This window comes from Nannobrachium achirus, assembly GCF_963921795.1.
Source record: "Nannobrachium achirus genome assembly, chromosome: 10".
Taxonomy (NCBI): domain Eukaryota; kingdom Metazoa; phylum Chordata; class Actinopteri; order Myctophiformes; family Myctophidae; genus Nannobrachium; species Nannobrachium achirus.
In genome coordinates this window covers 41,273,558-41,342,601 of record NC_137819.1, presented here as the reverse complement: position 1 = coordinate 41,342,601, position 69,044 = coordinate 41,273,558, and the positions used below count along the sequence as shown (strand labels likewise).

The window sequence follows — 69,044 nt, the reverse complement described above, 5'->3', positions numbered from 1 at the left end:
AGAGACATGAGCATCTCTCCGCCGGTCATCAGGTTATTGGCTCAGGAATGCGACAAAAACAAAGACATCTCCGTGAATTCAAAGCTTCGTGGGGTGTTGATACAGAATAAGTAAGTATTTTTTGGGTGAACCTACTCTTTTAAAGTCAATGTTACTAGATTGCACACACCTAGCAACACTTTGTTTTTCTTATGTTTTTCTTTTTTTTGTGTGTGTGTGTTTTTTTTTTAAACGCCAGAGGGTACAACTACATTTTTCCCCTCTGTATTTTTGTTTTGTCTCTTTTATCTTGCAGTGGTGCTTGAGAGGAATATGCTTTGCTCTGGTTCCATATCTGTCCATGTTATGTTTCCAGTGCAGGCTTCTGTGCTAAAAATGTTGTTGCGGGCAGAAAACCTCTTATCTCCATATTTTACCTCTTTGTGTTTTCTCATAAATGAACGCCCTACTTGATCATATACTACAACTTCACACAAAAAGCATCAAAAGTAGCAGATTCACAAGCCTGAGCTTGTAGATCTACTACTTTTGCTGTTTTTGAATGTGAACAGTTTTGGACATATGAGGTTTCCACTCCACGATATATGACTAATGTATGATAGTGACTAAAAACATTGCTTTTATTTTCACCTCCCCAATTTCTGTTGCAGTGAGTGACGATACGACTCTTGCCGTGGTTTCCACAAAACCCAGTGGAAATACTGAAACCACTGGTTCTCGATTTGTATCAGTGATGTTGCCAAAGCAACACAAAAATAACTACATGGGGAAGAATTATTTTACCACAAATCTTAAAAAAAAAAGTCCAAGTAGACCAGACAAGCTTTTATTGTATTATATTTCTCATTTTCACAGCTCTATCAGGGTGGCATTGCTAAGATCCTGTACTGTGTGTTGTTAACAGTAATACTAGAGTTCTCAACAGGCCTGAAAATTTCTGTTCCTAACTGGGCCGGCCCAGCCCGGCCCGAGGCCCAGCCCGGTCCGACTAATTAACATACCTTTTAGGCCCTACCCGGCACGAAAACGTCGGTCGGGTTTGGGGAGAATTTGAGAACTCTTATCACAGAGTAAAAGTAATAAAATAATAAAAAAAATATTTTTTTTTTTTATTGAACCCGAGGCCGGCCCGACTCCTTTAGCATACATTTTAGGCCCTACCCTACCCTAAATGTCGGTCAGGTTCGGTTATGGTCGGGTTCGGGCAGAATTTTAGAACTTTAACTGTAACACATAATAATGTGTGTGTATGTATGTGGCCAATCATACATTATGCAGTAGTTCAAGACTGTTGCTGTGTAGAGTAGACCAAATGCAGTACACAATGCACACAAGTGTACATGACAGCATATACAGTAGACATGGTCATATTGGTGGCTTCTCCTTCACGCCAGTGCTTTCTCTCTGGACTACAGCTGCCTTTCTGTCTTCAGACTGTCCACTGTGTCACTGGTCATGTCCTACTATCCCAAAACCATGACCTTTGAACTTCAATCCTCACCTGACCTGAAGGACTTGGATCAAGTCCTGCTCAATGGTAGATTCAACTTTAACTTAACCTAATTCCCATAACAAAGTGAACGTGTTCATTTGTATTTTTGTTTTTGTTTTTATATAAATACATTTTCTTAGCTTTTCTTCGCTGCCAGTCCTCTACTCGGCTGTAGAATTCTGGGTGTTTGCTGTAGAGAGAGAGATGCATCCTGAGCTTATGGATCAGCCATTTTTGGCATGCAACAAAGTATAAATCACGCCGTGTCAAAATGTGTAATAAAACTACAGCAGTGTACAATATAATACCATCATCTCTAGGTTTTGTTTCCCTTTTTATACAAACATCTGAGGTGAAGTGCTGTAGTTTTGCATTCATAGAGGTGAATGAGTGTTGTAAGTGGAGAGCTTAAAATGGTAGGCAGTATCGGCATTCAAAATCATGCACTTAACACACCTACTGTATTGAAGTGTAGACAATATGAGCTTCCCTAGCATTGTACTTTAATAAATGCCTAGTAGCCTAGTAGACCGTATGTCTTTACACACATAGTTTTTTTTTATTAGAGAAAAAAATGTGCTGCCTTGGTGCTTGTAGCCAATGCGACGCAAATTGGATCCTCGCAGATCTTTACAATTCCATAATTCCACTGTGTGCAACTGCATGTTGTAAGGGGTTGGGATGAGAGCATTGGGGTGCATTCAACTTTCTTTTTTTGATCCTTTGTGTCCTCTGGTCCGTCAGTACTAATCAGACAACAGCGCAGCGCACAACAGCGCAGCGCACGACACTGAAATTCCCCACCACAATGCATACTTTCTTGGTGTTTAAAAAGCAATAAAGAATTGTTTTATTTGCAAGTCCTCTGTATTTGCAACATTGCCCAGAAAATATATTTATTGCGGTTCACAATACATCATACTGTACTGTACAATCACATAAAAACAAACAATAGAATAGGATTGATGTACAATTGTGTTGTATTTAAATGGTTCAAGTGATGATTGTTTTATTAGTTTTTTTTTAATTTGTACTTTTAATTTGACCCAATCTGTTTTTTCTTGTGTACTTCTCTTTCTGAGTGGAACCTCCAGTGCTTTTATTGACTCACTGTTGCTGTAACGGCGCCTCCTACAGGATTTAAAACAAACTGAATGCCCAATAGAGCATCGCAGCAGAAGTGGATTGCCTGGGGTCACTTTCACTTTCACCATTCATTTTCGCCATAGACTTTTACAAAAACATTTATAACAATTATGTTAAGCCTCGAACCAAGCCATCCAGGATGGAGGTGAATCATGACCACATAACCTTTTTTTCTATGAAAAGAACATTTTGAAAATCGCTAAATAAAGGGTAGTTATTAAATGTAGTATATCAAATAATGTAATATTAAAATATGTTTTCACATAGGATCAAAGGTTGTATGATCATGATTCACCTCCATCCTGGATGGCTTGGTTCGAGGCTTAACATAATTGTTATAAATATTTTTGTAAAAGTCTATGGCGAAAATGAATGGTGAAAGTGAAAGTGACCCCAGACTTCCGCTGCGATGCTCTATAGAAGATTACAGCCTATTCCTAATAATGACTTTATGGCGATGATGAGTATTATATTGTCTCTCGTTCCTTGTTGTTTTTTCGGGGCGTATTGTTTTAGCAGTTTATGGACACTTTAGCAGAATGTTTTTCTGTCTTTTTTTATTTTTTTTCCTCTCTTTCTAGATTTTTTAAACTATTGATGGTTTGAGTGCCAACGATTTGAGTGAGAAGTTGCCAGCTTTGGTTTTGACGTGAAACAAAACAAGAAACGCGACCCTGACGATCGGCTTGTAAAAGACAAACTAACAACCCATCATGCTGATGGTAGTAGTAACAGTAATGGCCAAAAGCAATAATGACAAACAATAATGGATGTTAATAACATTGACTGCTCTGTATTGAACACCACCTGGTTTGAATGTTGAATGGAACCCATGGGTGATTTGAAATAATAAAGTACTTGAATGTTATTTTCTCCTGGCATTATTATTGGTAGTTGTGTAGTAGTAGTATTTATTATTAATGTATTATTATTAACCCTATAACCCTTTTGAAAGCATTACAATCTGATTTTCATACAGGGACTCTGTGGACAATGGTTTGATACAGGGCTTGCAAACAGTTTGTGATGTTACGCATCAAACGCCAATCAAAGACGAGAGTAAAACACTTGGTCTGAAGGCCTATGCATGTCTTTACTTGGCCTCTGATTGGACTGCATTTGTCTGTTGTCCAGTCAGAGACTGCACTCACTGCAGCCTGAACCCAGTTTCCATTGAGTGCTGAATGAATTCTACCTGTTTTATGAAAACCAGAATTTGGGTTGTAAGTAACTGCACCTTGTCAGGAAAGAATGACTGACCCCACTTGGAAGGCATTTTTATTCATTTTTGTATTTTTCTCAGTGAGCCAACCAACCACTCCCAACGTCAAGTCAAACAAACTACACACCAGAAAAGGGCCATTGCCATCAGTGCCCACAACCCTCAAGACAACATTCTTGTCAACATTGTTTTGCATCATATGATGCAAAATGCATCACTAGTACATGCTGAAATATTAAAATATCTAAAAACACAGACTGAACACAAAAAAATAACTTGTGTTGATCGTGTCCCAAACAACAATAAAATAAGATAGGGTTGTCCCAGAGGTGAAGTGGCCCCCTTTAAGCACCACACCACACCACACCGCACCACATAAAAATGTCCACATTTTCCATTACACAAAAGTACCCCTATCGGTAAGAAACAAATTGACCCTTTTAACTGTGATTATAATACAATATAAATTTGTATTACAACTATCCTAAATTATAATACACTATAATGGATTATAACTGTGATTATAATACACTAAAGTATTAATGTATTACTATGATAATTATAATACACTATAATGGATTATAATAGTGTTTATAATAGAATCTATTATCATGTATTACAACTATATCCTGGTGGTCTAAATGAAAACGTTTAGTACCACTTTCACACCACTCTACCCAGGTCCTTAGTGGAAAACCTGGCACAAGTGGGCGGTCTGGAGTGGTGTGGTGTTGGGCCAGTGGAAAAGTGGCTTTAGACTAGCATAATGTGTGGTACAACCCGTTCATATGCTTCTGGTAGTCAGCAAGTCAGGCTGGCACTACCACATTGTTTTGGCTGGACGTACCCTTCCTTCTCTGCAAGGTCCCTGACAGGGTGTGGTCATGGAAGTTGGACAGCACCATGACTGCTTTTGTGTCCCGCCAGACACAGAAGATGGGGCCATCTTTCTGGGCGACTTGTAACTCATGCTTTCCCAAATTTGCTTTTTGTGGGGAGCATTTCGGCCCTTGGCAGCCCCTTCCTGTTGGCCCGAACCGTGCCGCAAGCATCCAGTGGTTTGCTCTTCAGTAATCCTGGGCGCTACACTCCCTCTGCCAACCTAGGGAAAGCAACGGACTGACCTCATGCTTCCTTCTACACATGAGTAGTCCAAGCCGCTTCTTTTCACGTGATGGGGGAGTTTCCCCGGCTGGACATAGCGCGTAGAAGTAACACGTTATTCCAACCAGTTCCTTTCCCCTCCATCAGGCACCCCGGCTGGCCAGGGGGAGGCAGTATAGAGACCAGGATTACTGCATGTTTTTTGTGAGGGTACATTTTTATCCTATAGGTGACACGGGGAGAACATGCAAACTCCACACAGAAAGGCCCTTTTGCCAACCCCACCTAGGGTGTGGGCACTGATGACGCGGACGAGAGAACACGCCCCCAGTGTCCACAGCGTCCCCCCGGCGGGAATCGAACCTAGGACCTTCTAGCTGTGATTCCCAAAGAGAATTTGACACAAGAGCAAGCTCAGTGATTTAATTCTCCACTCACCATGCCATGGTCTAGGTCTGACAACAAACAGAGAATGAACCAGTTTAATTCGTCATTTCAAAGAAATGTATTAAACTATTGAGTGTTGAGTTTGATATTGATATCGATTTTAATTACGTCACACGTCACACCTTTGCCCTGCTCATATCTCCGCATCAGTATGACATCACACCACATGTGTACACAAACCTTTGTGTACGTTGCTGTGGCAACAGTCTGTTGTTGCTGGTCTGTTAGTGTACGTTAGCAACCACCTTAGCAACCATGGTTTTACCCTAGCAACCAACTGTTTACCCTAGCAACCAACTGTTTATCATAGCAACCATGTTTTTTTACCCTAGCAACCAACTGTTTACCATAGCAACCAGATACGCAGAGCAGGGATCTCCATATATGGGCATAAACAGGTGACATCACACTGATGTCAGATACTCAGAGCAGGGATTTCTCCATAATATATGGGCATAAAAGGGATTCTGTTAGGGATCTCCATATATGGGCATAAAAGGGATTCTGTTAGGGATCTCCATATATGGGCATACAAGGGATTCTGTTAGGGATCTCCATATATGGGCATAAAAGGGATTCTGTTAGGGATCTCCATATATGGGCATAAAAGGGATTCTGTTAGGGATCTCCATATATGGGCATAAAAGGGATTCTGTTAGGGATCTCCATATATGGGCATAAAAGGGATTCTGTTAGCTGTTAGTGATCTCCATATATGGGCATAAAAGGGATGCTGTTAGGGATCTCCATATATGGGCATAAAAGGGATTCTGTTAGGGATCTCCATATATGGGCATGAAAGGGATTCTGTTAGGGATCTCCATATATGGGCATAAAAGGGATTGTATCCCAGATGATGCCCTGTTAGGAGATCCACACTAACAGAATCCATATATGGTCCTACCGACAGCTGCTATAAGCCAACCCTGGCGATAAGGTCTGAGTCGAAGAAATGCTTCTTTCCTGGCAAGAATTGCCCCTTTATACTGTAGGGCTCGTTTGTGTATTGTATGACATCACGCCACATCATCGGCTGAGGACTGTGTGATGTCATCATATCTCCATATATGGAGACATAAGTTGCTCATGCCCAAATATGGGCTGGTGAGGTCAGACTTAGTGTGATGCGTAGGTTATCTCTATATATGGAGATTCAACTTCAATGAGTAACCATGGCAAACTGTCAACTGCCCGTATGTCTTGATAATTGGTAAAACAAACTTTTGGCCTATTTGTGGAGATAAGCGACCAACGGTCGCTTATCTCCCGATTAGGGAGTCTTACTGGTTATAATTTCAAAGAAAATTGCCTTATTGTTGACTTTTAAATTGATTGCGACCGTCAGGGAGCAGTTTACTATGAAAACCTCCACCGGCCGTCCGTCCGTCACACGTCACACCTTTGCCCTGCTCATATCTCCGCATCAGTATGACATCACACCACATGTGTACACAAACCTTTGTGTACGTTGCTGTGGCAACAGTCTGTTGTTGCTGGTTTGTTAGTGTACGTTAGCAACCACCTTAGCAACCATGGTTTTACCCTAGCAACCAACTGTTTACCCTAGCAACCAACTGTTTACCATAGCAACCATGTTTTTTTACCCTAGCAACCAACTGTTTACCATAGCAACCAGATACGCAGAGCAGGGATCTCCATATAGGGGCATAAACAGGTGACATCACACTGATGTCAGTAACTCAGAGCAGGGATTTCTCCATAATATATGGGCATAAAAGGGATTCTGTTAGGGATCTCCATATATGGGCATAAAAGGGATTCTGTTAGGGATCTCCATATATGGGCATACAAGGGATTCTGTTAGGGATCTCCATATATGGGCATAAAAGGGATTCTGTTAGGGATCTCCATATATGGGCATAAAAGGGATTCTGTTAGGGATCTCCATATATGGGCATAAAAGGGATTCTGTTAGGGATCTCCATATATGGGCATAAAAGGGATTCTGTTAGGGATCTCCATATATGGGCATAAAAGGGATTCTGTTAGCTGTTAGTGATCTCCATATATGGGCATAAAAAGGATGCTGTTAGGGATCTCCATATATGGGCATAAAAGGGATTCTGTTAGGGATCTCCATATATGGGCATGAAAGGGATTCTGTTAGGGATCTCCATATATGGGCATGAAAGGGATTGTATCCCAGATGATGCCCTGTTAGGAGATCCACACTAACAGAATCCATATATGGTCCTACCGACAGCTGCTATAAGCCAACCCTGGCGATAAGGTCTGAGTCGAAGAAATGCTTCTTTCCTGGCAAGAATTGCCCCTTTATACTGTAGGGCTCGTTTGTGTATTGTATGACATCACGCCACATCATCGGCGGAGGACTGTGTGATGTCATCATATCTCCATATATGGAGACATAAGTTGCTCATGCCCAAATATGGGCTGGTGAGGTCAGACTTAGTGTGATGCGTAGGTTATCTCCATATATGGAGATTCAACTTCAATGAGTAACCATGGCAAACTGTCAACTGCCCGTATTTCTTGATAATTGGTAAAACAAACTTTTGGCCTATTTGTGGAGATAAGCGACCAACGGTCGCTTATCTCCCGATTAGGGAGTCTTACTGGTATTGAAGTTTTGTGTCAAGGATGATGACACATATTACTTCTTTCCCTTCAAAAGTACACTTTTTTTTCTTTCTTTTTTTCACGTTGTGTAGTGGAGTGAAAAACTCAAGTAAATGTACTTATTTTACTGTCTACTCCATATGACCTTTTAAATAGCTGTCGCTGCTGTTTTCCATAATGGGAGCATTGGGAGATTAAAATGGTTTATAATCGCGCAGTTCGCCGGTACGGCCACTAGAGGGAGATGTTCCATCGGTTTTGTAACGTCGTCTGGCGGTGGACTACTGTATGCAAATGATCTGTGTGTTCATTTTGATTGGCAGTCTAAAATGGTTTCCTGCCCTCCCTCCAAGAGACATGGTGACATGGTGGCCCAACGCCACTGGCTCCTTTGTCTGCGTGACAGGCAGGCCAACACACACACACACACACACACACACACACACACACACACACACACACACACACACACACACACACACACACACACACACACACACACTCCCACTCACATGTAGCCTATGCACGCACGCAAACACATTTTAACACAGAGAGAGACAGAAAGAATGAATAAACCTTGAATGAAAGGGATAGCTTATTCAACAATACAATGTGCTCTGTGTGTGTGCAAGTGCATGTGCGTGTGAGTCTGTGTGAATGCCTGTGTGTGTGTGTGTGTGTGTGTGTGTGTGTGTGTGTGTGTGTGTGTGTGTGTGTGTGTGTGTGTGTGTGTGTGTGTGTGTGTGTGTGTGTGTGTGTGTGCATCTGTCTTTTTCTCTCTCCTTGAGGTTCAAGTTCAGTTGTTAATGCCTGGTTTATACTTCATCGTATGGTAGCCTACATCAGTCTACCAGTGGTGGAAAAGGCACTCAGAGATATTGTAAAGTAGGCTATCAATACCACAATGTAGAAATACTCTGTGACAGGTACAAGTCAGGTATTTGGCTAATTCAAAATTGTACTTGAGTTGTTTTAGTTTTAGTTGACTAGGCTTTGATTGATTGATTGATTGATTGATTGATTGATTGATTGATTGATTGAAGACTTTATTAGAAGTTTGCATAGGAAAAGGTACAGTTTCATGACGGTACAGTTCACTGGTACAAGGTCTACTAAAAGGAGATCCTAGAAAAGACTACGCTTATTTCCACAGGAAACCATTTAAGTATCTCATATAACATTGAATGACAGACGAATAGAACACAGTACTATGCAGTAGATATGTAAAGAAAATAAAATGAAAGAATCAAAAAAAGAAAACAGTAAGTCTAAACAAACAGTGTACAAAGAAGGGGCAGGGGAGGGTAGGGCTGGGCTAGGTTTGTTTTTTTACCAGTTGCGAACGGCTGCTGCCTGTAAGTGGTTTTTCAGGGCAATTTTAAAGGATGCAAGGGATCCACACTCCTTTAAGACCTTCGGTAAGGCTTTCCACATTTCTTGGTATAGCAGAAGAACGAGTTTGACCCTTTGTTGGTTTTGACTCTGGGTTGAAAGTGATCTGTGGCGCTGCCTCTGGTGTTGTAATTATGGACATCCTTAACGTTTATGTATTTTGACAGGTACGTGGGTATCATAGTGGTGTAGTGTATCTTGTACACCAGGCCCATTGCAAGTTGCTGTACTCTGTCATATACTCTGAGCCACCCCACTCTTAACTGGTGAGTAGCTGTGAGGTGAGTCTGACTATGCTAAATCTACAGTTGATTTAGTCGACTAAAATGTATTTTGGCAGGCCTTGATAGCGGCATAATGTGGTTGATTTTTCACTTGGTTGCATGCATGCTGAAAATAGCCAATCTACAAGCTCACAACGCCTCACAGCGTGCTGTGAGATTGTAAATCTGCAATTTTTGAATATCCAACTTATAAATGGATAGGCCTTAAAGGAGTAGTTCACCCCCAAAATGACTTTTTTTCTATTGATTAGTCACGCCATGGAGAGTAGAGTTCAATAATATTTTTTGGTTTTTGTCACATTCCTAAGACAAAAATTTGATTCGAGTAAATTTACCCCCATTGATTCCGGATGGTGACCCGTTTCGAAACGGGTCACCATCCAGAATGAATGGGGGTAAATTTATTGTTATCACATTTTTGTCTTAGGAATGTCACAAAAAACAAAAAATATTATTGAACTCTGCTCTCCATGGCGTGACTAATCAATAGAAAAAAAGTCATTTTGGGGGTGAACTACTCCTTTAAGTGGTTAAAATTATTGTGATTAACTACTTTAGCTGGGGACCTTCCCCCCGAGGACTTCTGGGGGTCCTCGTACCTCACTGTAGTAAATTAACTAAAATGGCCAGCCCACAAAGTAAATATAACTCATGTAATTGGCCCACTGGCTAATGTCTCTCATGATCTGAAATGGCCAATCTTTGTGTAACAGCAGCGCTATGGAGAGAGATCTCTCTCTATAGCACTGAGTAGCAGAAGCCCACGCACGGAGCCATCACATTGGCCCCACTGGCTTGTCTATCATTTGAATACCGGCCCACTACTCCCTAGCTTCCTTGACTACTCCTGGATGGTCTACATACAACATCATTAGACTATCTTTATACCAGAAAAAACGATGAGACCTAAAATCACAGTAACCGTTCATCGGTTAGTATTTGGGGCCCGCGCGCAATGAGGGCCTCTCCAACTCCTTTTCCGGGGCTGAATCAGGGGCCCAGTACGTCCCTGCTAATGGTTGTGTAAAAATGTAATCTAAATGGATGTCTTTGCCACGGACACGTTGTCTTTGTACAGACATATTGATGGCCCCTGGACATAATCGTAAAAGCAGTGAGCCTATCAACTCCTAGTGTTTGTTGGTGAACATTGCAAAATGGTTTGATTGATTGATTGATTGAAGACCTTATTAGAGGTTTGCATAGGAAAATGTACAGTTTTATGACGGTACTGTTCACTGGTACAATGTCAACTAAAAGGATACACCCGAAAAAGCCTATGGCTTGTTTCAATTAAGATTTTTAACTCTTTGGTGTGGAGTCCCTTTAAGTGGCTTTTCAGTGCCGTTTTAAAGGAAGGTAGGGATTTACACTCGTTTAAGGCCTTCGGTAGGGCATTCCACACTTTAGCAGCATAGCAGGAGAACACATTTGACCCTTTTTTTGTGCCAAATCAGGGTTGGACGTGATCTGTGGAGCTGCCTCTGGTGTTGTAATTGTGAATGTCCTTGACGTTTTGGAAGTATTTTGTCAGGTACATGGGTATCTTAGTGGTGTAGTGTATCTTGTACACCATGGTAACATTACTTCTATACTGTTCCCCCCCCCCTGCCCACACACACACACACACACACACACACACACACACACACACACACACACACACACACACACACACACACACACACACACACACACACACACAGCCCATGTTCTGTTTTAATTGTGGGAAGCATTAATAGGTTTTTAATCATCTATTCTATGTCATTATCCAAAGGTCAGGCTCTAGATAGATACGCAGAAGCCACTGTTTAAAGCCTCATAAACTATTTCCAAGTGGGTTTAGGACGAATAGTAGAACGTCCATCCGTTCAATCTGGCACTTTGGTCATGTAGTTATGGGTGAATGTTTTCACAAGTCAAACGCTTTCATGAGTAGCCAATCTACAAGTTCACAACACGTCATAAAGATAAAGAAAGCTTTATGGTCCACTAACTTTAACATAAAATGGAAATGTGTCTTTGGCACACTGGCACTCAGTAGGCCTATACAAACAATAAAAACACAACTAATATAATAGAATACACAAATGCAATAAAATGGAATAGAAATATATTCCCATATAACGGCAACAGTGATGATGGGCTGTAGGGATTGTGTGGTAGGGTAAAAAGAATATCTTATTTAAAATATCCTGGATTGCGACACATTTCTTGTCATGAGATGTATATTGTCTATTTCCAAAATCATCATCATCATAATAATTAACATTTTTTTAAACAGGGCTTAAGTGCCAAGTGGGTACGTGTAAACACAATCATATCTTGTCATTCTTATCCTATATGATACAAAAAGAAACCTTGCTTTTTATGGGCTCCCGCATGACAAGGGCCCTCCATCATCATTTCAAGTTTCACATTCAACTCTTTATGGGTGTAGCAGGAGACACCCTGACAATAACTGGACAGTGGGGAGAACATTCTATTCTAGAACCCGGAGTTCAAAGGTGAAGTTGAAGAAGTTATAGAATGGAACGCGGTGCTTGAGTGTTATACAATGTTAGGGTTGGTTATGGTCAGGTCACACAAGGGTGGAAGGTTAACCTTTAAGGTCAGAAATACCATCCTAGAACCAAACAAAGTCACTCCTGTATTCTTCACCACGTAAACCTTTTGTCGGGCAGAAACCTGTTATCTTCATATTGTAACTCGTGTAACATATTGTAAACACGGTGCTAAACAACACGCTTTGAACTTGTAGATCTGCATTGAATTTGAATCCTGAAAAGTTTTGGACATATGACGTTTCCACCCTGACAGAGATGATATATTTGGTTGACTGGGGATCCCCAGGGGTGAACACCTGGCCCCTCCTCTATTCCCCAAAAAAAAGGATACATTTGGTGGAGGCGTTTACTACACCAAATCGCTCTACAGGCTCCCAACGCGTCACAACTCATTGCGAGCTTGTAAATGTGCTATTTTCACCCAGCGTTCACCTATTTTCGCAGAATGTTTGTCTATTATGACATGCCCAGAATTAGGGAGGCTATAGGGATCATAGTGGTTAACACAGACCCAAGGTTCCCCATCGAGACCTACCTGTCCTTGAGCAAGACAATGAACTCTGTCTCTGCCCGCTTAGTGTAATTCACTCCGGAAAACAAAGTGAACTGCGTCCCCCCAAAGGGGAAACAGAAAGTGGGCTAATCCTGAATAATGACAAAAGGGATCGTGGTTTGGAGTGAGAAACAAAGGGCCTTATATGCACAGAGCACCTGCACTTATAAATTATCTAGAATTAGTTTCAATTCCGCTTTCCTTTCATATTTGCCACTATCAACTTTAATACTGAGTTGTGTGTTGTATTAAGTTGGTTAGCTTTTTTTAGTAATTATAAAACTCAATGGATTATTATAAAACTCAACCTCGTACTTGACAATCAAGGGTATCTGAGTCTGATGCAAAACAAACAGATTTTGCAAGAGTTCCTTTCCCCAAGCCATCAGACTTGTGGTTGTGAACTTTATACTGTAAAAGTGCAATAATCCCAATTTATGTATTGGAGTGATTGAGTATTAAAGTATATACTCAAATCCTCAGTACACTCAAAGTAACTCTGCGAGTGTACTGGTGTTTGGTACACCATCTGAATTTGGTTTATAAAGATAACCAAACGAAGATCTTAACAGACCGAAAATTCAGAAACATTGTTTCCCATCAAAACTTTTATTGATATTTGAAGACAGTGTGCTGGAGTTTTCTTCTTTTTACGTTCAAAACGGATCAATGAACACTGAGGATCTTACTGTGTACCGTGCTGTACTCCTGTTGTCAGAATATTGTTTGATTCGGGTATGGTTCATTCATGGCAGGTGCCTGTCTTTTCTTCTTCACGCTGGTGGCATTCAAGAAGAACCATAGACAACTACGGTATGTCTGCCGCAAAACAGTGTGCTTGCATACACCGGAAACCTTTGAAAACAGCCGATCTGCAAGCTCACAACTGATTGATTGATTGATTGATTGATTGATTGATTTATTTGTCAGAAATGTAAACAGAATGTGATACATTCAGACATTTTAGGATAACACAAAAGTCCTGTGGTCCTATTATAGCTTGTAGATGGGGCTATTGTCAGAGAATGTTCACCCCAGAATATGGGATGCTACTAGGCTTCATGTGGTTAAGGCCCGGAATGGGTCAAACATGGCACTTGAACACTAGGAAAGCTCATTGGTGTCTCTGTTGGGTGGAGACCTCATTTATCCAAAACTATTTTGTCCAAAAGATTCAACGTCACTAGTTTTTTCAGGAATGCCTGTCTAGGCTAGTGGCGTGTACATGACCTACTTCTTCACTATTGATCACTTGTAATCATGTCATCTTAGGATCTGAAGCCTATTCCATAATATTGTCTCTGTTGTGTGGAACCTCTCATGTTACTTTTCAGAATTCAAATTCAAAAGGATCAGATTGACAAGCTCAGAAGCTTGCGGATCTGCTACTTTTGACGCTTTTGTGCTGTAGTTGCTATGATCAAGTAGGGCGTTAAATTAATTAATGATAAAAAGTCAAGAATACCGAGTTAAAGAGGTTTCTGCCCGACAGCAACGTTATGCCGCCGACTTGGACTTTGTCCTTGTATGTACAGCACAGTAGGCTACGTATGTAGTAATTGATACTCAAATTGCATATTGTTTATCTGAAACATTTATCTTTGTCATGTGTGGTGAACATTCAGCAAAAGAAAAAAATAGCCAATAAGCTGACCACACAATGCGTTGTTGTTGTTGTTGTTGTGAGCTGGGGAGTAGAGGGGTAAAAGGCAATGGAGCAACTAAAGAACCCTGAGGGACCCCCTTGGGGGTCAATAAAGTATATGTAGGTCAGTTGGTCAAAACTAAACTAAAAACAAGAGAAAGTGAAAGTGTTTTGTGTTGAATGATTTGGAGTTACGAAAGAGTCTGAGAACTATTAGTAGGCATTTGTTCAAATCGGCCTCCGGTCCATTTAGGACGGGAACCTCTTTACAGGGTTTTTACCTTCTCAATCCGGGAAACCCTTTTGGGTCCGTTTTTTTTTTTACTTTTAGTTTTCCGGAAGAAGGCATCTGTTAGAATCGGTCTCGGGTCTTAATGGGTCAAATAGATCATTGATCCCCCAGTTAGTTTTTAGTAGTGTGTGTGTGGAGAGGTGGATCAGGTCTGGTAGAGTCAGCAAAGGGCAGCCATCTTGTGTGTCATATGTGACCGGTTGGGTGATAGAGTCACTGACACTTTGACTGCAGCGCCTGACTGACTCACTCCACTCGCTTGCTCGTTTGTTTGGTCGCTGAATATTATTGGATGTCCATTTGACCTCATTATAAGTGCGTTGCCACGGGCAACTGGGTGGGGGGGTAGGGGGGAGGGAGGGAGGTGGGTGAGGGAGGGGGAGGGGGGGTGACGAGTTGCATCATGGGAACGAAACCTGACCTCTCTCTCTCTCTCTCTCTTTTCTCCCTTTTTTCTCCTCTCAGAGGACATGCACACGTGCACAGATGCACACGTGCACACTCTCACACATGCACTTGTGCGCCAGCAACCCACATGCACCCACGGTTTGCCTAAACAAAGATACATTATGGAAGGGCAGTGAGCGGGGAGAGAGAGAGAGAGAGAGAGAGAGAGAGAGAGAGAGAGAGAGAGGGGTGTCCTCCTGAGAGTGGCTTCTTTAAAATCTTAACAGCACTGCAGTACCTGTTTATAATGATCTTATGAATAATCCACATGCGTGCTAAACATATAGGGTACAGTGAGAGAACACACATCTCAGACAATTAAGGTTACTTACTTTTATAGCTTGTTCTCTCTTTCTTTGTGTGTGTGTGTGTGTGTGTGTGTGTGTGTGTGTGTGTGTGTGTGTGTGCGTGCGTGCGTGCGTGTGTATGTAATAATGATGTGTATACAGTTTGATTCTGTGTCTGTGTGTTCTTGTTTACTTGTGTGGATTGCTTTTCCAGGAAGCTGCCATTGTCTGTGTTTGTGTGTGCGTGCGTGCATGCATGCGTGCGTGCGTGTACTTCAGTGAGTGTTCCTGTGTATGTTCTTCTGAGTTTGTATAATTCTCGTACGAAAGGCCCTTATAGCCTTATAGGAAGCTGCTATTGTGTGTTCCTGTACATACATGTACACAGTAAAAACCAGAGTACAGCATACATACAACCAAGTGAACCCGTAAGAGGGTGCAGTATGCGTACGTGTGCGATTTAATGTGTTCCGTGTGCAAGTTTGCGTTGTGCCCGTGTTTATTTATGTATGTTCTGAGCATTGCCAAGAGACCACACGAAAACGTGTGTGTGTGTGTGTGTGTGTGTGTGTGTGTGTGTGTGTGTGTGTGTGTGTGTGTGTGTGTGTGTGTGTCTCTCTCTCTCTCCCTGTGTGTATGTCTGTGTCTATCTGTGTCTGTGTGTGCGCACTGAAGTATACAGTCAAGCTCACACGCATAGCGCCTTCATCTCTGACATAACCAGTTACCATGCATACTGTGCGACTCCTGACTATTATGGGATGTTCTTTGTTTTGTCACGACGTGCCCTGGTATGGAATGGAAGAGAGGGAGGGGGGGCAGGGCGTGTGCGCGCGTACGTGCTGGTGTTTGTGTGTGTGGAGGGTGAGTGGGTGGTGGGGTGGTGGTGGGGAGGGAGGGAAGGGGGGGGGGTGGAGTTTGCGCGTGCATGAGGGGGAGGTATGTGTGTTTTGGAGCGGGGTGGGGGTGGGGGGTGGGTAGTGCGTGCAGTGCACTGAAAAGGGTGTGTGTGTGTGTGTGTGTGTGTGTGTGTGTGTGCGTGTGTGTTTGCATGTGCATGCGAGCATAGCAAGCACAGAGGAGAGACGGGATGAGTGGGGGATGGGCGCATGTGTGTGTGTGTGCGTGCGTGTGCGTGTGAGCAGTGCATGAGAGCATATAATATGTGCATGAGTGTGGAGTGAGTGAGTGAGTGAGTGTGAGCATGCATGTGCCTTTTTTGAGTAGGTAAGAGTATAGCAGATAGAAAATGGCGGTGTGTGTGTGTGTGTGCACACTGTATGGGTGTGCACGTGAGGCCTCTCAGACTGTGTAACTGAAGAAAAAAAAAGACCAGTGGCATGTTTCTTTATTTGTCTTTTATAATTCTCATCCACCCTCCTCTCCCGCCTTGCTCTCCTTTACTCTCATTGACCGAAAAAGTAACATTTTGTGTAAGACGCGTCCAAAGGGATTTGACTTGGTAATGAATGTGCTCTTGACAATGGGCAGGCCTCTGATTGGACAGTGTACGGAGAAATAAAAGAGAGAAAATAGCAGGAAGTAAAAAGCATGAAAATGAGAATCAGAGGCGTAGTCATGGCAACACGAAAAAGCATGAAATAATTTGGGGCGTTGGGAGTGTGTTAAGATATCAGAAACATGCCTTGAAACATCCATCAATGAGGATCGCTGTTGCTCCCACGGCGACAACCCTCACAGGTTGGAATAAACGCGAATAAGATGTGTTCAGTCTGAATTTGTGAGTGACAGAAACACACTTAATCACTTGAACATTCGGGAAAAATAGCAGATCTATCTACAAACTCACAAGGTGAGCATGTAGCTCGGCTCTTATTGGCAAAGATATTTTGGTGTAGGTGGGGAAGTAAATCGTATTAGTACAGAGCCAACTCAGGCCTAGTCTACGTGAATTGAAATGAATGAATGAATGATGAATGATGGATGAATGATGGATGGATGGATGGATGGATGGATGGATGGATGGATGGATGGATTACTTTATTAGAAGTAAAGTTTGCATAGAGATAGTACAGAACAGTACAGTTCAGATACAAGGTCTACTAAAAGGATTTCGACCAAAAAGAAAGCGCGATGGCTTGTTTGCATCGGGGTCCTTTTCTACTCGATTCATGAAAAATCTTGACTAGAGGGTTTAAGACTTAAACCCCCTAGTCTAGAATCATTCATTGTTTTTTTTACTGACACAATTTGGACTGACTGATGTCAGAGATTCTAAAGCCCGTATCAGAGTCAGGTCCGCGGTGGAAGGCTATCCACCGCGGTGTAGTGCCGTGTAGTCTTTTTGAGTCATAAAACTACAACGTTAACGCTCAAAAAGACTACACGGCACGGACCCGACTCTGATACGGGCTTAACCTTACAATTGAGAGTATATGGTGAGGGAAGTGAGACACACAAACAATGCGTGACTATGTGTATTGCATCCGTAAAGCCTGAATTTGTGGACAACATAATAAAGTCTCTGTCTGGTGGAACCCTCATAATTATGTCCCAAACTGTTAACTTTTCAGGATTCAAATACAAAAATAGCAAAAGTAGAAGATCTGCAAGCTCACAACAACGCGTTTTTGAGCTTGCTACTTTTGATGTTTTTTGTGTGATGCTGTAGTACAGTGGTTCTCAACAAGTGGTCCGGAGACCACCAGTGTACTTGACAGGGTTCCAGCGGTCCCCAGCTAAATGATGAAGAATTGGTAGCCAAATGGACCCTTGTAGATCTTTAACTCTTGAGAGCGTAAAATGAAACCAAATAGACCCTTACGAGTTGGTTTCATTTTAATGCTCTCAGGAGCATTATTGTTACTTCAATTACAGAATGTAGACATCATTTGCCTGTTATCCCTCCAATGGTAGGCTTATACCACATCAATACAGCATGGATGGAATTGTGGACAACATCTTATCCAAAGGTTTTGGATCTGAGAGGCTAATTCCCATCGAATGGTGGTCCGTGCCGTGGCTCAAATGCCGAATGAATAATGGGCCTTGATATGAAAAAGTTTGAAAACCACTGCTGTAGTATGATAAGGTAGGGCATTAGTTTATGAAAAAAGTAAAAAAAACACACAAAAGGTGTTAAAATATGGAGATGAGAAGTGTTCTGACTGCAATGATAAGCACAACAGCAGTGGTGAAAAAAGTACTCAAACCTTTTACTCAAGTAAAAGTATCAATACTGCAATATAGAATTGAGTAAAAGTACAAAAGTATTGGCATCAAAATGTACTTAAAGTACCAAAAGTAAAAGTACTCATTATGCAGTGCAATGCCCCATTTCAAGTGTTCAAATGATGTATAAAAAGTAGATCTACAAGCTTGGCTATTTTCAAATAGCCAAAATGTAGGGCTGAAGTGGTTCAAGTATGTTTTTTAATAATGATTATATTACATCTAAAGATGCTTCTCCTTCATTCACGTTGTGTGGATGTAGCCCTGGCCAGGAAGAGTTGATGTCTTCAGGCGATAACCATCGTCATCAGGTGTTTCAACCCTTGAACCGCTACAGTGTATCCGTTACACCCTCCGATGGCAGAGTTGGCAGTGGTGGCCAAATCACTGAGCCTTACCTGATTGCAGGCCGCGGCACGGGACGGAGTGACCGCGGCAAGGGGCGGAGTGAACGCGGCGGTTATCGTGGGCTTCGGTGACGTGTGCAGTGGGGCGACGGTGAGATTCGAACTAGTGATCTCTGGCACTCAAGTCGGCGACGCTATCCATTCAGCCATCAATGCTGATGTTTATCGTGGGCTTGCCCAGGCCTTACGGCCTGGGCATAAATATAACGATTGCATTCACCACGGCTTCGTAACTCGCGCGGCGCTCCGCCGGCCGCGCGGCCCTGGCCCGCTCTTCGCGGCCACTCGCGCCTGCGGCGCTCGGGGGCGAAGAGCAGGACCAAGGTCCGCTGGCCTTCGCACCGCTTGCAATGTCGTGGACAATAATCAAACGCCTCCGCCCACCGCCGCGTTCACTTACGGTAGCGTTCACTCCGCCCCTTGCCGCGTTCACTCCGCCCCTTGCCGCGTTCACTCCCCTTGCCGCGTTCACTCCCCTTGCCGCGTTCACTCCGCCCCGTGCTCCGGTCTGCAATCAGGTATACTTGAAATCACTGCCCGTGTCCTCCTCCTGGCCAAGGCTAAACTCCTCCCTCCTGCTCCATAAATTATATATTTGCCAGACCCAGGGGGTCGGCCTACATAAGGCTTTGTCGGTCGGTCTGTCGGTCGGTCTGTCGGTCCCTCTTTTCCTCAGTGTGCCTGTCCCTTTTTTCCTCAGTGTGCCTGCTCATCTGCCCCTCCCTTCCCTTGCTGGGCTGATTGCCTTGAGTGCCGTCACCTGTACAGGACCAGCTGAGTTGAGTTGGCTGACGAGCTGCTGACACTATAAATTCCTCAGCCCATCTACAAGCTCACAAACATTTCCAGCTGCTCAGCCTATACAATCCTGTGTGTTCATGTGTTAGTTCAGTGCCATACTAGTGAAAACAGCCGATCTACAAGCTCACTACGCTTTGTTGCTGAGACTATAAAATCCTGTGTGTTCATGTGTTAGTTCAGTGCCATACTAGTTTTCATTGCGGGTCTGGCACGACCAGGTGACCTGGTCTAGTTTTTAAACCAACAAGAGGCCCCTCTGGGGAAGTATTGGGTGGGTCCTTCCTAAGGTCTTGAGGTGACATAGGTGCGTAGACATCTCCAGTACTGTTGGATTATTCCTGCCTGGAGCTCTCTTTCGTCTCACCAGCCGGTAAAGCTGCACACTGCACCTGTGACCCCTCTTTTCCACACTTGGTCCTGGTTTGATGTATTTTTGCCTTTTGTGTTCCTGCAGATCTTCTCACAGTGACACTTTAATTCCAATGCCTCCCCAGTTGATGTTGTTTAGGTGAGCCGTCTCGTTAGCTATGATTAATTCCTAGCTGTAAACCGTTATGTTTGTATCGTTGAGTCTCACATACTCCCCCCCTCTCGGGTGACTCTGAGGGTATCTGTATTAATGTCTGTAGCTTGAGTTGGTGCCCTCTCGCGAGTGCTGTGCATAAGGTTGCTAACCTAATACACCCATAATCTAATCTATAATCAAATAACTGTAGCGGAGTAAAAGTACAATGTTTGGTTCCGAGACGTAAAATTGTAATTGAGTACAGTTATGTACTTACACCACTGGACAGGAACCCCATGGTACCATGCACACCACCATATGTTATTGCCCGACAGCAACACTATGGCTGACACTATAAATTCTAGTGGCTGTAGCGCTGGAGGTTAACGTGAGGCGTGGACAGACACGTCACACGTTGAGAGGCCGGAAGGTCACTGACCAAGCGTTGGCTTCTCCATAAAAAGGCTTTTAACAGTGTCAAACTGACCTTTACTTGCACTTCTGAGTCAGTAGAAAAGGAACAATATGTCTGGGTAGGATGTGGGTCATCAATATGTCGACAAATGTGTCAGTGGCAAAGACTTGTCCTTTTGATGTCCACATTTTTGATTTTCAGTTTTACACACCATTATAGTGTTCTTATTTTGATCATAAGACCTGATTACTGAATGTCACTCTCCAGGTTTTCCTCAGAATATGTATGACACTGATATACTATAGTATGAGTCCACTAGTACTAGTGGTTCTCAAACATTTTATATCCCCACTGTTTGATCTCATCTTCAAGGTGAGAGGATATTATACAGGCACTGTCCAAAAGGTTAAAAGGAAACCACATTTATTATATGAGCCATGCTGGACGAAGTTGCAATACAATAAACAATATATTGTCCATGTCTAACAAAAACTAACTTTTCAGTGTTATCCATATTGCCTCTAAGATTATTGGACGGGACCTACCACACCCACACTTTCTTATATGAGCAATAAGGCCAACACACGTTTAGTGATTTACAATTTAGGCATTTAGCAGACGCCCTTAATCCAGAGCGATTTACAATAAGCAAGGACTGCAATAGTAATAGTAATATTAGGTAAACCAAGAACCTATCATCAGTCAGCAGAATAACCGTAAAAATCAATAATCAGTAGATTGAAACTATACACACTTATAGGATGCCAGGTCAACAATGACCTGGCACTCACAATAACTAGTAAGACGCCTCAGAGCGACATCGCCCTAAAGGGTGAGGTCGCGCCATGTCTTGGCCATCTGGCCAGTGTGATGTATATCGGACCAATTACCCATATATGGAGACCCGTGGTACCCATATATGGAGATCCATGTACTGTATATGGAGATCTGTGAGAGCTGTGAGTGCCCAAACATGCTTACTCAAGTTATTTGTTATGTGAAAGTCCTATGATATCTATGACATCTGACATCATACCCTTGTATGCCCATACATGGAGATCCCTGTCTGTAGAACCAGCACAACAGATATGGGCTGTCTTGGCCATCTATGGATTCTGTTAGTGTGGTATGTGGCTGATGTAGCCTCCATATATGGGCATTCCCATATGAAGTCCTGTTAGATTATATGGGCTTAATATTGATGACATCAGGGAACTCCATATATGGGCATAAAAGGGATTCTGTTAGTGTGACATCACAGTGTGACATCACAGTGAAGCCAGAGCGTCAGTCAGCATGTGTAGTTTCACATATTAAATTGCGACCTTTGGTTGCAATAAATGACACTGATCATCCCCTATACCGTACATCATCACCTTAGACTCATGTCATCTGCACAAAGATACCAAACTAGCAATGTTATGTTTATGAGTTTTTCTGTTGGAACAGACTGTGATGAATTATCCCTGAGGGGACAATAAAGACAAGTATTATCATACCACAATGTAGGGGAAGAAAAGTCCTGTATTCATAACTTTACTTGAGTTTTACTTTTGGTACTTTAAAGTAAGCAAAAGTACTCATTATGCAGAATGAATGAGCCATTTCAGAATGCCCCAGAATTTGTCAAAATAACATCCAAATGGACATTCTCAACTATAAGGTAAAACTGCTTCACAGATTGGACAGTCACTTGAGTAAATGTACTTAGTTACTTTCCACCACTGAAGGTGAGTTAGTTAGGCACTGTAAAAACAAAAGGGGAAAAACATTTATGAAAGCTGAGGTAAATATAACCGGCGGTGGTAAATAAAGGAAAATGGGACGATAGTTTTTTTGTTATTGTCTAAAAGCGGTAGATTCAAGGGTCAAGGTTCGTTACCTTGCAAAACTTCAACTTCTGCAACGTTGGACTATTGTATTCTTGACCAAATGAGGTACGGTATGTCACACATATATGTATGCCAGGAAGAAATCAAATTCAACCATATTATCGTTGCTGTCGGCCAGAAACCTCTCCATATATTAGCTTTTTGTGTTTTTTTTGTGAATTAACTCCCTAGTACTAACATGATTACAAGTGATCAATAATAAAGAAGTAGGTCATGTAGACATATGGCCCAGACAAGCATTACTGAGTAACATGATACCTTTTTATTTATCTGTCAAAATGTACACTTCTTGGGAGGGGGTTGTGGGGGAGGTTCTGTGTTTGTCTTGTGTGTTTGTTTGTTTTTTCTTCAGAAAACTAGAAGGGTTTCTTTATTATCACTGTGTATCCTATTCTCTAAGCTGTGACAATCCTTCAATGCAAATTATGTTAAAATAAATTAAAGTAACAAAAACTGCATAATAGTAGGGATTTTTGATTTCGTAATATTTCAGTCAAGGTCATCTTAATCCCATATGAAAACCTTGTCCTATACAGTGCCATTCAATCTAAAAGGTACAGTATTAGGCGGCCCCTATGTTGTGATCAAATAGCATGAAAAGCCTCCAGAACTGTGTCATTTATATTCATTGTGGCATGATGAACTCTGTGCACCCATACATAGAACATATTGTAGCTCCACCTACACAGTATCTCATTTGCCGATCGTCCGCCCTGCTACTGTGAGAGAGAGAGAGAAAGACGGTAAAAGATTGAGAGAGAGACACAATGAGAGAGACAGACAGACAGACAGACAGACAGACAGACAGACAGACAGACAGAATGTGTGTGTGAGAGAGCGAGAGGCAGAGAGAGAGAGACATACATAGGGGTTGTAAAAGTGCATTTAAGACATCACAGAGACACAGGAGGTGCATTTGTCAGCACCTTGGGTGGAACGGTTTGTGGAAATCACACCAAGTCCACTTGAACTCACTGTATAGACGGATAGACCAGACAGGAAATGACTGAGTGACTGACTGAATGAGAGAGAGAGAGAGAGAGAGAGAGAGAGAGAGAAGGCGAATTAGCACAACGACTACTACAGATTGGCAGGCCAGGCATTGAAGGAGGAGGGTGGGGTGGGGTGGGGGGTGTGGGGGGCAGGAGCTCTGCATATTATGGGATGTTGCGGTGTTGTTAGGCGGGGGGAGGGGTGGAGGCTGGGGAGGGGAGGGGGGGAGGGAGCTGACTATTATGGTCTGGCCTAGGCCTGTTTTTGCGTGTGCGCGTTGTGCGCGCACACACACCCCAACCCTTCCCCCCTCCCCCAAGCCCGCGTGAGGAGGCGTGTGCATGTGTGTAATGCGTGTGTGTGTGTGCAATTACCCAGGGAGCCTTGCGTGCGTGCACTGAGATCATGGCTTTGACGCGTGCACAGCAGCAAAGGACTCTATGGCAAGGATATAGTATACTGTATATCTTCAGGTGCAGAGTGAGTCATGTACAACAGAGAGGGAGGTTACTGTAGTTGGTAGACAGACAGGAGAGCCATATAGTCGAGACGTTATTGGATCTCAGCTGAGTGGCTGACAACTGATCATAATCTCAATAGTGTATGATAAACACGACAGAGAATATCTTCGCCATTATGTACAGTATATGTATACAACAGCAGTACATAGGTGTGTATACTTGGCACTTGCATGTGTGTATAATGAACGCACACACATGCTCTTACAGTATATGGTGTACGTATACAAGTGGGAGTTCTATGGGCGCTTGACATTATTGAAACAAGTGTTTCCCCTGTACAGGTAGTATCATCGGTAGTGGGTACCGACTGTGAAACACTGAATGGTGCCCACGGTCATTTCTGACCTTTCACTGTTATCGTTGATTACAATGAGATACAAAAGATACAAAGATACTTGTAGCTTTGTATAACTTTTATCTGTATCTGAAGTTGAAACCAGCTCAACTTATTTGTAGCTTTGGTCACTGGCATCCATTGAAAATGAATGATGGCCTGTATTTACTCCATTGTAAACGCAGTATCAAGAATACTGAACACAGCAACAATTGCAAAGTGACAATTGCATTTGCCCTTCTTGAATCATTGCGATGACAAAGTCACCCAAAGTTTAACAGGATGTTATTGGATGGCCTGGTGGTTATTGAGGCCTACCTGCAGCGCAGGCCACTATTTGACTGACATTTGCATTCCAACACCATTAAGCCTCATTGGGAGCCATTCAAATTCTGGCTATCCAGGACAATGTTGTTGCCCTTAGCATGGAAATCAACTGGTGAACAACTGGTCAGATTTCCACCCCAATTTCAAAAAGACATATTGTTTATTCAACTGTTGATTATTTTCTGAACTGAAAGTGGTCAGACCCACATTGTTCTGCAAGACAAAAGTAAAATTTCTGGACAAATATTGATACTGTACATGTTGATTTAACATACTTTCACAAATATTTGTGAGTCACAGCTGCCTGGAAATAAAGACTACTATTCCTCTGAGATTGTGAAACCATCCCATGATGGTTTGACTGGTTTGGATACTGGTTTGAACCCTGTCTGCGAGTCAACATATTCCAAACCCTGTCACGCCCTGGGAAATATCCAATCAAAAGCGGAAGCATTGCGGTCAATATGATTTGCCAGTGAATTCATCATTTGTAGATTTTGCCCGATGGCTTTTCAGTAGAACTGGATGACCACGAAGGCTCTGTTTGAGCAGGTTGTGAGAGGTGGTACTAAATGTTAAGCTAGGCCTCCACTTAGTACTCAGTCTGTGTTACTCTGTAGCTGCCGCTTGGCCTAATGGCCTAGTTGTAACAGACACAGACTGCCCCATTACAATGGGGAAAAAAAGTCCCCAGGAATTTTTCATGTTATCCCTTTAACCTTGATGTCTGACTGTACCACGTGCTGTTTTGGTTATTCTACTGTTAGACTGAAGATAGATTCTTGGTTTAACTACAGTATGATCCTAGATTACTATTGCCATGCATTTGATGTATTACCTTTTTACTGTCCTTGCTTATTGTAAATTGCTCTGGATTAAGAGTGTCTGCTAAATTCCTATATTATTTACATTTCTGACTAATAAAGTATTCAATCAATCAATCAAAAAAAGACACTCAAGTTAAATCCCATTAATGTGCAATGTTTCCATTAATAATCACATATCCTTGAGCACGGCACTGAAGACAGTTTCAGTGAAGACAGAGCTCACTCATGGTAAGTAACATTGGATCACACTGGAGTGTCAGCTACTGTAGATGACTCAAACGTAAGTGTATCTCTGCCCTCAACACTCATGTTTCAATCATCTGTTCTACTCCCATTGTCTCTGTTTCACATGGGAGATAATGTACTACGGTGCGTGACATTAGAAATAATTGCTTTGCATCACGGACACTAATCCGCATTACATCCGCGTACAGTACTTCTTGGTGTGTCACATTTCAACCACTTACTTGTGTTTTCCGTGTACTACTGCGAGCGAGAGCATTATCTTAGTAAAGAGACATACCGTACATCCTCCTGTGACCCTGTCTCTAATTATATTTATATTATTTATCTGTTGACCTTCTAGAGACAATATATGAAACACTCAAAAATCCATAACGAGATACAATGAGAGACATGTCATATTGAGATACAGAAAGAAAGCCATGTGAGCCTGATTCAAACCCAAGACTTTGAGTGCTGCGGTATGGGTATTAACCAACCATTAATCCCTATATGCTTCGTCATGCAACGCATAGCGAAGATGGCCGATCTACAAGGTCACAACCCGTCACGCTGCGGGCTTGTAGATCGGCTATTTTTGCCAAATGTTTGCCTATTGTAACTTGCCCAGAACAGGGACGCTAGGTGGTTATCTCCCTATAGAGCTTCACTAGCACCACCACATTTCCAGAATCACAATCATCTTTACTGTCACATCGCAGGTTCACAGGTGTAAAACAGCGTGTGAAATTCGGCTTTGTCAGCAGAGATCCCATCATTTAATGTTTCTTTGTCCCGCTCTTTCAGGCTTTACCTTGTGGAATACTGTAAATGTATCGGAAATGCTAAAGTTGGACATGGACACACAATGACGTTCTGTCACTATGTATATATTATACAGTATTTAGCTGTCAATCACTCTCTGTCTGTGTCGTGTCTGCTATGACAGTGATGAAATGGTTTCTGTGCGTCCTCCTCATCTGGACCATATATAGGAGATATAAAATGGAGATGTTGTGCTGAGGAGGAGGGGGGTGGAGCCGTAAGGAAGTATTATGGTATGCATTTTGGCTTACATGGTAATCTGACCCCACCCGCACCTCAATGCTTATCTCCATGGCAACCAACCAGTGACACACAGGAAGACTATTATGGTCTGTAGTTTCTTTTCTCCACATTCAACACCCCCCCCCCCCCCCCTCCCACTTGCCTTTTTCTTCAGATGTGATATTATTATTATTATGTGATGTGTGCTCGTCTGTGTGTGTGTATGGGGGGATGGGTATACTCGAGCACGGGTTTCTATGACAACAGCCCCCATATCCTTCTGATTGGTGATTATGGGATGTTACCCCCCCCCCCCCCCTCCCCCTCCATACCCCCTCCCCCCTAAATGCACACATGAACGCTGTGTCCACACAGTGAAGGAGAAGGAAAGTGTGGGGGAGGGGGACGGAGAGAAAGACAGAAAAAGAGAGATAGAGGTGGAGAGAGAGAGAGGGAGACAGAAAGAGAAGAGAATAGAAGGGAGGGAGAGAGAACTTTAGAGGTCGGCGAGTGCAGTTGATTTCCGGGTTGTTCTGTATGGCGCTCGGTGTCACTGTGTCAGTGAGTGAGTGAGAGAGAGAGAGAGAGAGAGAGAGCTCTCTACGCCTTGAGAGGGACAAAGGAGGTGCTGGAGGGAGGAGAGAGAGAGGTAGACAGAGAAAGAGAGAGAGAGAGAGAGAGAAACGTCAAAATGAAGGTGTGCTGAGTCAGTGACGATGACAATGGACGAGATAGCAGAGGAAGAAGAGAGATAGAGGATCATAGATAGACAGCCAGCCAGACAGGAAGGGACGAGCCTACCCAGTTTGTAATGAGTTCAAATGGAAAGTGAAAGTAGGCTACAGCATAACATACTAACACGCTTGCGCCATACTACCCCACCACCAGAAATGGCCGAGATATCGAAACGTGAATGAGATCACTTTTTAAATTAAATTATGCCGCTACTGCGTAACACAAGCAATTGTGGAACATAAACATGACCCTAACTCTTTAAATTACTTATGATTGTTAAAACCCAGAATTAAAAACTTGAATGATGACCTGGGTTAGAAAACTGCATGTTTTCATGTCTACACCGCCTGAACGTGTATTAGTCAATGGTGGGAACCTTCGTCTCAGCTATTTTCCCACCATTGACTGCAATACATTTCAGAGTAGTAGGAGTAGAGCCATGGGGATGGACAGTGTGCTTCTCAACTCTGGGGAACCTGCTGCTGATTCTTGCCATCCATTCAGGGACGATGTCAGACCTGGGACACTCACTCCATTCACCACCAGGTGAACGCAATTATACCACCACTTGGGTGAACGGAAAACTACCTGTATTCCCCGGGCGGGATGGAGGTGGGGGGGTGTTAGGCCCCATGCTTTCTGGCTTTGGCAAGCATGTTAACAGAGGACTTGAACCTAATATACAGAGATATGGTTTGGAATATAGGGCTTTTCCCACTCTTGACCTTCTCTGACTGGTCTGGGTATGGGCTAAAAACTGCCCTTTGTCTGTGACGTCAGACATCTTATGATGCTTGAGCTATGTTGACACCCAGACTGGTTTAAGTTATCAACAGATAACACACACACACGCACGCACGCACGCACACACGCACACACACACGCACACACGCACACACACACACACACACACCAAATGTGTTCTATTTCTATTATTATATAACAGGCCCTTCTTGATTCCCCATATATACAGAGGTTTCATTCAATGTACTATCTGCCCTTTGGTGACCCCGAAGTATGAACAACTGCTTGCAGGTAACTTCCCATTCTCTCTCTCTCTCTATAGTATGTTCATATCATGTGTCTTTAAAGCAATGAGTCAAATGAATGTGCTCTGGCGTGTACAGTACAGTACAGTGCATTGCCGTGCCTGCGCATACATGCAAACATGTACACTGAAGTTAAGCAGTCATGTGGCACACAGTTGCCATGTGACGACAGGCTTTTTCCTTTTTTCTTTCTCTCTCCTGTCTCTCGCTCTCTCTTTTTGGAGTTATGCTTATTGTGGGATGTCAGTGACTGCGCTCATTACTATTATGGGATGTTGCACGGGGGTGGGAGGGGGTGAGCGTCTCCATGGAAACGCCGGTTGCTAAGGGGGGGGGGGGGGAGTGGGGGGGTGTATGGAGGAATGGGGAAGAGACTGTAGTGAGAGGAGGGGAGGGGGGGGGGGGTGAGTTGACTATTATGGTCTGTACGTTGCAAGGTAACTATGCAGAGTGGGGGAGGGGGGTATTATGGGATGCCTGCCCCCCTGATCTCTTTGTGTGTGTGTGCGCGCGCGCGGGGTGTGAGTGCGAGAGAAAAGAAGAGACGGCGTCGTGTGCGCACACACTTAGCACGGATTAAACATTATATATAAATCGAGAACACGAACATTTTACAAATAGTTTAAATACCGGCATCCTCGTAAAAAAGCCGGTGCTTCCAAGTATTGATTGGGAGGGAAGGAACTAAAACAAACAAACAAAGAGGAGTTTATACGGGTTTTGTGTGTAAAAATCAAGTTGGTGAGTATCATAGTTTCTTTTTGGATACGTTGTTTAGTGATTGTCATTGATGTCCACGGCGGCCACACAAACTGTGTGTGTTTTAACATACTATAATTCAATGATTGAGAAGCAGAACCTGGCCACCGGTCAGGTTCTCAGCTAGCACGCATGCTAATGGGACAGGAGGGGGGAACTTAGCTCTGGTCCATAGCGTTAGAAGGAGTTCTCCTTAACGCTATGTCACCCATGAGCCCTTGCGCCGTAGGAGACGCTGCGCACCCTCTCGTCTGTAGTAAAAATAAAGAATACAGTTTAGCTACTCACCAAAACAAATACGTCCTTAGGGAACTGAAAGCCTGCTTTCCTTAGTGGGAACACGCTGAGCCTCCCACCTCACGTCTAAAATACACCTTTTAGTCAGAAAAGAAAATATTTCACCGGAAGGCAAAATCTAGTCAATGGAGTTTTCTATTGACAAGATCTGTAGAGGGCGGTGTTGAGTACCTAAAACTTCCGGTGAAATGTTCTCTTTTCTGGCCAAAAAGTGTATTTTAGACGTGAGGTGGCGGGCTCCCAGTGTTCCCACTAAGCAAAATAGGCTGTCATCATCTTAGAACCGTCTTTGTTTTGGTGAGTAGCGAAAGTGTATTTTGTATTTTAACTACAGACGAGAGGCTGAGCACCGCGGCTGTGAGCGCAAGCCCAAGGGCTAATCGGTGACATAGCGTTATAAGGAGAACTCCTTCTAACGCTATAGTATGGACCAGGGCTAGCTATGAGTGAGAGAGAGAAGGCATGTCATCCGAACGCACGGGGATCAGAGATGGTGGTGCATGTGTGTGTCCGTGGCGTGTAACGTTCACGCACACGACGTTTCAACTTGCTGCTAGTGTTTGGATTGTCACCATCAACCCTCTAGTCTCACTGCTGCCTGCTAGCTCCAAGCAAGCAAAGCAAAGCCGGGCAAGAAAAGTTGGACGGCTTTTTTTTTTTTTTTTTTACAAGGGAGCACGTGTGGCGATTGTTTATGTTATCCTGTTGTTTTTTTTAAACCGGATTGGTGTTTTTCTACGTTCGATGGTGCTAAATATTGACTTCAGTTTGCTTTTTTCTGTTCTTGTCTTTATTTTTATTTCATTGGGAACCTGGCCGTGCTCACTGTGCCGTGCGTGTCATCCCCTCCGCACACACTCAACACGCACGCTACGCTACCACCACGACTTGGGACTATCAAAGAAGACTGGGATATAGTTAAAAAAGGAATACTGGGGGGAAACAACTTTTATTTTAGTTAGCCTAATGAGTTATTTTTATTTAAAAAAAAAACTAGCTAACTAAATTAAATAAAAGTTGGTTGCTGGGGTTTTTGGAGGGGGAGACCGGCTTGTGGTTCCGGCTGCTGCTGCTATGTCTGGAAGTGAGGACGACAGAGATGACTTCGCAGCCCCGGAAGGTCGCTTAATGCACGGTAAGAAAGAGCACTTTGATCCGCAAACCAACCAACCAAGGCACCGGCTTGGTTTGGGTAGCTAAGGATGCTAACTCAGTTAGCCACCGGTCAAACAGCTCGAGCTTCATTTGTGACGCTTGTGAGAGAGGCAATAGTCCAAAAATATCAGATCTACAAGCTGACAACGCGTCGCGGTGCCACGCGTGGGTAGCTTGTAGATCAGCAGCCTCCCTCCTCGGGAGCGACGCCGATAAACGAAGCTAACTACCGGGCTAGCGCTAAGCTAAGTAGGTTTAGCTCGGAGCGGTGCGGTGGTTTGTAACATAACACCTCCATTCAAGAGCCGCTCCGGTGTCGTTCTCTTGGCTTTTAATGTCATTAAACTATGCCTTTTTAAAACGTAAAGGCTCTAAACGTTTGAATGGAGGGGTTTGTGTTTGTTGTCACTGTGGTGGAATGGAAGTTGAACGTCGTCGCCGCCGCCGGCCCGCATTCATAATCATTTCACACCGGCATTTTCCCGGCAAGTAGAGAGAGAGCGGCCTTGCTTTAGTTCCTCCTCCACCGTATCGCACCGCTGGCTTCTTGATTCTTTCTTTACGTGTCGATGACAAGATGGAGGCTCAGCCAGTGAGCTTGTTAGGCTGCCGTGTGACGTCGTCCGCTTAAACTAAAACACCCACCACCGTCCTGCGCGTTGTGTGCCGTAGCCGACTGGCGTGGGAAAAACAGCCGACCCACAAGCTCACAGCGCGTCGCGGAAGCGACGCGCTATGAGCTTGTAGATCAGCTATCTTTCGCCGCGCGACGTTAAAAAGGAAAGAAAACCCCAGTTGTAGCGCTCCGTTGCCGGCCCTCTTCTTCCTATTGCTCCGCTGTTTGAATTCTGCTGCTTGAGTTGAGAAGAAGTCAATAAAAATGATGGGTCTTTCTTTTTCATTTATTTCTTGATTATTTAAGAAGGAATAGTTTTGTTTTCCTTTTTATATTCTATCTATATGGTTGTTTTGGTCTGCTAACACATGGTTTGGTTCGTGTGTTCATGGTTTTTATTTTATGTTTTACGTAACGCAGCTCGCTCGCTGGCTGCTCTGGCAATCGAGCACGCGCGTGCACGTTTAGGAACAGAAAGTACTGGAGCTGTGCGCGCGCGTGCGTTAGCCTCACACGGCTAGCTTAATGTTGTCTATTGCTGCCTGTGCTGTAACACTTTGTCCACCTTTTGCCCTACATGCACCTTCCATAAGTTATTATTAAATAATGACTTTCCCCAAATAAGTTTTGTCAATGACTCACTGGGTGTCCCAACAAAACCCAATTGTTGTTGAATTAAAAAGTTTGCATTCCAGCACTATGGGTACACATAACATCCTCTCAGGTTTGACCTATACAAAGCCCAACATGTTATTGGATCTTCATAGGAGCATCTATAAATGAACACAGTTGTTATTCTGCTATCAAGACAGACATATGCTTGACTTTGAGGCAAACAAGGTTGTTTGGATTGGATATATATTATATCCCACAACCTAATTAGAATCGCCCCAAAAAATAGTGTGTATGCTGGTATGCTGGTTGGTCCGACCGTCCATCTGTAACTCCACTTTCAGCAGTTGCTCAATTGTCTAAAAAACACAATACAAAAATCAATAACGCATGTACCTTGCCCAACATCAACTTTATCACCTTCAGATGTGTCTCTACTTCTCATAATCCCCAAATGTTTAAAATATTTTCCCAAATTTTGGCCTGTAGGCGGCTGTCCTGTGATGCGATTTACATCACAAATGGGCGTCAACATCACAGTCTGTCTGCTTCACACCAAGGGGCTGTAGGCTAGTATATATTATATATATAATATATATATAATATATATATATATATATATATATATTCAAGGACAGTTTACACTGTCCCCAACACCTCTGAATGGACGATACAAACTGAAACTATCCCCTACAAACCCCTTTTCACCTTGAATCTCGAACCTAGAATGTTTGGTATCTTGACTGCTGGCATCCTGAGTTCTCATTGTAAAGCACATTGACGCATCTTTACTACTATGGATGAATCGGAGTCTTGATTGTTCTATAATATCATGGACATCAGAGGAACTGGACTTGGGCCTTTATAGGGACTAGGGATGCTCCGATCACGTTTTTGGAGGCCGATTCCGATCACAGATTTATTTTGTCATGATCTGCCGATCGTGTCATTAATTGAATAAATCGGCTAAATCGTCCACCGATCGATCGGAGCATCCCTAATATTAAGGATAAACATTAGGAGATTGCAGGTCCTTTAGTATCCAATTCAACTTGTACGAGTTGAAGCTGAGGTTACATTCAGTCCTACAGATAAATATTGTGAAAATAGCTGATCTAGCTTGTAGATTGGCAAAGCCGATAGAGGCAAAGCTGATACCGATCAAAGCCGTTACAGGCAGTATCGGCCGATCACCGATCTCTCACCGATCAATCGGCACACATCTATTAGGGCTCCAGTCTACTGTTCGCTTTCTATTCTAACGAAGTGGTTGATTCTATCAGTCTACCTGGCCTCCAATTATGCATCACTCTAGATAAATTGTCACCAATTACCTGGCTAATATGAAAACCAGCTTCTTGGGATGACAGTTCAGAACCACTCACCTGCAACACATACTGTTCACCAACATGCCCTAGTACTAGTGCTGTATGTGTGTGTGTACCTTTGTATGCCATGTCAGATCAGGCAGTTTCACACAGGCCTCTGACTCTTGTGTTGTCTATTGGGGCACGATTTTAAGGTGATTTTTATATTTGGTTAAAATGTGTTCCAATAACTTTATCCTGATAGTATAGTAATCATTGATAGTGTTAACAGGAGTCTCTCCAGCTCCTTTGTAAACAGAAAATACATTTTCTTTTTGGGATGTAATTTTTTATCCAATCAGGAGAGAGGATTTGGAAGTGATGAAACATGTAAATGATCCGACAAAATCTGATATTGAAACACAAGCTGTGAAATGATGTCAGCTGATGATTCGGCTTATTAAAAAGCTTGAGAGACCGGGAGAGCCACTATCAAACATGTATAGCAATTATCTGAGAATATAGCGCTTTACATTTTTAACAATAATGGTTACAAACCTGTCTGAATACCTTATAATCAACTCTTGGGGCCTAGAAACACTGACCCACATTGGAAGGTACGGAACGCATACACACCTGTTTTCGTCCCCAACACTGAATTGTCCCCGACTCCCCGTTGACCCAATTTTACAGATGACGAGGAAGAGGAGATGTCGGAGAATGAGGCTCCCAAGGTGAAGAAGAAGAAAAAGGCAAAGAAGAGTCGAGACAGCAAGAGCAGTAAGAGGCGCTCGCGCAGAGAAGTAAGGACACCATGTTTGTTTCTGTCATGTTTTGCTTTCTAAATACTACACACAATCACACATCTGCTTTTACGAGTAACACACACTGTCCATTGAGCATTTTGAACAAAAACGTGTTGCGTTTCTAACTGTAGGTACACTGCAGTGTAAATGAGTAGGCATATGCAAAGGCAGGCAATACTGCTATGTCCACTGATCACAAAAGTTTACAGCATGACCTTTTCCACATTTGACTTGAGTAGAGGGTGTTGGCTAGTCATCATTTGTATTACTAGCCTCAGTTCTATGGTAGGATCTTTTGACAATGCAACCTAGAACGATACTCAGATTCATCTTATTCTCTGTTGTGAGCAACTAGTCCACATTTTCTGTCGCCGTATTATTCGTCCCTATAGAAACACGTAGCCTTGCCTTTTAACATATCCTTAACTTCTTAAAAGCTAAATCCCTCCTTTTCCTTTCTCCTCTTTAGCAGGAGTTGGCCATCAGCTCCCCGGAGCCCATGGACGTTGCCGGGCCAGGGGTGGAAGAGGACGCGCCTCCCGTCCACCGCTCCGACAGCGAAGGCAGCGACTACACGCCCGGACGCAAGAAGAAGAAGCGAGCGAGCAGCGGCAAAGAGAAGAAGAGGAGTAGCACCGGGGCCGACAGGAACTCTGCCTCCAAGAGGAAAGACCCCGAGCCAGAGGAAGAGGAGGACGACGATGACGACGATAACTCGGTGAGGAAGACTGAGTGACGTGATGAGGGGTCAGGTTGGGGGGGTGAGGAAGAAGAGGAGTACATTCAATTCAAGTACTGTGCTCCACTTGTATGTGGCGTACAGTTGGCAGCCATGGTATAGTACCAGATGTGGTTGGGTTTACTGTTGGACTGGTACACTGTGAGAGCTGGGAGAAGGATGAGACCGTTGAAAGTGGACCAGTATTACTAATATCCACTATGTTAGAGACCGGCGGTTCTGAACTAGTGTTGCACTCAGGCCTGAACTCAACTTTGATCATGATTCAGAACCTGACAATATTACTCTTGTTAAAGCTGTTCCAATGCCCATGTGACCCTGTTGGAATGTCTGGTGACGCACTCAAGCGTGCTTTTTTAGTAAAATTGTCCTGGGGGTACTGTCAGCGATGGTGCCTGGTATACCTATGCAGCAGGGATAATGCATGTAATTATCTTGGACCTTCTTTTTTTTGACTGACGCGATTTTTGGTACAGGCCCTCTCAATTCCAATTAATTCTTTAGATCCAAATGATTGGCGACAGCGGTTCTTGGGCGTATGACGTCCATATCTAATATGGATATTTCTGTAGAGAGAAAGACGGGTAGAAAAAAATTGATGCTGTTGAACAAAGAGATGGGTCTGACAGACAGACAGAGAGCCAGCCAACCAATGGGGGCTCTCGTATTTAATGACACTTATGCAAGGGGGAGGGGGGGTGTGGGTATAAGGCATATATGCAGTTACCATGGCAACCCCACAGCCTAGCTGCTGTGCTGTGCCTTTTCTCTTGACCCTTTTTTTTGTTGTTGTTAGATAAACACATTCTTGATTGTTTCGTGGAACACGCCAGTCCACTCGCCTGCTCTACGCAATTCATTCTCTTTAAACAAGGCAGGAACAGGCACTTACTTTTATTGAGAGAGTCAGTCGGTAGTCAGAGCAGGAGACACAATGTAGAGCTGAGAGCAGACTCGGGTCGGTGGTGGGACTCGATCCTAAAATGGTAAAAGGTGGGTCCAAAATCACATTTATCAATTGATAAATGTCTGATTTTGACTACATAAACGTTTTTCAACCCCCAGCCTCAGTGAACAATTTGGAATGGATTAAGAAGCTCCAGATAGGGTGAGAGGTAACTTTACTCTCTGGTGGTGGATTCAGGACATAATAAAGTAAGGCCTGATTTGTACTTATTGAACAATGGTGTCGTGTGTCGAAAATAGCCGATCTCCAAGACGCAATGCGTCGCATCTGCAATACATTGTGAGATAAGAGAACGGTCAGCCACAGACAAAACCACGTAGTCTTTTTATTCAAAATGTTATTCATAATTTTATGTGGTAGAATGGCACATTGCTATAACATTATTATTTTTCCAAAGGTGCCACAAACTAGTAATTTGCTTTCTGCATGCTAGTCACCCCAATGCATTGTGTGAGTGGACATGATTGGGCAATATGGACTCCATTATAACACTGGACAAATGTGGAAAGCTTTATTTCCTGGTCTCAGATATATGAAAAAGAAGGTACAGAGAAGGGTCATTGTTAATCCACCTGACATGAGTAAACCTCTACATTCTATATGATTGAAGAGCCACTTCAAATATTGTATTTGCTGTTGTAATGAATTTCCTTCAGGCATAAGAGTGATGTAGCCCACTTGGCAGCAGTCATACTAGCTGGCCCCTTATTGGCCAATAACTTAATGTCACTGGTGTCTGGTCAGTGTCGGAAGAATTCAGTCTGCCACGGAGGGCCCAGACAGTGTGCAGGTTTTCATTTCAACCAAACACTACACCAGCTGACCTGACGCCAGTGAGTTCTTGACTGCATCACACGTTTTTGTTCAATTCTTTTTAAATTAATGCAATGTTAGTGCTGCTGATAATGGCTTGCTGATATGACTGTCAGTTAGGCCTGGGGTTTATAAACCTTTTATGTCACAGACCTCCCAATTTGACTTTCATTATAGGCCATCGACCAACCATAGCAAATGTTTCTGTCCAAGGGCCCTGATATACAACAAAGTTTTGATTTAAAATGATCATAAAACAATGAGAAATGGAGTGTTATTCAAACAGCATATTATTAGAAAAGTCACTCATACATTTTTTGTGTTGTGATAATCTCAAAGGAATTTAATTATAGTGAAATTAAATTACTAATTTGTCTGGGGGTGTCCTCTGGACCCCACTTAGAAAGCCACTCTGAATTAGGCCATATCTCCCTATAGCTGAAGATGAATATTAACGGTAATTTATAATTAATCTTTTGTGCGAATGATGGCACACCACCGACTTAACAACTGAGATGGAACGAAGCACAGAGGATTGAAGTGCCTTGCTAATATACACCCAGAGAGTGACACATGTGAGGTTTTTAACAGCTTGGCCACGGGCAGCTGGCATTAAACATGCTATGTGTGAAACCAAGGAGACTGCATTAGCTCATTAGCCAGGCTTAAATAATTCAGCCTGAGATGGGCAGCATCTTGTTTTGTACATGCGTGGTCGTCTTTGCCAAACCGAGCTCTGCCTCCACACTTTGTTCATCAGATCGATGGATTAGATTAGCATCGATGAGGTTCCGGCGGCTTGGAGAGCCGCAGCGACACTCTCGGGCTGACGGGCTGCGCTGTTTTGTTGACGGTGACGCAGGCTGACTTTGATGCATGCTGGTCTTGTTTAGTGCTAGTCCACACTTGTGGGAGTCTCACTTTGTGTGCTCTGCGTGCTTTGTTTCCCCCCCTGGCATAGTGGCATCCCAGTTGGAAAAAAAAAACGGTGTCCAAAACTGTCGCAGGAAATGGATAAAAGAACCGGTGTCTCTTCATAATTTCATTGGTTCAATATTTATAAAACCCACACAGAAGACTTTCACTCAGATATTTTCGAAAAATGGCAGCTCTTGAGCTTGAAGATCGGCTATGCGTGTCATAAGCATCATGCTTCAGATGAGTGCCAACATATGCATGGGTGGTTTCTGTTTGCCAAGTACGAGGTGGATGTTGTATTAAACACTTCACTGACACAAGGGCTACTGACAAAGCACCCAGGCCATATACAGGACATAATTCAGGCTGTAGACTATACACTTGGACAGCTGAAAAGGCTTGCCGCTTAATATTCTAGGACGTAAATGCTACTGCGACAGTGAAAGAGGTATTGTAGTACCCATGTTGTAGGTATTGAAATAATAATAAAAACAATTGAGGAAAGAAAAGTGAGCTTGGTTTTCTCCATGGACAAATACCCTCTAAATGTTTCATTGATTGACAGCCAGAATAATAAAGGGTGATCTGTGTGTGTGTGTGTGTGTGTGTAGGAGCCTAAGACATCGTCCCAGCTGCTGGATGACTGGGGAATGGAGGACATCGACCACGTCTTTACAGAGGAAGACTACCGCTCCCTCACAAACTACAAGGCCTTCAGCCAATACGTCAGGTATGTATGCACGGCGCGCACACCCTTCCACACACCATGGTTAAATCCCTGAAGGGAGGATTTGGGTTTTGTTTGATTGAACATTAAAATAAACCATGCTCTGAAAAATGCTCATGCCGGTCCACCCATCTGACCACTAAACACGGCAACCGTGTACTTCACTGCTCTAAAGCATCATGACAGACGGAACAGGCCAGACAATTAAATCTCCGAGTTCCGACGCACAGCTCCAATGTCAATTGGGCTTCTGAAATGTATTCCATCTGTTGTTCCAACCTTCCAGGCCCCTGATTGCCGCCAAGAACCCCAAGATCGCTGTGTCCAAGATGATGATGGTGCTGGGGGCCAAGTGGCGTGAGTTCAGCACCAACAACCCCCTGCGGGGGGCTGCGGCCGCCAACGCAGCCCTGGCCACCGCCAACGTGTCAGCCGCCGTCGAGAGCATGGTGTCGGAGGCCGCTGCACCGCCCGCTGCCCCCGTCGTACCCCCACCTGTCGTGGAAGCCCAGCCACCTGCCCCCGCGCCGCCTCTCCGCAAGGCCAAGACCAAGGAGGGCAAAGGTACACAGGGAGACCGTATTATCTGACTTTAGAACTTAATTGCCAAGTTCTTAACACGTTTACCGTTATGAAGATGGCCCTTTTCGACTACAAGGACTAAGTGAGCCATGCCTTGACACGTATTTCGTGGGTTCTGGATTTGTTTCCATCACTTAATTTGGGCCCTGCTCAGGAGGTGGTACTAACCTTTAGGTCTAGGAACCCAGAACTCTAACCCCTCACAGTCGAAAAGAGATGTTATATAGTCCTGGGGATGGTCCCGTTCTGGTCCCCTCGAGTGTCTTAGTGACCCTCTCTTGCGTTCATTCCACCCCCTCAGGTCCAAACGCCCGCAAGAAGTCAAAGCCGGCGGCAAAACCTCAGGAGAAGAAGAACAACGCCAAGACAAAGAAAGTGGCTCCTCTCAAAATCAAACTGGGAGGATTCAACAGCAAGAGAAAACGCTCCTCGGTGAGAAAGCTTCTCCTCTTTCAATTCATGACACCAAGATTGAGACAACCTCTAAGCTATTCTAATAAATGTGATACTTTTCTGTGTTTCAGAGTGAAGAGGACGAGCCAGATGTGGACAGTGACTTCGACGACGCCAGTATGAACAGTGTGTCCGTCTCCGACGGCTCCAACAGCCGCAGCAGCCGGTCAAAGAAGAAGCCCTCAAAGTCGAAACCCAAGAAAAAGAAAAGTATGTCTGTGTGTGTGATTTTGTACATTGTTGCAGTGGTTCACGAAGCTTTTAATTTCAAGAACCCCAATAACTTGGAGAGTTTACAGATGGAACCCCCTCAAGGGATCTCGAGGGTCCCTGGTCCTCACTTAATCGGGAGGAAAGTATAGGACGTGATAGTAATCATGCTGATCCTTACTTTTCAAGGCACAATTTAAATCTTGGTCTAAGATTAGGATTAAGGTTGAGATCAGGCAAGTGGAGATGGTGTGGCGCGACCACTTTTGCATCCGTTCTGGAGCACCAGGAGTCGGTGGTCCCTGGGAATTCCCCGTGAACAGCCCCGTTAGGGTGGTCATTTGGTGCACTTTTTGGCGACGGCGCCGGGGGTCCCTGGAGCTCCGGGGTTCCCTGGAGGTTGTAGTTTGGCAGGCAAGGAGTGTGTGTGCAAAATTTGGCATGGATGGGGTCAACCGTGGCGGAAATATGAGAAGGCCAAAAGTGTGACAGACGTGACGTGACGCGACGGACAGACGGTGGAGGTTTTGCATGTATAGTAATTGCGACCGTAGGTCGCATTTACTATCAAACCCTGCACAAAGTGTAACTCCCTCCGTCTGTCTGTCACACCTCACACGTCACACTCTTGCCCTGCTCATATCTCCGCAACCGTTGCCCCGATCCATGCCAAATTTTGCACACACGTTCCTTACCTGCCAAACTACAACCTCAAAGGACCCCCGGAGCTCCAACCCCAGATGTAAAAAATGACCAAATGTGCTAAACTGACCAAATGACCACCCCAACGGGGCTGCTCACGGGGAATTCCCGGGGACCACCGACTCCTGGTGCTCCAGAACGGATGCAAAAGTGGTGGCGCCCCCAGTGGAGGACCCCCTACACTGCAGCTCACATAAAATGCCGTAACTTCGGCTAGGAGCGACCGGGACAGCCGGGGCCGGTACCTATTCGTCCGCCTTGCCGGCGCGGAGACCCCACCCCTCATTTCTCACATGGCCCTCTTCTAGCGCCACCATGAGGCCGATTCTTGCAAAACACATTTTTGGACACTGCTCCTACAATTTTGGCCCTAAAATCACGCAAATCGGTACACAGTATGTCTACACTCATCCCATCAACATGAATCTCTCCCATATAGCGCCACCTCCAGGCCGATTTTTAAAAACACATTTTTGGACACTGCTCCTACAGATTTTGCCCTAAAATCACGAAAATCACTACACAGTATGTCTACACTCATGTCATCAACATGGATCAGGAAGATTTTGGCAAAACACATTTTTGCCCTATTTGTGGAGATAAGTGACCTACGGTCGCTTATCTCCCGATTAGGGAGCCTTACTGGTATAAACCTATGTTGGCACCCATGTTTACCCATTGAGCACAGTGGTTGAAACCCATAAACCTGCCAGTGTTGGGGACATACTGAGCTACATAATGTTAATTAGCATAAGGACAGTGGCCTGTTACATGTTCTGTTAACAAATGTGCTTATGGAAAGAATGTAAGGCAGTATGCATTGCAACACAAGGATGGACGTGCTGTGTGTGAGAGCGAGAGTGCTGTCGAACTTGTCGCACATCGGCAGTTAGTCACTGGGCGTGACTCAGTGTTTAAGGTTTTATATTTAGACAAGGCATCTTGGTTTGGACAGTTGATATCAGCTAGTGACGCATACTTGCATTAATGAATGCATTCATTAGGCCATGTCCAACGTGGGTTATTTCCAAAAGAACCTGAGCCTGTTGGGTATACAGAGGAAGATTGCAAGAGATTGAGAGCCAGGGTTGTGTGTGTATCTGCAGATGAGACTTTATAAAGTGACTGTTGTGAGGTTTGGTGTAGATGGGGAGAAAAAAGGACAGACCAAGTATAGACTTCTTGGGCACCCTGTCAACTGAAGTGTAAGGTTAAAGTGGTTAAGAATTGATCTCAAATTGATATTTGTTGTTTTTGTGTGTCTCGTAATAAGCCAAAATCATACCACATCTTTTCAACATCATCTGCCTCATTTTAAGTCTTGGGGAAAGAAGGGTGACTTGCATTGGAGATTTAAATGTTAAGTGTGCCTCTCCCCTCTATCTCTTGATCAACAGTAGAAACAGAGGAAGGTGACGGCTATGAGACGGACCATCAGGACTACTGTGAGGTGTGCCAGCAGGGCGGCGAGATCATCCTGTGCGACACCTGTCCCCGAGCGTACCACATGGTCTGTCTGGACCCCGACATGGAGAAGGCCCCCGAGGGCACCTGGAGCTGCCCGCACTGCGTAAGGCACATTCGTGCACGGACGTGCACGTACACACACACACACACACACACACACACACACACACACACACACACACACACACACACCAATGTTGTATTTTACGTTTGGGCATCCTCTGATGTGTAATGTGTTCATTGGTCAGAATCACCCGAATGCCACCCACAGTCATCTATTTAAGTGTGACTGATTGTCAGACCCTGTTGAAGACCTAAGTGTCGAAACACGCCGGTTTGCCTCCCTCACCATAAGCAGAACGTTGGGTGCCTTTGCTTCAGCATCAAAATCTTACCCCTCTTTCCCTGTTTTCCTTTCCCCCGCCGCAGGAGAAGGAGGGCATCCAGTGGGAGGCGCGCGAGGAGAACTCGGAAGGCGAGGAGGACAACGGCGATACGGGCGAGCCTGAGGAGGACGACCACCACATGGAGTTCTGCCGGGTGTGCAAGGACGGTGGCGAGCTGCTGTGCTGCGACACCTGCCCCTCCTCCTACCACATCCACTGCCTCAACCCCCCGCTGCCCGAGATCCCCAACGGAGAGTGGATCTGCCCGCGCTGCACGGTAAACGGGGTTGGCTTTTTCTTTTTGGCTACAAGAACTGCTATGTGAACCGCGCAGTGCCATGAACTGTATTCTGGGTGGTTCTGAGTTACCCATTCGTTGTCAAGAAGAGCCAAGAGTGGGCGATTTGTTGGGTCACTGGGTGTGGAGACTTGGGGAGGCAGTGTAGACAACGATGGGCTTCCTGCACGGCTCTGCTTAAGAAAGACAGGAAATTTCAGATTTGAACTGGATGGATAGTACTGAGGGTTCTTGGAAGCACGGAGTCTTAAGTGTGTTATCAATTTATGAAGGGTTTATTGCCAGCATTTCTGAAAGGGCAAATCAAAACCTTGGATTGGTGGAGCGCAGTTTGGCAAATCAGACGGCAGCTGTTGCACCTGCATGCTCGTGACGAGTACGGGAATGCATTACAAACCGAGAGTGAATGTTCAAACACAGCTGCACCGTTTCAAATCCTCATGTTTACCTTGCCCAAAAATAATTTATTACCAGGTTTACTCTGCTGAAACGACTGGAGAATAGAAGTGCTATATACGTATCAAATGGCATTTACAAGCTCACAACAATGTGTTGTGATCTTGCAGTTATGCTGTTTTCTCCAGATGTTTGCCTATTTCTGCCTATATTTGCATAATACATGCCCAGAATAGGGACACTAGGGTTGATGCAGTTAAGTCACATGTAACTTTTTTTTATTGTGAAACGTAAAACCGCTTTCTTCTCTCTTCTCTTCCTCCCACCTTGTATCTCCAGTGTCCCAACATGAAGGGGAAGGTGCAGAAGATCCTGACGTGGCGCTGGGGCGAGCCCCCTCCCCCCACGCCGGTGCCCCGGCCCCCAGACCTCCCCGCCGACCAGCCCGACCCGAAGCCGCTCGCCGGCCGACCCGACAGGGAGTTCTTCACCAAGTGGTCCAACATGTCCTACTGGCACTGCTCCTGGGTCAGCGAGCTGCAGCTGGAGCTGCACTGCCAGGTGATGTTCAGGAACTACCAGAGAAAGAACGACATGGACGAGCCGCCGCCCATCGACTTTGGCGGCGATGGCCAAGAGAGCCAGCAGGCTTCCTCCAAGAGGAAGAAGAAGGACCCGCTCTACGCCCAGATGGAGGAGAAGTTCTACCGCTTTGGCATCAAGATGGAGTGGATGATGATTCACCGCATTCTTAACCACAGGTAACGCACACACACACCGTACACACGTTTGTGTACTCATGGGGACACAACGCTATGGCTTGGTTTGCGCGCACTGGAGCGCAACTAAATCTGACATGACCCCAAACCCCAAGTCTAACTGACAGACTGAATAATTTCCTAATTATAAACCTAACTTCCCCGGCGTTTTTAACCATAAAACAAAAAGTTATTCCGAGGACCAGGAAAATTCTCCTGCTCACAATGTATTTCTCAAATTCTACAAAACATGGGTGGTACGTTTGGCCCTCACAAGTATATGCCTGAGAGGTTACTTAACCGATACGGCTTAACGGTGACCGTTTAAGAGAAATTCTCCATTTGGCAATCCCTACTTTGAGCAAGATACTTAGTAACCCCCAACAGCATCCCATCTGAGCAAGGCATCTGCTGGATGAAAGCACAAATTAGGACGACAAAATACTTCACTTCACATGCACAGGCAGTCAGGCACACACATCATCATCAACCACATGTAATACACAAACACATACACAAACACACGCACAAACGCATGAGAGAATATTTATTCTGAACGATGTTGTTGACTTTTATGTTCTCTGACCCGGTCCAGCGTTGACAGAAAGAATAACGTCCACTACTTGATCAAGTGGAGAGACCTGACCTACGACCAGGCCACCTGGGAGGCGGAGGACATGGAGATCCCCGAGTTCGACATCTTTAAAGTGCAGTACTGGAACCACAGGTATATAATGTTCCTATCATAAGTTTTACACACCTCCTAGAAACTACTGTAATGCGTGAATTAAGAGTTCTGAGTTGCCACGACTGATTTCAGTCATTTGGATGTCTTCTATGGAAGTGTCAACAAGCGTGTCATGCTCTGAAAAAGATTAAAGAGTTTAAATGGTCCAACCGAGCAGATGCTAGAATACACCTTCAACCTTCCAGAAAATACCAATAATTTCAGATATTTCATTAATGGCAAAGGTTAAAGCATCAATCCTGCAATGTCCTCAAACTGGTGGCTATATGGCTACCCAGGTCATGATATTTAATTTAGCTTTGATCCATGTGTACTGGCATCAGTGCAGTGCTAATGTTAATGTATTTATCTTTGTATAATAATAATAATAATAATAATGTGTTTCTGCAGAGAGCTGATGATGGGAGATGAAGGCAAACCAGGCAAGAAGATCAAAGTTAAAGGCAGGTCTAAGAGATTGGACCGACCGCCAGATAACCCCATGGTCGATGTGAGTACAACTCAACACCTTTTTATCTATCGGACTACTTCAAACCTTTAAACATAGTGGATGACCTACAATGCAGATCAGATATTTATTTTGCTATTTTGTGAAAAATACAAATTAACTGAAAGTTTCGAGGGGTCTGGGGCTGGACCAGTGGAACCAAATGGATCCATACAGTATGTAAACTCAGAGTTATGGTGGAGGGGGTCCTTGAAATTGAAAAGGTTTAAGAAACCACTGGTTTGTACTAACAGCGTCTGTTGAACTTAACATGCATTACGGTTGAATTGCCTTTTTTGTTTCCCGATTTCTAAAGATTGTTCTTGACCCTTTTCTCCATCCCCCCCCTCGTCCCTCTCTCCAGCCCACCATCAAGTTTGACCGTCAGCCAGATTACCTGGACACCACGAGGGGAAACCTCCATCCGTACCAGCTGGAGGGTCTCAACTGGCTCCGGTTCTCCTGGGCTCAGGGCACAGACACCATCCTTGCCGACGAGATGGGCCTGGGAAAGACTGTCCAGACCGCCGTCTTCCTCTACTCGTTGTACAAAGAGGTAAAGAGAACTGTTGTCCTTCCCTACGCCCACATAGGCCGGCCACCACATACTTTGTCCTTATTCTGGCTTGTCTTTATACGTCTTGATAGGCGAGCTTTAGCCAAGAGTAGCAGATCTCATGGATTAAGGTTCTCATCGTTACAACTGATTTCAGTCATTTTATTTGAGTATTAGAATGGGCCAAACTAGCAATAGAATACATGTTGAAAAGCATCTGCAATAAAGCCATGAATGATCTTGGATAATTCATAAAATAAATGTTTTAAAAGCCTTAATCTGCAATTTCTTCAACATTAGAACTAAACATCGTAATTCTACATATTGTGCCAGTTGTTTGGGAAACTGGTTGTGGAGGATTCCTTTCATGCCTTTTCACAAATCAAAGGCCCAACAAGGAATTTCAGACCTTTTTCAGATAATTATTTTTTTCTTGAATCCCTGTGAGATCCATGTGGATCTGGTGATTGGTGTAGAAAACCCTTGGGAGACCCTGGTCAATGACGCATCTAGGGTTTCATTGTTTAAGATCCATATACTTTGCCCTTTTGAAGTGTTTCCTTGATATTATCATTTAACCCACCCTTTGTCTTAAATTAATACTTTTCAATTAGGCATTTTTTTTAAATATCTTTTAGTACCACTGGCCCAATGGCTCAGACTTCCTCCTATGACTATGGGTCTGTCTTGCTATAGGCGACTGTAATCCTCTTGGCCACGGGCCAACCAGCCATTTTGTATGTGTCAGCTGAAATGTGACGACATTAAAAGCTGAATCTTAGACTGTAAACACATGTGATGCCGGTCACGTGAGCAGCCACTGCCACCTAGTGGCGGGAGGCCTCATTTAAATAGAAGTAACCAGCTTCCTATCACAGACTCCTCCTGCTGAGATTCATTTGTGGAGGACATTTTATCAGCTTTCAAAATATTTTCCTTTCCTGCAGTGGTTAACCAAGACGGGAGTATTTTGTTTCCAGCAATGTTTGCCATTTCACCTAAAATAACTTACATTTCAGTTAGGGGTGTGCGATATGACGATAATTATCGTCTCGGCGATACAGCTTTGCCACGATAGGCCATTTCAGAATATCGTTTCTCTCGTGATACAAACAGTCATTTAGAAAAGGCTCTGGAATCTGGATATACAGCGAGTGCACGTTCCATGAGTCGCAGCTCGATTGCTTAATTTATACTTCTATAGTACGGTGGTGTAATTCGCCAAAAAGAACAGATCTACAAGCTATAACGTGTCGCGGCTCAACGTGTCGTATAGCTTGGGGATCTGTCCCCTGCTTTCACGGCCCCTCCCCCGGGCAGCACGCAGACAGGCTACAGTGTCTACAGCACTGACTGAGTTGTGTGCAGGAGCTGAGGAGCACCGAGCAGCACGGCACACTGGCCCACGATTTAGTTTCACTTTCACGGGACTTTGTAAAGCAGGGATGCAGCTTGGCCTGCATTCTTTGGAGCATATTTTTCATAATGGATGCATTAAACTAACAGGACGCAAACTACTGTACTTATCCGTCCTGCTATCGCTATCAGCCATCTCACTGCTTGCAAAGCTGTGCTGGAGTCTCCACTCTGGCAGTATTGATGAGATGATTTAGATCACCTTGTAAATCCATGCTTCTGTTTTTATTAACTACAAACAAGTAGCTTTTTGCTGCGATTTGTAAAGTGCTTTGTTTGTTATGTTTTCACCATTGATGCATGCGTGTGTCGTCGCGTCTCGCGGTGAAATCGTAGCGTCTATTTTGCGTCTATTACATAATTGGCTTAGTTATAAAACCATGCCATTATTGTTAGTAGAAAAGCTAAAAGCTAGGATGATAATGAGTGAGTAATTCTCTAAAAAGAAAGCTTGTATCATAACAAACCTCCTGACTTTGGTTGGTCATAAGGTAATTTGTTTTCCCTGAAGTTTCAATGGTAAGGCATGGGTTGTTGTCAACCTGTGGGTCGAGACCCCCAGAGAGGTCCCGCCAAATTGTTTTGAAAATAGCCGATCTACAAGCTCACAACACTCAAAAAAACATTTTAAGGGAACCCATAAAACATTTCTGGGACCCATTTGAATGACCTGAACCATCATCACACCAACTAGTAAATATTTTGAGGTAAAAAATGATAATTGTTTAATCAAAAATCTGAATGTTATCATTAAAAAATCATAGATTAGGCTATCTATCTTTCTATCTGCAGCATAAAAATGAATAGATTATCTATAGAATATCTGTGTGGGTCTAATAATCATAATAAACCTAAAAACTCGCATAAAACAGTATCGTGATAATATCGTGTATCGTGATACTGCATGAAGCATATCGTGATAATGCTTTTTGCCAGTATCGCCCACCCCTAATTTCAGTTTTACTTACTGTTTCTAGTATGTGTATTATAAAGCTTGTCGATCTGCTACTTTAGATGTTTTTTTATTTGAATCCTGAAAATTATGTTTTGGACATAAGGTTTCCACCCAACAGAGACAAATACCATAAATGAATACCTCAAATAATGGTAATAAATCTCTCTCTTTTCACCCAGGGCCACTCGAAGGGGCCGTTCCTGGTGAGCGCCCCGCTCTCCACCATCATCAACTGGGAGAGGGAGTTTGAGATGTGGGCTCCGGACATGTACGTTGTGACCTACGTGGGGGACAAGGACAGCAGGGCAGTCATCCGGGAGAACGAGTTCTCCTTCGAGGACAACGCCATCCGCGGTGGGAAGAAGGCCTCCAGGATGAAGGTGAGGAGGAAAGACCAGATCAGTGGTTCTTGTCAAACCATTCTTTAAGGCCTTTAAGGGTCCATTAGGAACCCCCTCGAGGAACCCTGAGGGTCCCCAAGAACCTCTTGGCCTCGTTCCCAGAACTCGCTCATCTCCGAGGAGAAAAGCCTGGTTATGACCTAATGTGGAGAATGTCTATTCGGGGGGACTTCTGTTGTATGTTCCCCCGTAAACTATCTTGTTTGACCAATCACAACTCATTTCACTCACGGAAATGACAGTTGGCAAAGCTTCACCTCATGGATGTTTGAACCCCTGTGTGTTTCTGTGTCCTAACAGAAAGACTCGGCGGTGAAGTTCCACGTGCTGTTGACCTCCTATGAGCTGATCACGATAGACACGGCCATCCTGGGCTCCATAGACTGGGCCTGTCTGGTGGTGGACGAAGCTCACAGACTGAAGAACAACCAGTCCAAGGTAGAGAGACAAAACATACACATGGGATTAAAGTGTTTCAAAGGGAAATATCCCTTTAAGCACTTAAGGCATACATACTTCGTCCTATGACAAAAGTATGCCTATAATGGTGTTTTAAATTGGTTTGCCTATGATTAAAGTGTTAAAATGTGTTCTTTTCTCCTCTCCACTGTGTGCAGTTCTTCCGTATATTGAACAACTATCCTCTGCAACACAAGCTACTGTTGACTGGAACTCCACTGCAAAACAACCTGGAGGAACTGTTCCATCTCCTCAACTTCCTCACGCCGGAGAGATTCAGGTACTGTGCGTGTGGGAGAAAGTAGGTTTGTTGTGTGAGCTCACTGTTGATCTGGGGCAGAGTTTCGAATATCTCACTATTTCTCAGTTATTGCAATATTTCTGCGTAGCCAGAATGATGATTCTTACTGTATATCGTAAACTTTTGCGAGATAGCAAAGCAGTACTACATTTTGGATAGCACCCAAGACTACTCGCTATACGAGCACAGCATTTGATGACTATGCCCGTGTCTAGGTTGACCTGGGGCCGATTCCACAAATACATTCTAAATCAGTAGTTTTAAAACGTTTGTGCCCCCCATATGTATTTGTGTGTTAACGGTGCAACATTCGTCCGTCTATTTTGATCATAGTAACCTCGAGGGCTTCCTGGAGGAGTTTGCCGACATCGCCAAGGAGGACCAGATCAAGAAGCTCCATGACATGCTGGGACCCCACATGCTGAGGAGACTGAAGGCAGACGTCTTCAAACACATGCCCTCCAAAACAGAGCTCATCGTCCGAGTGGAGCTCAGCCCCATGCAGAAGTAAGTGGAGGGGACTCTGTTATTTTCCTGAATGAATTTATTGTTTCTACACTAAAACCTCTTTTACAATTATAGCTTGGTAAACCAACCCGGTTGGTCTGGCACCCCCCAAGTGCTGGGTGGGAATTTTGCAGAAACCAAAAAGTGGAAGAGCCAATCTGTGTCTGGCTGTGCTCGGGGCCCTGTGATTAACACATGATTATGAATAATTCCACCAACGTTATGGGATAGACTGTCTGACTGGCTCCCTGGCAGGCATAGGTTTACTGTGATCGGGGATAAGGTTAGGTTTAGGCATAGTCTTACTGAGGTTAGGTTTAGGCATAGTTTTACTGAGGTTAAGGTTAGGTTTGGGCATAGATGCAAACACGAGAACTGTCAATCACAGCGACTACTGACCAATCAGCGGAACCAGAACTGCGGCGGGATCCATAATGACCAGAACATCATTTACAGAAGCTGATTGGCTTTTTGGTTTCTGCAAAAATGCCCACCCATTGCTTGGGGGGTGCAGAAGACCATGATAATGTGAGAATTCACGTGAGCGGGATAGTTTAGCAGGTTACTTCTACAAGCTTTCTGGTATTAATTATACAGAAGGTTGAAGGTGATTAAATTGTACTAGATGCCAGCACCCAGACCATGAACTTTGTGAGCGTGATATCTGACCTCTGGTCGTACTTCCTTCCATTTCCAGAAAGTACTACAAGTTCATTCTGACCAGGAACTTTGAGGCTCTGAACACCAGAGGAGGCGGCAACCAGGTGTCACTACTTAACGTTGTCATGGACCTCAAGAAGTGCTGCAACCACCCCTACCTCTTCCCCGTGGCAGCTATGGTACGACTACCACCCACCACACTCACTGAATGTCTTTAAAAGCCATTTAGACCTAGAATTATTTAATGCTTTAACTATTGAAAATAGAGTGCCGGCTTCACAGTTTACGAGCCGTTCTGGGGGCTTGCTCTTAACCCTAACATTTGATTGGTCGTTCCCGAACAGGAAGCTCCCAAGCTGCCCAATGGGATGTACGAGGGCAGTGCCCTCACAAAGGCTGCTGGGAAACTGGCGCTGCTGCAGAAGATGATGGTGAAGCTGAAGCTGGGAGGACACAGGGTCCTGGTCTTCTCCCAGGTAAACAAAGCAGCACCTGGATCACATTCACTGTCGGGCAGAAAACCTCTTATCTCCATATGTTTTTTTGTTGTTGTAAATAATCAAACTACAGCATCAAAAGCATCAGATCCACACGCTTCTCAATCTGCTACTTTTGCCATTTTTTAATTTGAATCCTGAAAAGTTTTGGACATTTCCTGATGTGTCCACCCGACAGACAAAATACAGCAAAAATAAATCGTAACACATTTCTCTTTTCATAGGCAGACACACGTCTTTCATCCCTATTTTACAGTTAACTGTCCACCTTATGTAGGTTTAAAAGTTTACGTATTTCACTTGGATGTTCAAATACTTTATTTATATCTAGATGGGTTCTGAGAACGAATTGTACTACTAAGTCAATGATGCAGGTCAGGGGTTGAAACATCCAAAATGGAACAGAATCTGCACATTGGAACAAGCTGTGAATGTATGTTTTATCTGAATCGAGATCCTGCAATGTGTGGACTCTATTCTATTTAGGAGAATTTGTTACCACTGCAATTTGTCTAAATGACTAAAGGTCAATTATAATAATCCTTTTAGATGACCAAGATGTTAGACCTGCTGGAGGACTTCCTGGAGAACGAGGGCTACAAGTACGAGAGAATCGACGGAGGAATCACTGGAGGAATGAGACAAGAGGCTATCGACCGCTTCAACGGTGAGCCCACACACACACACACACACACACAGGGCTGTCACAATTATTACATAATCGTCTAATCGTGATTATTTGACATTATCGCAATTATTTTGTCATAATCGTCATAATCGTGAATGTTGAAAAATTTCAGAAATAGTGGAAATAGCAGATCTACAAGCTCACAACGCGTCGCATCGCAACGCGTTGTGAGCTTGTAGATCGGCTATTTCCACTATCAATGTTATTTTTTAAGTAGTAAGTTGTCGAATATGTCAGTAATTTCTTCGTGTATTTAGGTTTTGTGTCATATCTGCCATGTGCAACTTCAAAGCCTAAAAGCCAAACAGAAATGTAATTGTCAATGACAAAAGCACAATTAAATCGCTAATCGCCAATTATTTGAGTGACAATTAATCGTCATGTAAAATGTCATATCGTGACAGCCCTACACACACACACACACACACAACACGCTTGTATATGTGTGAGGACATCAGCATTTTAGGTTGTCGGTTTTATGAATGCCTTTTAAAAAAGAATAAATTCCACAAGCTCAACAGTGACCTTGTAGATAGGCTGTTTTGATACACTAGAATGGCATGCAATTTGTCATGAATCGGGCATAAACTCTAAATGGCCTCCCAATGTCTTATTTTTCAAATTCTACAGTACAGTTGTGGGGACATATGGTCCTCACAGGTCCTAATGGAAATTGTAGACACACACGTCTCAACTCTCCTTTCACACTGTCATTCACTCCCCAAGTGGTCTCATTATCTCTTCTCTCACACACACACTCACACACAAACACACACACACATTAATCGTTTAAAGGAGGCTTTCGTTGTCGATTATCATAGCGTGCACGTCACTTTGTGCCGCGCTGCGAGCTTGTACATCTGCAATTCTTTTGAGAAATCTTGAAAGTGTGAGAACCACTGATTTAGAAGGCATTTGTAGAATCCACCTCCGGTCTTAATTGGTTGATGCAACCGGGAGACAGCTTTATAGTATTTGCTATACATACTGTATAGCAACATAATGTATTTTACCATTTTTCCCAGATTAGGTTTTAGAATGGGTCTTAACTCATTGAGTGCCAATCCCGAACTAGTTCGGCTTTATTATCGTATCGCAGAGTGCCGATCCCGAACAAGTTCGGCTTTAAAAAAGAAAAAAAAAAATTTTTTTTGAATTTTTTTTTTTTTTTTTTTTGGACCCCATCAAATCTGGTGAACATGATTTCAATCGCGATTTTGCATGTTCCACCCCCATACAACCCCATCTAACATACAGGGCAGCCATTTTTGTTTACATAACATGTAAAACATAATGGCTATTATCTCAAGAATGCCTGAACGGATTTCCAATCGGATTTTTTTGTTTGAAAGCTGTGAACAAACTGCACAAATCCACTCCAATGCAATCCAGGATTGCATTGGATTTTTTAGAGCTCATTCTTCTCTGTTTTTTTCCCATGCATGAGGTGTGCAAGGTTTAATCGTGGCTAAATTGCAGAAAATAGATCGTCTAAAATGCTTGGTAGCCAATAGCTAACTTCAAGCTAACTTCATCCTCTTCCTGTACATGCACAAAGGAAAGTGTTCAGGCATGTCATGGCTGCAGGGCTTGTGCATATACCAGCACTGTCTAAGTAGAATTCTCTGGTCATTGGGGCCCTCTAGTGGTGAAAAAGGGGGCACTCAAAGAGTTAATTGGTTAAAGGATTGCATCTGGGTGTAGCCTATAAATAACCTAATTTCCTCCATTCCACTTGGCATCCATCCAGCTCCTGGAGCCCCTCAGTTTGCCTTCCTGCTGTCGACCAGGGCAGGAGGTCTGGGTATCAACCTGGCCACCGCCGACACAGTCGTCATCTACGACTCTGACTGGAACCCTCACAACGACATCCAGGTACCACACACACACACACACACACACACACACACACACACAAAAGCACACACATACTATTATGGCATAGTCTTAAGCTCTATCATGTGCTGCTACACCTTGATGTGTATGTGTAGCAACGATAACATTCTGTTCAGTTCCATTTGTAGACTCTTCGTGTTAAATTAACACTGTGTGTACATGCTGTTTCATTGTGCTGACTCTTTGTCTTCATTGTCATGGGTGTGTTTTTACAGGCGTTCAGCAGAGCCCATCGTATCGGTCAGAACAAGAAGGTGATGATCTATCGCTTTGTCACCAAGGCCTCTGTGGAGGAGAGAATCACTCAGGTAAATGGAGAGACCAAACACTAGTCTTCATCACATCTCCTTTGCATATTCTAACCATAGTCTCGAGCAAATATTTTGTCATTGTTGGTTTATCTAAATTCTAAAATGATTGTGCAGCTCATTTGTTTAGTGTTGCCTTATCTCAATAAGTCTCATTTGCTTTTTCTGTTGGAAATGGTCTCTGATCACAACATCCGTCCTATTTCAGTCTGTCTGTTCAGGCAGTTTGTACATTGTCTCTCGTCGGAGTATCAATCTACAAACTCACAATGTGTCGCAGTGAGACAGTGTTGTGACCATGTAGATTAATTCATAAACGACGGACTATATAAATGATGCTTTAGGCGTGACTGATTCACACAGTTGACTCGTTGTATTCAACATAACTGTAATGCCTTCCCTCGGCCGCAGGTTGCTAAGAAGAAGATGATGTTGACTCACCTGGTGGTCCGACCCGGTCTGGGCTCCAAGACGGGCTCCATGTCCAAACAGGAGCTGGACGACATCCTCAAGTTCGGAACAGAAGAGCTCTTTAAAGACGAACTGGGCCTAACAACAGGTGAGGAGGCTGGTGGAGTAGAGCAGTGGTCCCAATCCTGTCAGGTCAAGCCCTAAAAGAGATTATAGACGTTTGCCCAGGACCCAAAACAAATGAAAACGGCACATCTACAAGCTCACAACGTGACGCTTAGTGCCGTGTTGTTATGGATTTTCTTTGACTTCTTTGATTTCTTCATGAAAGTACTGGGAAAAAAATGAATTTGTTTTTAATTCATGAAAAAAAAAATGCTTTAGATTAGATTTTTTTTGGGGCTTTTTATGCCTTTATTGATAGGAAATGGGGAGAGAGATGGGGAATGACGTGGCAAAGGTCATCCGGATCGGGAATCGAACCGGCGACGCCAGCAGGCATCATAGCCTAGTATGTGGTATGCGCCTTGACCACCAGGCCAGCGGGCGCCCCCTTGCAAATGTCTTTTGATTTAAAAAAAATTATAATAACCAGTAAGACGCCCTAAGGGCGAGAAGCAATGTTGCCTAAAGCGCTCATACAAACTGACACAATATGTTAATATATGGACATTCCCAGATATGGGCTTAATATTGATGACATCAGGGATCTCAATATATAGGCATAAAGGGGACAAGGACGGAATTCATTTTCAAGTTTGACTTGCGTTGTGGTTGGTAGTTTAAGTTGGACACATTTTATATTTTGTACAATGCACAATTTTCCCAAATATGGATACAACTATCCTATGAGACCCAGACTGAGAAGAAAATTGCAATTTTATCATGAACATTGGTGAGGACCTATTATATGAAGACAGGTTGAAAAGTGGTCATCCTTTAAGCACCTGTGTGTAGGAGAGTTCATTGCGTTTTGTACCGTAACAGAGTGCTCCTCAGAAATTAACAGAATTTTTTTGGGGTGTGCTTGTTTTGTGTCGTACCAGCAGGCGAGCCCAAGGAGGAGGACACCAACGTCATCCACTACGACGACAAGGCCATCGACCGTCTCCTGGACCGGAACCAGTCCGCCACGGAGGACACGGAGGTCCAGAGCATGAACGAGTACCTCAGCTCCTTCAAGGTGGCCCAGTATGTGGTCCAAGCCGAGGAGGAGGCGGTGAGTACACTGGACTGGGGTGGACAAGTGGATGACACGCTTCCATAGAAGACAGGTTGACTCTATGGAATCCAAATGACTGAACTTTAGTTCAGCTTACAACACGTCATGCTGCAATGTGTTGTAATCTTGCAGATGGCCTATTTTATGGTTATTAGTTAATTTTAAGATTAAAGAGCGTATTAGTAGTGGTCAAACTAGCAATATAATACATGTTTAAGAAAATCGTTCCGGAAATCTTCCTGAAAATCCTGATTGGTCCTCAGTTATTAAGCAAACTACAAGCTCTCAATGCGTCACCCTTGTAGCGAGGCTATTATTATTTTAAATTTAAAGTGGTCCAACTGGCAATATGTTCGGAAGCATGATGCATCTTAGCATCCATAGAACCATAATGTTCTTGGACATTTCATATAAAAGCAAAGGTTAAAGCCTCAGTCTGTGATTGTTTTAGGGAACGGCGCTAGTGTGAGGAGGGGCTCTTTTCACGCCGTTTCACAAATCGCATAATGGGACCTATCAAATCTTTTTCAGTCGTGAGATTTTATTTTGCTTTTAATCCATGTCAATCAGTGGTTTTCAACCAGTGGACCGGCGACAACTTGCCCCCCAGCTAAATGATGGAGAGTTGGTAACTCTCCATCAAATGGATCCTTATAGATCTTTAACTCTTGAAATTGTACATTTTTGCTCTCTCAAGAGACTTAAGTTATTGTTAAACATCTGCATTACCTAATTTACAAGAAGTCTGTCTTGTGCAATGTAGGAAAAAATGCAGCGTTGAATGGTGGACAAAGTAAATAATAAACATTTGAAGCCGAATAAATAATGGTCCTTGATAATGAAAAAGGTTAAAAACCACTGAATGTAAATGACTCCCTTTTTGTTCTTTTTGTTCCTGCAGGAGGAGGAGGTTCAGAGGGAGATCATCAAGCAGGAGGAGAGCGTGGACCCAGACTACTGGGAGAAGCTGCTGAGGCACCACTACGAGCAGCAGCAAGAAGACCTGGCCCGGAACCTGGGCAAGGGCAAACGTATCCGCAAGCAGGTCAACTACAACGACGGCTCCCAGGAGGACAGGGGTACGAAAAAACGTTGTAGGTAGACGTGTTGACTTCGCTGACTAAAACACTGTGTGTTTATCGTCGGCTACCTTTTTTTTCTTCTTCTTTTTTTAAACTGATGTTCAAAATCTGAATGAAAACGAGATGAAAAGTCAAAGCCATGATGACTAAAACTAAGAGTAGATATGTTGACAATTTTGTCAACAAATTAAAAAAAACTAGACTAAAATGTTAGGGAGGGACTAGTGGAGAAGAGATCCAGAAGAACTGAAAGATAAGTCATTTTAAGTTTGGGGTTGTTGCGCTTGAAAGTGGCTGATCTACAAGCTAATGGCTATTTTCAGCATGCGACCAAGTGTAAAATCAGCCATTACAACTCCATCAAGGCAACGTCAATATACATTTTAGTCGACAAAATCAACTATAGATTTAGTCGACTAAAAAAAATCTGATGATTCATATGACTAAAACTAAATGAAACTTTATTCAAAAGAATAAAACTAAATCAAAATTTGCTGTCAAAGTCAACACTAGTAAGTATGCCCAAAATCGTGACGAGGTGGAAACCTCTTTGTATTTGTACCAATACTTGGTACTTAAGAAGAGAGAAACATGTTCTAGTGTGGATCCAAAGGAGTCATAGTATAGTGAAAAGCTCTTATTAACAGGGTTCCCACGGTCATGGAATTATTTGAATGTTTGGGGGAATGTTTGGATATACATTGTTGTTGTTTAACATGATGTGAAATGTGTAACATGGTATTTTTTACTGTGTGGTGGTTGGTCCTGTCCGAGTAGCTCCTAGTAAGTTGCTCCTAGAATGTGTGGAATTGCTAGCTAAACCTACTAACGTTGAAATTGACCTTTAGCTGACCCAGAACAACCTTAGAATGGAGGGGAGGTGTCTCTGTGTGGCAATACTGCACCAGAACATGCATACATACACATGCTGCTGCTGCTGCTGTTCGGGTTGGAATTTGACCTTTCTGCCTTGCGTCACTGTACTGTCTGGGAGAAATATCTTAAACAGGTCAAAAACGTTGTCACGCTGGTGCATGTTATGTCTTCACTCAATGATAGTTGTAGTTCTGTCCTAGTTATTTGTAGTTTGTATGGTACTTCCTATCACTCCTTATGTACTACACTACCCACAATACATAGCGTGGCAACCATGATGTTGGCCTGTTTAGCGGAGGGCCCTAAAATGCCGGCAGCCGCCCACACACCGTGTGTCATGTAATAACACCCTTGTTTGTGTGTGTGTGCGCGTGCCCGCCCGTGCACGTCAGCGTGAGCTACATAACAAGGCAGACAGATGAGTGTTTACAGTGTGTGTCCCTGTGTTTTGCTGAGGCTTAGCTTCCTGCCTCGTGGTGTGTGTGTGTGTGTCTCTGTCTGAGCGTGTGACTTCTTGAATTGGTCTCCATACACCACAAAAACCATAAATGTGACGCTAGTCACACATGAGTCATCCACAGTGTGTGTTTACACAGGTATATCGCATGGTCTTAAGTTGAGAAACTAACACAAATGCTTCTTCTGATCTATCCAGTATGTGGCAACAAGGGTTTTCCTTAACCTTTCCTCCAGTGAAATCAATAACAATAACCCATTATTCAATTAAACCCCATCCTCTATTTACAAACAACACTACTGTGGATGGACGCCCCAGTTTGTTATGCAATAGCAAGGATCCCCATTTAATATATGTATTTTATATTTTAATCTCTGGGACCCCTGGGATCTTGGATCTCTCGTCCCGTGTTAATTTAACTCTTTGAGTGTGTACAAATGGGCCATTAAGGGGCCAAACATACTGACATGACATCATTTTGTTTATTGCCTACCCTGTCCAGACTGTTGTCATGCGTTACGGACCCGTGAGGGGGGGTCCCTGGACTATGAATGCAAGTTATTATATCGTCTCTGTCGGGTGGAAACCTCATACTGTATGTCCAAAACGGTTCCTGTTCAGATTCAAAAGTAGCAGATTGACAATCTCAAAACGTGTTGCTTCTCGCTGCGTTCCGAGCTTGTGGGTCTGCTTCTTTTGATGCTTTCGTTTGAGGCAGTAGTATGATCAATTAGGGGTGTTAATTTACGGGAAGACAAAACACAAAAAAGTTAAAATATGGAGGTTTCTGCCCGACAACATGCAATCTTGGCGCAAACTGTTGATTCGTTGAACTGGTAGCTCGCCTCAAATTTAACTGGCTTTTTGATTAATAGTCTCCTGTCTTTCTTTCCACAGCGGATTGGCAGGACGACCAGTCCGACGGTCAATCGGATTACTCTGTGGCCTCTGAGGAGGGAGATGAAGACTTTGATGAAAGGACGGAAGGTGGTAAGTAGATTTTTTATGCAATTTTAAAAACAAGTAATTGAATACATCAGTCATTTTTAAAGCAGTTCCATGTTTAAATGGAGAGAGATGTCTGCGTGTGTGTGTGTGTGTGTCTGCGTGTGTGTGTGTGTGTGTGTGTGTGTTGGTGCAGGATCTTCCCCATGCGGGGCAAAACAATGCAAGCAAAGAAAGCTTTAGACACATAAACCCAGAAGCATGGGTTTTGTGTGTTTATGTTCAGCAATAAGCTCACTCTTCTCGTCTGTCTGTTTTGTCTTGTCTCGTCTTGTCTTTTGTGCAGCCAACTCTCGAAGACCGAACAGGAAAGGCCTGAGGAATGACAAAGACAAACCACTGCCCCCTCTGCTGGCCAGGGTGGGAGGCAACATCGAGGTGAGGGCTCATTATCTATTCTAACTGATACATGGGGACTATAAGAATTATTTCACTGAAAATATTCCTTTTGTCAATAACATTAAGTTATGAATACACTTGAAAAGAAAGTCGTTGTATCTTTGTAATGTAGGGCTCAGTTTTCCTTTGTTAATCCTGTGTGGGTTTTGTCCATCCATAGGTGTTGGGTTTCAACTCGCGGCAGAGGAAGGCCTTCCTGAATGCAGTGATGCGTTATGGGATGCCTCCGCAGGACGCCTTCACCACCCAGTGGCTGGTCCGAGACCTGCGAGGGAAGTCTGAGAAAGAGTTCAAGTACGTTCTCTCTCTGTTGATCGCTCTTGCTCTCCAATTCCATTCACCAACTTTAATGTGTATGTTGTAGCAAAACATTCAAGCATATTATATTGTTTATGCATATAGAGAGAATAATATACCATGCATGCATACCTTGTTCTTAAACATGCACTGAACAATGGCAGATAATAATCTTACATTTTTATCAATTAACCTGAATCCTATGGGAAATGCAGGATGACATTTTCAGGTCCTCTGTACAATAGAACAGTTTTTGTGTGTTGCACTGTCAAACAGTGGTACACAATTAGATCTAACTTAGTATTTTAGTCAAGGTTTCTGAGCGTGGATCCTTAAAAAGATGACATTACTGGTTTAAAAGAAAATATAAGCTGTATTTCTCATAACGTATTTGTGCTTCGTTTGTTATTGATACATTGGTTTTAACCATTCAACTCTATATAACAGTACTTTGTTCCAATCTGTGAAAGACAGCTACGTTCTTTATGTGAAATGATAATCTCTACCCCCAAGCTCACAAGCTAGTTGTGAGATTGAAGACTTTATGCCACCGTACAATCTAACTATAAATCCTGCTGAACCTCCAGATTAACGGGTGTTTAAATGTGTTTCCCAGGGCCTACGTGTCGCTGTTCATGAGACACCTGTGTGAGCCAGGGGCCGACGGTGCCGAGACCTTCGCCGATGGCGTCCCCCGGGAGGGGTTGTCGCGGCAACACGTACTCACTCGCATCGGCGTCATGTCGCTCATCCGCAAAAAGGTACACACCTGTCCTGCTCGGGGCTGACAACACCTTTTTATCATTACCTGCTGATTTGAAGTTGATTTGTAAGGAAGTTAACAAAAACAACAAATCTTGACTAGCACAACTTTCATTGAATAGAAAGCAACACTTATTTTCCATTGGGCTGTTTTTCTATTTTGAACATATTGACATGAAAACTGCACTTGCAGTAAATCAGCAGTAGTACGGTCCAGTCCAGTGTGTGCTAATGTCCTGTGGTGTTGTTGTGTGCCTGCAGGTCCAGGAGTTTGAGCACGTCAACGGTCAGTGGTCCATGCCCTGGATGGCAGAACTGGAGGAGAACAAGAAGGCAGCGGCCGCCGCCGCCAACCCAGAGTCCCCCGGCAAGACGCCCTCTACTGGCACGCCCGCAGACACGCAACCCAACACGCCCGCTACAGGTAACACACACACTTGTAGACGGACACAGCCAGCAACCTCACCTAATAACACACGAAAATAGAGCTCATCGTATTTACATTACATGCATATACAACGTCTCCACGCCTTCCCCCCACAGTCGACGAGTCCTTAAAGAGCGAGGACGCGACGGAGAAGGAGACTAAAAAGGAGGCGGTAGACGGGGAGAAGGAGGCCAAGACGGAAACGGGCAAGACGGAAGATGAGGTACGGAACCGTTGCACCGCAGGACTGGCCAATTAACCAGAAATATATTGAAGCCGATATTTTGAAGCAATAACATAATCAAGACTCAACAGATTTCTAACTGAATAACCGAGACTCATAAACTGTGCCCTCCTCTCCTCCTCCAGGTGATAGCCATCCCAGACGACGAGGAGAAGAGCCCGCCGGCCGATCAGGAGCAGAAAGACGAGGACAAGAAAAAGAACGGCACTGCAGAGCCCATGGACACGGACGCCAAGCCCAGCAACGGCGAGACGACGGCGGGCGCGACGACGCCCCCCTCCGAGAAGGATGGCGGCAAAGACGCCACAGAGACGACCAAGGAGAAGGAGGGAGAGAAGAGTGCTGCTGCCGCCGCCGCCGCCGTGGAGAAGAGCGCAGAGGCGGCCGGAGGCGACGAGGACAGCAAGTCGCCGTCAGAAGCCAAGTCCGAGAGCTCGTCAGAGGTCAAGACGGAAGAGTCAGACGCCAAATCTGCAACCGGTAAGTTTGATGTTTGGTTGTCTCGCTCTCTCGATGGAAGGGAGACCACTGCAACTGTGCTAGTTAATGTTGTATTAACATAACCGTACCATACGGATTGGTTATTATTTGGTCAAATTAAGTCCCATGTTGTAGCTTTGAATAGTCTGCAGTTTGAACACTTGCCAGTTAGTACAGCTACAATACAGGTACTCTGTACTAAATGTCTTCAGTGTCTCCTATGTGAATTAATTAATTTTTACTCTGTCTTGATGCCATTATCTGATGTGAGTGAATGGATTTACTCATTGATGCCTTTTGTGTCTCTGTCGACTCCACAGCCGAGGACAAGAAAGAGGAGAAGACGGAAAAGATGGACACAACCCCTGCTGCAGATGAAAAGAAAGGTACCTGCCTCTCATTTGCCACAACAATAACCTTGAGCAAAGCTACTCCGACACAACAGTAGATAATTTGAGAGTTTGAGTCGAGAGGTTTACAAGTAGATCCCGGCATGGGTTTGGTCAAGTTCTGAATGTAATGGTCTCATCCCCCCGCCCTCCTTCTTCAGTAGAGCCGAAGGACGACAAGGAAGTGGCAACAAAGACTGAGGAGGGCGGAGCTAAACTCCAGAACGGTGACAGCACCAAGGAAGAAAAAGCTACAGGCGCCGCCGCAGCAGCAGCCATTGAGGAAAAGAAGAAGGCCAAGACGAGGTTTATGTTTAACATCGCTGACGGAGGCTTTACAGGTACACACACACAAACACACACACTACATTGCACACACACTGCAGTACATGTGTGCCCATTAACTACAATATAAACACATTAACTATGCCACACACAGACACGAACCCATACAACCACAAACTATAATTTCACCTCCATGGTGCCCCCTCTCTCTCTCCAGAGCTCCACTCCTTGTGGCAGAACGAGGAACGTGCTGCCACGGTTACCAAGAAGACCAATGAGATTTGGCATCGTCGCCATGACTACTGGCTGCTGGCCGGTATCATACAGTATCCTTTCTTCTGTGATGTAAAAGACACAAGTCCACAATGTGAAACCCAGAGAACTGGTGCTTTTGATTCTGTCAGGACTTGTTCAAGGACTGACTTAGACTTGCACAGTCAAATCCAGAGTGTGAAATTGTACCATGTACAGTAATGATCAGGTAGAGCAGTGGTTCCCAAACGTTATAGCTTTAGACCCAAAAAGAGAAAAATACGCCATTTTCACTACTTTTTGAATCTGAATTTATGAGAATTTATTGAAAAGAATCTCGATTGAATAAATAAAGATTTGCTACGAAAAACGCACTGTTTGGGAAATCAAGTTAGACGATACAATGAGTAGCATGTGGTTGATTCGAAAAGTAATTATTCAAGCAGCTTTTAAATATAGTTATGTTGCCAGCGTGTGGCAACCTATTGCTTTGGACGTTGTTCCTTCACTCGGTCGTCCCTTCAGACACGGTTATGCTCGCTGGCAGGACATCCAGAACGATGTGAAATACGCCATCCTCAACGAGCCCTTCAAGGGAGAGATGAACCGAGGGAACTTCCTGGAGATCAAGAACAAGTTCCTGGCCAGGAGGTTTAAGGTAGGAAGGAATGACCCAGGGAGGGAGGGATAGATATGGTTTGAGGGATGGATGGAAAGGGCATAGCAGTGGTGGAAAGTTGTATTTTTTCCCCCTCCGATTTTTAAGCCAACTTTTACTTTACTTGAAGTATTTCCTTTTCTTGATACTTTAAACGTCTACTCCGCCACATATTATAATAAATATTGTACTTTTAATCCACTGCAATTATTTGACGGCTTTAGTTGCTAGTTACTTTGTAGATTTGTATTATTATTAGCTACCCTAACATACCGTAACCAATGAAAGAATATTTTCTACTTTGTTTGTTCGATAGTTGCCTTTCTGAGAACTTGTGAGCATGTAGATAATGGTCCATGTTGGTTCTTGAAATTGAAGAGGTTGAAAACCACTACTGTACTCAACCAACCGTATCCCCCTGCAGCTGCTGGAGCAGGCGCTGGTGATCGAGGAGCAGCTGCGTCGCGCGGCCTATCTCAACATGTCGGAGGACCCGTCGCACCCCTCCATGGCCCTCAACACGCGCTTCAGCGAGGTGGAATGTCTGGCCGAGTCGCACCAGCACCTCAGCAAAGAGTCCATGTCAGGGAACAAACCCGCCAACGCAGTGCTGCACAAAGGTGAGCCGGGGAGTTGCAGTTGTTTATCTTCTATCAAAGATAGATTCTCTATATCGGGGGTCTTCAACGTTTTCAGGCCAAGGACCCCTTAGTTGAGAGAGAGAGATGAAGTAGGGACCCCCACAACCTTTTCATGGATTCCATTTAGTTTCATTGTGTGACAGAACTATCCTCAGTATTTTGAATTCATGTCAATTTTAGATATTTAACCACTTGAACCTTCAATACTTAATTAACTTGACCTTTCACTCTGTACTTAGTCTGCTCGTTTTCCCCTCTAGAGGGTTCGCTAGGGTTCAAGTGGTTGATATAAAAATAAAAATCATCACACAAAGATTTGGAGGATCCCCTGTAGTAACTCTGAGGACCCCCTAGGGGTCCCGGATCCACTGTTGAAGACCCCTGCTCTATATTTAATCCCACTGCATCTAGGTCATTAAAAAGTAACGTGACGTGTGAACTGGGAACCGTAAGGTTTAACATGGTGAATAATGTTCTCTCTCTCCGTCATGTAGTTCTGAAGCAGCTGGAGGAGCTGCTGAGCGACATGAAGGCGGATGTGACGCGCCTCCCGGCCACCATCGCCAGGATACCACCGGTCGCCGTGCGACTCCAGATGTCAGAGAGGAACATCCTGAGCCGACTGGCCAGCCGAGGGCCAGAGACACACACACAACAGGTACGCAAGGTACACGCACATACATACATTGATACAGGGATTTAAAGATGCACACATGTATGCACACAGTGCAACAGTTATTTGGGGGATTTTATGCCTTTATTGATAGTTCAGTACACTGACAAGAGATGGGGAGTGACATGCAGCAAAGGTCGCTGGGAACGGGATCAGAACCCATGACACGCTGTCAGGCTTGCTGCCTAGGATGCCCGGACCACCCCACCGGTGGCCCGGTTTATCAATCCATTTGGAACTCTGAAAGTATACAAATGTGTACACTTGAAGAGTTAAATTATTATTTTACTTGTGACACAACCAGTGGGATTATATACTCTGTGGGGTTCCACTAAAGTATTGGATTTCCAGTGTTGAGATAAATATGATCTAGGGGTGCACCATTATTGAACTAATCGATTATACCTTTTATACCTTTTTAATCTGGGAAAGCATCTGTGACATTTTAGATTTTGCTGCCGGTATGTGTATAGCAACACAAATGTTCTACATTTTCTAACCAACGTTTTCTTTTTCTTTCTTTTTTTTTTTTTTTCTCAGAAAACTTAGGTTAGGATTTAGAGGGTATTAAACAAATTGGTCTCAGGTCTAAATGGGTTAAAACATGCACTTGATTATTCCGTTAATTAAATTAAATGAATGTGTAGTTGTATAGCCCTAACCAGAGCCCTAGAATGGAGAGTTGCGTCACTCCCGTTCACTTCATGGGGCCAGGTCTTCTACGCACACATCTATTGGCGTATAGTGACAAACGGCGAACCGGAAGTTTACAAAATGCATTGAAGTCTATGAGGTGTAAAGTGACAATGAACCACGTGACCAGCGCTGTTTCTGACCCCGCGGTGACACCACTCTCTGATTATACTGCTCTGGCCCTAACTAATGATCTAACGGTGTCCCTCCTCTGTGCTCCTCCTTGCAGATGTCACAACAACAGTAGCCTGACCTCCCCTGCCCGTTACCTCGTTAAGAACTTCACCCTTTGACATTCCTGATTGGTGCACAGCAAGATGACGGGACGACTTCCAGTGTGAAGCCGCGCCCTCGTTCCGTTCGCCTCATCTTTTTTTTCTTTCTTTTTTGTTGACAATTTTTCTTTTTCTTTTTTTTTTTTTTTTCAAACGGACTTTGTTGCTGAGTTACGAGGGTGGGATTTTCCGCTCCCCGGAGAGCCTCCACTTTGAGGCTGGACATAAAAGCTATTTTATTTTTTATTTTTTCTTTGTCCTTTTTTCAATTTCTTTATTAATATTATTGATATAATGTTATTATGGTTTTTTGGGACCTAAATAAAAAATGTAATAAAGACTCGCCAGTTGCCGTTTTCTTGTCCGTGTGGAGTAAACGGTGCGGAGTAAACGGTGCATTTTATATAGCGGCCCTTTGTCCAAAGCGCTGCTACAATGTGCATTACATTCACACACTCACTCAAACACCGACGGTGGAAACCATGCAAAGTACCGACCTGCTCATCGGGAGCAGCTAGGGGTTTCGATGTCTTGCTCAAGGACACCTTGACAGTGCCACTGTGGGGTCGGGGAATCGAACTGGTTCCCAAAGCGGCCACTCTACCTGCTGAGCCACCGCCGCCCCCAGTAATGAGGCTTGTGTGTGCAGAGCATTTCTTTTGAGTGCAACTGTTCAAACAAATGGGAAATGCCTGTTAGAGGACGTGTCCTCGGAAAATGTTTCATACCAGTGCCTTTCTGCCATGCATTTCTATTATGGTAAAGACTGCCGACCTGAGCATGGCATTTCAGTGCTCTAGTCTCCCAGTGCTTTTTGCCGGAGCGCCCCTGGCTGCTTCAAGCTGACAATAGTGTAACTTTTGGAGGTGAGCGCTGGTCATTTGATCGTTAGCACAACCATAAGATTTCCATGTTAAGAAGGTGGGACATTTGAGCACAGATAGGTTGATAGGTTCTAATGCTGTGTACACGCACATTATTTCCGAAGCGCTTCTTTGCTCAAACGCTTTCTGTGGACACGGCCACTTATTGTTAATTTTCTTGAAATTTTAGGCAATCCAAAAGCAGTGTCTGTAGCAAACGTCATAATCAAAGTGGGACCCCAGGGTTCCTTGGTCGCCCCCCCCCCCCAACAAAATAAACAGTTTAACCACCTACACTATTTCATACAAATGGATCCACAAGCTCAACACGTGGGATGTTCTTTTTTTTTTTGTATTACGTTTTTTCTCTTTAAGATTTCCCAAAATGGGGATGCCATATTGAAAATGGTTAATTTAACTTATTGTTTCAACTTTCACTGACTAGAAGTTGAGCCCAATGGCAGAATGTATAAGAGTGACTATTGGTATTATAGCCAAATGCAGTATTTCTTCACAGCCTGTCTACTTGGCATCCTCTTGGCTCTCCATTTAACTCCATCAGACATCACTGCTTGTACTGTCTGTTGAGTGTCTGTCTGGCACTGAACTAAAGGTTGGACTTCTTGTGTTTACTTGGCCTATCATTCAAAAGGACAGCATCCATCCACTTTCATTCAGTGACAGTCTAAATCTGGGACTCCTTAATGGCGGATTCACACTGCGGTCCGATTGATTCGAACTGTTCCCGAATACAGTTGCCTGGTCCCTGCTGGCCAGCGTTCACATTGGCCAAGATTCTTCTGTGCCTTGAGTACAACTGTAATGGTATTTATGTGCCTCCCGGGGGTGCTATTGACTATGGGACTTTATGAGATGTCATGTCACAAAGAAGAGTCCCTTGTCAGAGTTTAGAGCAGGGGGGCAGGTGTCAGGATTTAAAATGAAGCAACACAGAACTGAAAGTTCCTATCATTGGCCGCTAGTTGCGCTGTTCTGGTACCAGAAGCAACATGTTATATTTAATGTTAAAGCAGGGTATGCTGTAGGAGGGGCTTGTGGTCATAGGTTTGTGATGGTTCTTCTTTGTGCTTTTTTTGGCAAGCTCAAGACCACATTCTCCCAACTGTATTCCTGCGGTTGCATGTGACTGTTGTCAGCCAATAGCATTCGAGATGGTACCATTTCTACCAATGAACGTTGATTTCTACAATGATGATGGCACCCGTACAAGGGACAAAAAAGCTTATTTTCTTTTTACAGTCTATGGTTTAGAGCGAATATTAAAGTATGACTCTGTTCCTGATGTTATCTTGAGGTGTAATAACAGAACAACAATACACAACCAAAGCAGTGTGTGCTGACTGTCTTTGAAACATCTGTAATCATAGTATAACAGACGTCACTGGTGCATCCTTGGAATCTTAGGCCATGGCTACACGGAGCTGGATTTTTCATATATCCCGGTTTTTCAGATATCCACATAGAAAAATATCTAGGTACACACGACAAAGATATCTAGGTCTAACAAGCACACACACAGTAAAGTCTTCAGAGATATCCGGGTTCCCTGTCTACACGGATCCAGTGAATCGGATATTTTTCAATCTCTCCACTTATTTATCCGGATTCAAAAATATCCAGTTTCACGGCCGAAATATCCAGCTTCGTGTCGCTGCAAGCCCCAACAGCACCAACAAATTTCTAGATTCAGAAATATCCAGCTTAATGTAGCCGGCACCTTAATAGTGACATCAAGGACCAATCCTTGTTATTTTCATCCAAGCAGCAGCGTTTAAATGCAGTTAACGACATTAGTGTTGCTGTCGGGCAGAATCTCCATATTCTAACTAAAGCCTCACACAAAAGCATCAAAAGTAGCTGATCTGCAAGCTGCTGCGTTTGATGCTTTTAAATTCATAATACATTAATAATTTAATACGTTTTGGACATGTCCACTAGACATGTCATGATACAGGTGATGGTATTCCTGGGCATAACAGTGCCTTAATGTGCCTTAACATCATTTGGAATGATTGTATATGTCCTCAGCATCAATTACAACACAAACAAACCAAGTCTTAGTCTTATAGACATATACAAAGACATATCCATAATATAATTTTATAACAGAATGCTAAATACTTACAGCAAGTAAGATCACAAAACAAATATCAAGCCACTGCTTTTTTTCAGTTGAAACAATGAAATACACCAACACACACACACACAAAAGGACAAGCTCTTGCTATATTTCATCCAAATAGTAAATACAGTATCTGCTCAAAAAAAGCTTATTTCAGTCAAACAGACTGGTCTTTGGAGTGGTACAGTTGACAACACATGGACAGCTGTTCTAAATACCTCAGAGGGACGTACGGTACATACAGGAGGGAAGAAATCCATCTAGGTTTATAGAACCAAAATAAGGATGAGAACAATCATTCAGCAGCATATTTTAGATCATACAAGGGATTTTCGAACAAACCACCACTACTTGCTCAAGAAGGTATGGAGGAATACATTTTCCGTTAAGCAAGGTTTATTTAATAAAACAGTTGTCGGGAGTACTGCTTGTATTTTTTTATTTGAATCCTGAAAAGTAAACGTTTTGATTTCCACCTGACATGGATTATGATATGGTCTATTTGCGTTATTCTCGTGCTTTAATGCCCCTCTAGCTCTAGCTAAAGAATCTGTCAGCCTTGAGGTGAATAGTAGTTGCAGACTAATGTATGGCGTTACCATCAGTATCACATGACGTGCACTTCATCGGGATAGCGTGAGGCCAGAAACCATGTCACAGACTAGTATCAATACTGCTTTGACTTTGAAGTTCATATTGCTCATGGGTACTACTGCCCAGACCGAGGCTGGTAATAACATATTTCCCATTGTTAGATTAGATTTGTCAGGAAAATAAAATTAAAAAAATAATAGTTGCCTAGATAGAATGACACGCCTCAAAAACAGGGACGCCAGGATTAATGTGATTATGGTACATACATCTGCGAAAACAGCTAAATTAAACTGGGAATAACTCGTAATGGACACAGTATTTTA

The 69,044-nt window shown here is 43.7% G+C and overlaps 1 protein-coding gene across 2 annotated transcripts; it reads left to right on the top strand.

Moving 5' to 3' along the window:
• The first annotated feature begins 30,848 nt into the window (after positions 1 to 30,848).
• chd4a (chromodomain helicase DNA binding protein 4a) lies at positions 30,849 to 65,268 on the top strand. 2 transcript variants are annotated; one of them, XM_080734528.1, is made up of 39 exons: positions 30,849 to 30,937; positions 34,186 to 34,295; positions 34,768 to 35,016; positions 38,347 to 38,465; positions 38,749 to 39,026; positions 39,346 to 39,476; positions 39,569 to 39,707; positions 41,807 to 41,979; positions 42,306 to 42,539; positions 43,296 to 43,717; positions 44,310 to 44,441; positions 44,853 to 44,952; positions 45,314 to 45,505; positions 48,056 to 48,256; positions 48,578 to 48,715; positions 48,895 to 49,016; positions 49,371 to 49,544; positions 50,242 to 50,383; positions 50,549 to 50,680; positions 51,251 to 51,368; positions 53,140 to 53,264; positions 53,501 to 53,593; positions 54,005 to 54,152; positions 55,051 to 55,223; positions 56,128 to 56,305; positions 58,539 to 58,631; positions 58,933 to 59,024; positions 59,206 to 59,339; positions 59,959 to 60,103; positions 60,366 to 60,528; positions 60,648 to 60,754; positions 60,901 to 61,255; positions 61,576 to 61,641; positions 61,806 to 61,985; positions 62,147 to 62,255; positions 62,707 to 62,839; positions 63,264 to 63,459; positions 63,975 to 64,138; positions 65,076 to 65,268. In XM_080734528.1, exons 1-39 carry the CDS (start codon positions 30,877 to 30,879, stop codon positions 65,091 to 65,093), a joined length of 6,039 nt encoding a protein of 2,012 aa, XP_080590654.1. In that variant the 5' UTR covers positions 30,849 to 30,876; the 3' UTR covers positions 65,094 to 65,268. The 2 variants fall into 2 exon arrangements, with proteins under 2 accessions (XP_080590654.1, XP_080590653.1); XM_080734527.1 differs by having other exon boundaries at positions 56,128 to 56,320.
• The last annotated feature ends 3,776 nt before the right edge of the window (positions 65,269 to 69,044 follow it).

Bases quoted from the DNA above. Each gene is read 5' to 3' on its own strand.
- chd4a (XM_080734527.1), top strand. From the start codon at position 30,877: ATGTCTGGAAGTGAGGACGACAGAGATGACTTCGCAGCCCCGGAAGGT. The intron at 42,540-43,295 runs GTAAACGGGGTT...TTGTATCTCCAG, and splicing joins GGATCTGCCCGCGCTGCACG to TGTCCCAACATGAAGGGGAA. The intron at 53,265-53,500 runs GTACCACACACA...GTGTTTTTACAG, and splicing joins ACCCTCACAACGACATCCAG to GCGTTCAGCAGAGCCCATCG.